The 72089-nt window shown below is 35.5% G+C and overlaps 1 protein-coding gene and 4 long non-coding RNA genes across 9 annotated transcripts; 2 read left to right on the forward strand and 3 right to left on the reverse strand.

Annotated features, from left to right (window-relative positions):
- Positions 1-10188: 10188 nt before the first annotated feature.
- On the reverse strand, positions 10189-25341 carry LOC145820275 (uncharacterized). 2 transcript variants are annotated; one of them, XR_014361528.1, is made up of 3 exons: positions 24078-24135; positions 11256-11308; positions 10189-10490 (listed from the first exon to the last, which is right to left on the reverse strand). It is a non-coding gene; the product is annotated as an uncharacterized LOC145820275 (long non-coding RNA). The 2 variants fall into 2 exon arrangements; XR_014361527.1 differs by lacking the exons at positions 10189-10490; positions 11256-11308 and adding exons at positions 23066-23312; positions 25216-25341 and having other exon boundaries at positions 24078-24130.
- Positions 25342-25975: 634 nt separating this feature from the next.
- LOC145820274 (uncharacterized) lies at positions 25976-26817 on the forward strand. Its single transcript, XR_014361526.1, has 2 exons — positions 25976-26114; positions 26239-26817. It is a non-coding gene; the product is annotated as an uncharacterized LOC145820274 (long non-coding RNA).
- A 2279-nt stretch (positions 26818-29096) lies between these two features.
- LOC145820273 (glutamate receptor 3.4-like) lies at positions 29097-31619 on the forward strand. 3 transcript variants are annotated; one of them, XM_082915427.1, is made up of 4 exons: positions 29112-29374; positions 29754-29785; positions 29885-30298; positions 30905-31619. In XM_082915427.1, exons 1-4 carry the CDS (start codon positions 29256-29258, stop codon positions 30949-30951), a joined length of 612 nt encoding a protein of 203 aa, XP_082771553.1. In that variant the 5' UTR covers positions 29112-29255; the 3' UTR covers positions 30952-31619. The 3 variants fall into 3 exon arrangements, with proteins under 3 accessions (XP_082771552.1, XP_082771553.1, XP_082771551.1); XM_082915425.1 differs by having other exon boundaries at positions 29885-30294; XM_082915426.1 differs by lacking the exon at positions 29754-29785 and having other exon boundaries at positions 29097-29374; positions 29885-30294.
- A 2206-nt stretch (positions 31620-33825) lies between these two features.
- LOC145820276 (uncharacterized) lies at positions 33826-36523 on the reverse strand. Of its 2 annotated transcripts, none has more exons than XR_014361529.1 (4): positions 36392-36523; positions 35297-35745; positions 34371-34476; positions 33826-34078 (listed from the first exon to the last, which is right to left on the reverse strand). It is a non-coding gene; the product is annotated as an uncharacterized LOC145820276 (long non-coding RNA). The 2 variants fall into 2 exon arrangements; XR_014361530.1 differs by having other exon boundaries at positions 36369-36471.
- A 12733-nt stretch (positions 36524-49256) lies between these two features.
- LOC145819651 (uncharacterized) lies at positions 49257-53467 on the reverse strand. Its single transcript, XR_014360418.1, has 3 exons — positions 53199-53467; positions 49483-49521; positions 49257-49381 (listed from the first exon to the last, which is right to left on the reverse strand). It is a non-coding gene; the product is annotated as an uncharacterized LOC145819651 (long non-coding RNA).
- Positions 53468-72089: the final 18622 nt, after the last annotated feature.

Here is a 72089-nt window from a genome sequence, read left to right on the forward strand (position 1 = left end):
GTGAGAACAGACAAAATAACTTGAGACAGAAGTAAACTTGAGAGAATATTAACTTGTCCGTCAGAGTGCTAAATCCGGCAACCCTGACCGGACTGTTTATCCATTTTTCAGATAGCAATCAGAGGATCAAAGACGTTTGGCTAGATCCTGGAGTATTTCCAAACCATTTGTAGACGCGCCCGTGGGCCTCATGCTACAGTTCGGACTCGATTTGTGTCACGGTTCTTAATCTGAACCAAAGAGTCCAAATCCGACAAATCGTTTTGAGAAACAGATTTTTGAAAAGAAGTGCCAAACATGGACTGCTTTGCCAGATACAGAGTCGCAACCTAAATATTTTTTTTTAAATGGGAGAATTTAGGAAACCCTGACTCGGTGCCAAAGGCCACTTGTCCGTCGTCACCAAAGTTGCCTCGGCTCGGGAACTTGGGTACGATCGGGGAAGGTCAGCTATGAGTACCCCCTCTCGCCCGGTTCGAAGACCGACCTCTACTAACCATGATATCCTTTTTTGAAAACGTTATGTGTTCTTATTCCAGTTATTAGCCTAGAATTACTATGTTATGCGCACAGCAAACAAGTATAGACTAGATTGCCTAATTTGGAAATAAGCATTGCATATCCGTTTGTCTTAAAAAACACTTTGGAATTTGCTACTCGCAAGTAGGCTAAAACACGGATTTCAATGAGCTATTCCAACTCAAACAATCCAACCTTCACCCACAGGCATTCAAGCAATTTATATCACATAAGCAGCTAGCCACATAGTAAGCATGCTGTCATGATAGCATTCACACTCATGCGAGATGCTAAAGCAGGAAAATACTTACATAGTACTCCGTGCCAAAATAATAAACTAGTTAGCCAACATGCATGGTCCTAGTTCATATTAATTTGACTAATGCAACACATACAGGATGCAATTAGAGTAGGCTCGGCTAACCTAAACATGGCATGCGAAATGCAATCAATTGATGCACGTATTCAATTTGGAATTGAAGTACAAATGCAGTTAGAATGATGTATCGAGCCCGGTGCATGCAAGACGGATGCATGAATGCACGCATGCTAAGCATAAGATATGCTAATTTAAACATGACCTATTACTAACCATCAAAGCAGGTAAGTAAAAGGGAAGAAAGAAGTGGGGATTGGAAGACATGCACACACACGCACCCACACTTATTACAGATTCGCCCTCGCTCGGAGGGACCAAATAAATATTACAAATTAACTAACTCGCGAGCTAATTAATTATTACAAATTACCTAATTAGTTAACAAACTAACTAAGCTAGGAAAAACAGTAAACCGCCTCGGGAAGAGAGCTCGATGCAATGCATGCTCGGTCCTGCTCGGAAGTGCACTGCCATGCGCAAGCTGCCTCTGTTTTCCCTGCTTTGCTCCTCTGAAGACTGTCAAAGTCTTAGAATTGCTTTCCTGGACATTGGGAGACATCACCGACTGAGTAGGATTGCCACCGGCAGTGGTATGTGGTCACCGGCCATTGGTGAAGCTATCGGCAGATGGAGGATTACCGGTTGGCACTCAGCACTGCCGGTCGGCAGAGAGCTCCTGCAGAATCTGCAATTGACAGCAACAGAGGGCAAGGCAGAGCATGGCAATACAATTCAAGCAATGTATGCACCAATCATGTCCCTTATCATGTTAGTGACTCAAAGGGACATGCTCCTTGGTTCTCGAACCATCAATCGCGCATTTCCATGCGTGATGGCCCAAGGGACCAATTTATGCATGTTTGATGTCAAGTGTAATGCAAACCAACAAACCAAAGAGGCTCAACCTCTATCACAAACATTTCAAGAGGCCAAGCATGCATGCAAATGGAATGCAATCCTAGGCATGTGAGCTAAGGATGCGACATGGCAATTCAACGCATTCATGCAATTATGCAAGCAAATATGCGAGGCCAACATGCAAACACACAAAGGGTAGACTTGAGCATCATATGGGCAGCTCTAACTAGGCCTAAAACAGTGGCCAAAGTGCTATGAAATGAGGGCTAAATGGCGTGCAAACATGCATGCACACAAGGACCAACACTTAAGCATTAAAGAGCGATTCTCAAGCACACTCAAGAGGGTACAAATATGGACAAATGACATGCATTAAGCTCTGAAAATCATGCGAGAACATGGTGCTAAACCAAGCTAGCAAGATAGGCTAAACATGCAACAAATGGCCCAAGCATTCAAAGCAAACTAATGAAGTATTGAACTACACTTAGCAAGACCAAACATGGCATGAACTAAATGACTCAAAACAGAATTTTGGCATGTTAAGACAAGGCCTAAAGACCACTTAGATGGCATCCAAATGACCTAAATTCCAAGGCATGCACAAGTGTTAAAACATGGAGCATGCTACACAAGCTTTCGAAGCATTAAAGAGGTGTCCAAGGCAAGCATACAAGCATGTCAAAGGGACTGAAATTATGCCACAAATGGTGCCAAACCACTGAAATAAAGCAAGGATGCATGCTACACATTCACACACTTAAGGCCAACAAACCAAAAATGCAAAGAGGCTATACAATGCATGCCATGGCCGACCCAAGCAACTATGGACAGACCTCTAGCATGGAAAAATAAGCACAAAAGCTTCACAAAGCTAGACCTAAAACATGCTTGAACAATGGTTTACAACCTAAGGCATATTAAGGCCTAAACATGGCATTACAATGTAGGTATGCTATGCATGCATGGTGTACCAAAACCAATTAAAAAAAGAGGTATATTATGACATAATAGGCACAAAAAACAACTAAGGCATGGTCAACATGAAGCTTAGCTAGGTGCTCCCTCAAGAGGCCACAAATGGTCCTTTTCAAGGACAACAAGGAGAGGGGGTGGCCCTCTCCTCCCTAGGACCTCAAGGCACCATCCTCACCTCTGAAATCCCTCAAGATTTCAGTGGTGAGGAGGCCCAAACACCAAGGTCCCGGAGCTCACTCAAAATGGGGCCTTTCAAGGCCTAAGAGGGGTCAAACACCTCCAAACCGCAAAACACTCTAAACAAACTATTTAGAGGGCCTAAAAACAGAACTTTTTCATGTTATACACTAAGCACAAAAACAGTTCTAAGATAGGAAAAAATATAATGCAAAAATGGGGAATAAAAGGGACTAGTTTCTTACCCTTGAAGACCTCTTCAACAATGGTGGACCAGCTGCTCCTCCAAGCTCAAAACCACCCAAGAACCTCAAGACCAACCTCTTAGAACCTCAGTAGCCAAGGGAAGGTGTAACACTATGTGTTTGTGTGCAATAGTAAGACACAAATGCACCTAGACACACACAAAGGCCAAATGGGAGAGAGGTATAGAGATAGAATGTGTATCAATCCTAACCCTAGAACTCAAAACCCTAATATGGCTGTCTAAAATCTCTAACCCTAAACAAGGGAGAGGAGGGCTCTTCTTATAGAGCTCTTTGTCTTGTAAAGCTTACAAGACAAGCTTCTAAAGAGAGAGATCCCTCCATACACGTGTATGGAGGGGAGCCAAATGCAAGACAGTTGTATTAAAATATCTGCAAAAGCAGATGAACAGTAGTCGGCTGCTCAAAAATGCCATTTTGGCAAAATGGAGTGCCGACCGGCAACAAAGAATGCCGACCGGCAATACACATTGCCGATGGCAACAAAACATCAGCCGGTGGCCTCTAGCCATGGCCGGTGATGTGTGGGGATGCCTCACAAGGCAAAACACAAGTGTTTGGTGCAAAACCAGACACTAAACAGTCGAGTCGAGAGATCCTGAGGCAAGGCGCGCGAGCCGAGACCTCCGGGAACTCAAGACGAACACAAACATGGATGATCACCGAGTGTTCAAACGGTGACGTCCAAGTCTTGAGGACGGTCAAAAATGGGGTGTCTGCACCACTTCTCCACAACTGTAGCAATTAGAGGATCAAAGACGTCTGGCTGGATGCTAGAGTTTTTCCAAACCACTTCTCTATAGTTTCAATTCACCTAATCCTCATGCAATTTCTACAACAATCATAACTATCCTCCACTGATAGCCCAAAATAGATATTTCTAAACAAATATACAATCTCCAAGACAGATAAATTATCCAAATTTCCATATGTGAGAGATAATACACATTCAACTCCACCATTTATTTAAACATTCATCTAATTTCATATTTTTAATACCAATTTCATTATTTAAACAAAGTAATTATTTGAAACATTTTAGGGCAAAACCCCATTCTCTCCCAAATCCAACCCATGTGCCAAAATCAACAAATTCAACGCAACACATCCTCATATCTATACCCATGACCATTTTCAATACCTTCATTTGAATACCCCTCTTTTGATTTTAAACCAAAACCCTAGGTTTGTTTAAAATCCCTCAAATCCCAACGTTTCTTACACAATCAACTAATAACTAAGTTAGAAATCATAGAAGAGTGTAGAAAGATCTTACCTCAAAGTTAGAAGACGAGCAAAGCAAGGAGTAAACCTTAAAGATGCCAAAACTAACTTTTGTTCGAATCAAAATGGAGCTCTTGAGATGCTTTACCTTTTTTCCAAAGACACTAGGGTAGAGAAACCAACGGATCTAGGTGAAAATGTAAAGAGAACGTGAGTTTTAGAGAGAGAAGCTCAAGATCTAGAGTTTGGAAATGTTTTAGAGAGAGAAAGAGATGAAAAAGTGATGAGAAATGTGGCTGTTACAAGCTAATGTACGCATAGTCCACTCGAGCGCAAGAGTTGATGCTCGAGTGTTAAACACAATAAGTTGTTCCGCTCGAGCGCAAGAAGTGACGCTCGAGCCCAGAATGCACACTTCCAGTAGTTTTGTAGATAATAGACTAACGCTCAAGCACAAGAAGGGTCGCTCGAGCTGAGTCAGCTTGAGCGCAGAAAGATTCGCTCGAGTGTATAATACACTCTCCCAGTAATTTTGCAGACTTACAAGATATTGAGCGTTCACAAAGCCCGCTCGAGCGCAAGAAGTGCCGCTCGAGCAGATGAGCAGAATTCTGGGCAACAAGAGTTTGGAAACCAAGCAACCAACTTGTTCCAAGTGCAATCACAACAATCCTAAAGCCCAATTTAAGGAGATACAAGGGAAGTAAGATATAAACAACAACTTAGAACCAAGAAAACTGAGTTCAGGATGCAAAAGGGTCGGGTTAAAATCGGAATCGCTATATTCTATAAGATACATTCTATTAACATACATCTTAAACTTTGTCCTCCTTTTATTTCTTCTAGATTTTAACATGTTAGATTAACTCCCGACTCCATTGAAGAGGAAGAGGACCAGAAAGTCCACAACTCCATCGCCACCAAAGTGATCTGCAAATTTGCCAAGAAGTCAGTTTATGTTTCATTCTCAACTATAGTCTATATATATATTGTGTATATTGTGTTCGAGCGCATATTGTGTATCTTTATTGCATGTTGACATGCTTATTTTTGTAAATGTTAATCTTACTAATTTTTGTATTGGTAGCGAAAACTCTTTTTTTATTTACTAATTTTAGGGTACTTACCTTTTTATGTCCATTTTCATACTTTCTTTTTGTCATTGCTTTGATTCATTTGTCTCACTTGGAAAATGAAAATTACAGAGCATGAGAAAATTTACATGAGAGAAACAAAGAGAGATCTCAATTATAGGATGTTAATTGCCGCTTTATAAGGTATGAAACTTCTTGCTCTCTATATCTTATCTTCTTCACCTCCTTGTTTCCATCTTATTTTGATTTCTTGCTTTAGGTTTTATTGTTTATTGTTATTATACCTGGTCTTGTCTCTTTTAATATTTCCTCGTTGTTAGATTTTTTATGGTATGTATTATCTTCTTTGTAATAGTAAGGTTTGTCTATAACCTCAGTGTCAAAATTTTGTGAATGAAACTCCTCAGCTTCTCATAAGCCACTTGTTTTGATTCATAGATCTCAATAGTTTGCGCATGAATAATGTGTGGTCTCCATTGATTATAAGGTAAAGAGTTGTTGCAAAATCAAATGTTAATTTCTACGAAAAGCTTTATTTTTTATAGTTTAGTTTTTTTTTTATTATTATTTTTTTTATAAAAAATTAGATTTTCTTTTTGTTTTGTTTCTTAACTCAAGTCTTTTATTTATTTTTGTTTTTATTTATTATTTATTTATTTATTTATTAGTTTAAGAAAGAGCTCCCCCCTTATTTGTTATGTTCAATAATGCTCTATTTTTTCTTTACTAGACTTTTACCTTGTATATTCTATATAATAAAAGTGTCTTCTATTACATCCTTAATATCTTGTGAAGGGTGTTTGGAAATATAGAGAAATGTTCATCTTTCATAATTTTGCATCTTTCAATTTTGATTTTATTTGACTGCTTTTGTCATAAGTTTTCAGCTCTTTTGGTTAGTTTTTAAATTCTTTGAGGTTCAATCGTATGGTTTTTTATAGGAGAAATCTCTAACGTGCACCCCTAAAACGGTGCACATGATAAGAAAATTATAATTTTTTGTTATGAAAGTTATCAATATTTGTTGTGTGTGTTATGATACTTATTAAAGTTACGAATATTGACTTTATGGTATGCTCCCTAAAGTTATGAATGGTGACGTTATGCCATTTTGTGGTGAGAAAATTTATGACATTTTGTGGTTTAGGGCTCTGTTTAAGTGTGCAACCCTCTTAAGGTTGCACACCATATGCACCCTAAGTATTAACCCTTGGATTAAAAAGAAATGATCAGCACCATTGAATTGTTTAATTGTGAAAAATGGAAACCTGGGCAACCGGTTAACCCTTTCGACTCTCTCTCTCTTCCCTTGGCGACTCTCTTTTTCTTCTCTCGCTTTTCTTCTATTCCTCTCTACTGCTCTCGCCATTTGTGTAACGCTTGATTTCCAGCCTCTGTTGGGTTTCATTGTTGGATCTCTACACTATATCCTTGATTTCCATCGACGGGATAATAAGGCATTCTCTCCAACCAGATATCAGGTATGGAGCTCTGTCTCTCTCTCTGTCTGTCTCTCTCCATATATATGTATATATTCGCCCTCTTCACTTCAGCTATTTTCCCTAAACCCTAAACCCTCATCCTAACTCCAACCCCTCTATGATTCCCTAAACCCAAAACCCCTCCATCTGCAACAATAATATCTATCTATTTCTCAATAGATTTCTGGACTAATTAGTTTTTTGTTGGGAAGATATAAAAAAGAAGGTAAATTTTGGCCTGATTTCTAGACTAAGGAAATAGATGTTAGTAAAAGTTTTTTGTTGAAAAAAGAAAAAAAGAAAAAAAAGGATAAAATTTGGACTAATTAGTTAAATTACAAAATTGATAAAATTTTGTGAACCTCTCATCATAATCTTAAATCAATCCAAATACGGAATAGAATACACAATTTTAATAGCATAGTTTTAATACTGTCTATTACATGGTTTATTGAATTGTTCATGTTTTAAAACATTAGATGAAATGAATCAAAGATCTTGAGCAACCAACTTCCAATTAAGTGTTAGCTGTAAATTATGTTTCCTTATTATTTCTAGCTTCGATTTACATTTTCACTCTTAAGTGTTAAGAACTTAAACTTGTGAAGTCTTGCAAATCATGGGTTTGATATTTTTGATTTTTTTTTTATGTCAATTGTAAATGGTTTTAGGAACATCCTTCTATCTATGGTCTAATTCAACAAATTTATCGAACAATTTTGGAGGATCTTACAACCATATTCAGACTAGAAGCCTGAACTACACTCAATCTTTCCATGGAACAAACTAATTTAAACAATGAATTAAATCCTGATATGGCATACATAAATTTAGGAACACTAATGTGTCCCTATTCTAATTATTTATTTTCCCTTGTAAGTATAAATTACTATTTTTTATTTTGTTACCCTCTCTCTCTCTCTCTCTCTCTATATATATATATATATATAAAGTAGCTCTCGACATGTTTGTGTTTGTGTTTGTGTACATGTGTCGTTTGCTTCTTTCTCATTTGTTAAGAACTGATTATGTAAGTTTATTTTCTTATTAAAGTAGACACGTGTTTGTGCTTTATTTTGCTTGCTTTTGCCATGATCTTAACTTTTTCATAATGCAAAAATCATCCATACTGTGATAAGTTTGGAAGAAATAATAGAGGAATCTAGAAGTGAAACCAAAAAACAAGGGCAAACATGTGCGCCTATGCTAAATGTATTAGGGCACTAATTTTATATTTTAAAAAGAAAACTTTAAGTTAACATGGGAATTGGCGTTATTATTGCATTATTTATGATGTGCATGATATGTGGGCTTAACTTGTGATTTGAGAGAGCTGACACTGAAGTTTTTTCATTTTCTATAACTTGTATAGGGACATCTATTTATGTTTCTCATTTTTCCATTTGTTACTATGTTTTGTATGATATAGTGCTTTTGGTCCATGGTGGATTTAGGTTTTTGCTAACTATAATATTCCCCTTTTGCAGTCATAGGATTAGATGAAAACTATCTACAAATTTGATATCAGTATTATACAACATTCTATGTTTTTTAAACGGTCCATTTGAGAACCATTTCTAATTTTGAGGCCACTAGTCTGTAATATTGTTTGTTTTAGTGTTTTTCTTTAGGTCACTTGTGAAATTATATGAGTTTAATGCAAAATGGATAGTGTTTAAATAATTGTAATGGACATTCTTAGTTGTTCTCTGAGGTTTAAGGCCCCATAAGATCACATTGTGAATTCTTTTAATCCTTAGTCGCACTTGGTTGGGCCAGAGTTTAGTCCTACCCATTTCCATCACTTCCTCACGCTACTCTCATCTACCTTTTCTGCACAAGCCCCTTCTAACCCCACCCAACCTAATACCCTAATCAACCCAAACCATCGGAACCCCCCAAACTCCTCCAGTCCCTCCCCATCTCTACTCTGCACCATCTCTCTCTTCACTATTGTTAAAAGATACAAGTCCAAACTATGCAAGGTGGTGATGATCTACTCCCAATGTTTTGGCCTGATAATTACATGATATGTATGGAGTGGGAGAATTATATGTACCCAAGAAATTAGTCCGAGCAAGGCCTGAAACTTTGGTGACCAAAAAAATAAGAAGAAAAAATCATGAAAGAATATGTATCAAACTTTTAAAAACAAAGAATAAAAGAGAGAATGTTTGTGTTATGTATTTCTATAAATTATTAAATGGTTGAACCATCAAGTAAAATGATAAAGAATGTGAGCTTTGTCAAGATTGATTATTTGGTATCTAAATGTTTTGACTTGTGCATAAAAATCCATATAAAAAATGCTTGAGACTTAGAGCTTATGTGGCCCACTTCGACTAAAGTTTCCACACTAATGGCTAGACTCAAGAGTTGTATCCATTCACGTTTTGAAAAATCCATGAGAAAAAAGAATCCGTTTCATTATGCAACCCCGTAAGGGTTGCATATAATATTCTCCCGAACTATTGGCTCTTTTTATTTATTTATTTTAATTGCTCGAAGGGTTGGTTTTGGTACATTAGTCTAAGTCTTTACGTAATGGCTATTGATAGTTCAAACAAATGTATTCAAAGTTTCATCTCTTGTATTGCTTATGTGGTTTGTTTATGAAATGGGTTTGACGGGTTTCCAATAAATGAAAAGGTATGAATGAGGGATGTCTATTACCAATAAATTTTCTAAGGAAGTAGTGGTTCTTGAATGATAGATTCATGTCTATTTCAGACTCAAGGTTTTGGGAATTGATTTGTTAAGATCACAAAAAGTATAGTCACTCTAACTTTCTCTTTGAGTCTCAAATGATTTATTGATGTTGTTTTCATTTTCACGAATTATCGAGTACCGTCACTGATGCAATTTTAGGTTTCTCGGAATAATATCTAGTGGATGCAATTTATCTTTACTAGGAGCGCTATTTTTTTATTTTTTAAAAAATTATTTTTGCACTGCTATATTTAACATTTGATCTCAGTTTTTTTTTTTAAAAGTTTTTTTATCATGGTTAAAAACTGTGATGGAAAAATTGCACAATCACACCTGCATCCATCACAGTTTTTATGTTAGAAAAAACTTAGATTGGCCATTGGTGCTTTCTCGGTTGGCCTAATTATATGGTCAAAATGTATAAAATGACTGGGCTTTTGTCACACCCCAAATCCGGGCATGACCGGCCGTGGCCCACAGGGACTTAGCCCAAGGCACACGTAAGCCTAAACACGAATCCAATCATATTGAACAACTGAACAATAGTCCAATAATAAATAACCAAAACTCAATCCAGACATGTCACAATTATAAACGGCAAAATCAACCGTAATCACAAACCATCCAAACTTATGGGATATAAACAACCCACATATAAAAAAAAATAATCCTAAATGAACTTCGATAAGAATAAATATAAATATGCACAAATTTGACATAACACTCTAAACTAAAGGAATGCCCTAGAGGTCCATGCAATTGAGTCCCCGCTACGCCATGAGTCCACTCTAAGTCCTTCTAACACCTGGAAATGGTAAACAACTAAGTCAGCTGATAGCTCAGTGAGTAGCAACATGGATAGTACATACAGTTTTGAAAATAGGGTTCAATTCCAAAATAAGATATATATCACAGAAACTAGATTGGCATACAGTTTGGTAAATACAATCTGTTTCAAAAAGATGGTTCCACAGTTCAACACTTAAAATACTCATGTCTCGCAAGAACATGATAAACAACATTTTCCACTTAAAACAGATTATAACATGAACACCAATAATTTTCTGGGTACCAATAAAAACAAATAATCTGCCACACATTTCTCAGGCTATAAGCCCCGTTGGATCCAATACCGAACTAAGAGTCATCCTCAGGGTGGCACCTGGGCCTTTTCTCAAAGACGATCCGATTGAAGGTCACCTAGTTGTTTTTAAAGGTCTGTTCCTTACAATCGTTGAGCACTAGAGTCATCACGGCCCAACCCGGATCTGTTTACTAGTGGCCAGAGTCACCACACACAGTGGAATAATTTCCCTGGACTAAATACACACATGGTCCCAATAATCAATACACATCAGTTTTGCAAAACATGGTGGTTCATCATTATAAACATGAGACCAAAAAAAATAGTTTACAGTATGCCAAGTTCACACATGTTTCAGAAATAATTTGATTCAATTGATAATATAATAATTTATCAAAGCAGTTTAGTCTTGAAACAACAATTTGATTTTCCAACAATTTAGGGTAGGGAAACATTTATAAAAATACGTAGCATGAAACTACTCACCTGAAACGCAATAATATAATCCTCGAATAGAGTATGAAAGTCCAACTAGTGCCCTGAACCAAGTATAAAAACTACACGTCACTACAAATTTAAAAATACTAAAGAATACGAACCAAGTAACCCCAAACTAAAGCGCACTAACACGGCTCAACCTAACTCACCGTTACTCCTAAATATTACCTAAGTTCATATTCTTCAAGGTCTAAAATCACCCAAGACATAAATTCCGATCGAAACTTAACTAAAAATAACTTGGAGATGAAACAGTGTTTTAAACAAGTTTTCCCAATCTATTCGCTAACTTTGAAAATTACAAAACCCACTCCACGTTGTTCGAAAAATTCCAATAACCTCTAGATATGATCTAATATATCCTAAGTTTCAAACCCAATTGGTTTCACTTGATTTGCTTATCAAAATAATTTTCTACAATTTATTATATCCAAACAGGTTGTTTTCTGCAGCACTTTAAAGAAATTGATGGTTCTCTTAATATACATGAGCAATCAATGCAAGGCCAAAAACGTACGAAACTAGACTCGTAACCGGTTCTAATGACACTAATTTGATAATTTTTGGATTTATACCCAAAGAGAACAACACTCCCGAATTTCCTGTTTTGGACTGGTTTTCTGGACAGATTTGAATACCTCAATTTATATGGATTTTGACCCCCAAAAATTATGAAAAAAATCAGATATACAATTCAGTATGTAATTAATCTACTGTAAAAATTTCAATTTAAAATTCATCCATTTGATATGGTTTCTTGATTTTAAAATCTATGGTTCTGCACAAAATTAATGTTTTACACATGAATGTTTGAACCTTAAACATTATATCTAGACCTATACCAAACAAGGGCACCAGTCCACTGCCAACAAAACACACAAAAGATAATGCCACATCTCTTCCACAATGAGAATCATGCAACCACACAACACTTGTTCTTCCATCATTATTTCCCATGACCCAGGTTTGATATACTAGAATGTCCTTCACACAAGCCAAAAAATTACTAGATGCTCAATGAATAATCCTTGCGGTTTCATGAACTCAACTATGGAAGATAAAAATAATAATAATAATAATAATAATAATAATGATAGAGGTGCAATTAAACAGTTTACTTACCCAAAGTATTGATTACCCAGAGCCGAATGCTAAATTCCTCTTTCTCTCTTTACTGTTCACCACAGCTTTGTTGTCTCTCTCACTAAATCTCACGGCTGCTGCTAGGAACCCAAAGGGCTGTTGTTGTTTTGAAAAGTAATAAGAGAGTCAGGGTTTGTATATATTTTATTTTATACTAGTGTTGGGCAACATAGGTCAAATAAATATATAAATATACAAAACATATATATAAGTTATATGCAACTCAAATGGTAAGGGTTTTATATATTAACCTTGTGGTCTAGAGTTCAAGTCACATCCTCCTCTCTCTCTCTATATATTTTTTTATAATAAATCTTGCCTCTAAATTAAATACTTTCACCATAAATTTATTTTAGGTTTTTAAAATTAATTAAAAGACCCTCCAAATATTTAATTTGCACTTTAGAATTCACCATCAAAATATTTGAGATTGTAATATTATTATTTAATTATTTACTTAATTTTTTTTTTTTTTTATATTCGGTTTCTCACAGTCTCCCCCACTAAAAAAAAGTTTCGTCCTCGAAACTAACCTGAGTAAATCATGAGAATAGATGTGGGTACTTCTCGCGCATCTCGTCCTCGCATTCCCAAGTCGCCTCTTCAACTAGATGATTACGCCACAGTACCTTAACCAATTTAATGACTTTTGTACGCAACCTTTTCTCTTTCGAATCCAAAATCTGAACAGGTATCTCCTCATACGAAAAATCCTCTCTAATCTGAAGCGGCTCATAATCTATCACATGCGACGGACTGTGCACATATTTCCTCAGCATAGACACGTGAAACACATTATGCACTCCTGCCAACCTAGGGGGTAGAGCAACACGGTACGCAACCTCACCAACCTTCTCCAATACCTCAAATGGACCAATGTATCTAGGACTCAACTTTCCTTTCTTTCCAAACCTGATCACTCCTTTCCATGGTGATACTTTCAAGAATACCATATCCCCCTCATGAAACTCTAAGTCTCTCCTACGATGATTAGCATAACTTTTTTGTCTACTCTGGGCAGTCAATAATCTCTCTCTGATGGTGATAATTTTCTGTGTAGCATCCTCCACCAAATCAGGTCCCAACATTTGCCTTTCACCAACCTCATACCAACACAAAGGAGACCTACACTTCCTCCCATACAAAGCCTCATAAGGAGCTACTCCCAAACTAGAATGATAACTATTATTATAGGCAAACTCCATGAGCGGTAAATAATCATCCCAATTACCTCTCCACTCCAAGGCACAAGCCCTCAACATATCCTCAAGGGTTTGAATAGTCCTCTCTGATTGCCCATCTGTCTGAGGGTGATAAGCTGAACTAAAATTTAACTGAGTACCCATAGTTGATTGTAACGCACCCCAAAACTTAGACACAAAACGAGGGTCCCGATCTGACACTATTGACACTGGTGCCCCATGCAATCTAACAATTTCCTTCACATACAACTGTGCAAATCAAGCTAGAGAATAGGTCATCTGTACTGCAATAAAATGTGCTGACTTGGTTAATCTATCAACAACTACCCAAACTGCATCGTGATTACTTCTAGTACGAGGTAATCCGCACACGAAGTCCATGGTAACATGATCCCACTTCCACTCCGGTATAGGCAAGGGTTGTAGTTTCCCCGCAGGTTTCTGATGTTCTACTTTAACCTGTTGACACACCAAACACTGAGCCACAAATTCTGCAATATCTCCCTTTATACCATTCCACCATACATCTTAGTACTTCCAGGATGAATGCTGTAACTAGAACTATGTGCCTCCGTCATAATCTCCTTCCTCAAATCACCACTAGCAGGAACACAAATTCGGCTACGGAATCTAAGCAACCCATCATCACTAACCACAAAGTCTACATGCTTACCCTCTGCTATCTCTCCTTTAATACGCTCACACTGGGGGTCAATCTCCTGTGCTATACGAATCCGTTCTCTCAAGGTCGGCTGAACTGCCAATTGACTACAATAAGCCCTATTACCAGGTGTAACAACCTCAAGTCTCAAACGTTTCATGTCTTCCACCAAACAACTCTCAATAGACAAAGCAGCTATATCTCCAACTGCAACCTTCCTACTCAAGGCATCTGCAACCACATTTGCCTTCCCCGGATGATATAAAATATTCACATCATAATCTTTTAGTAACTCAAGCCATCTTCTTTGCCTCAAATTTAGTTCCTTCTGTGTGAAAATATACTTCAAACTCTTATGATCAGTGTAAATCTCACATGACTCTCCATACAAATAATGTCGCCAGATCTTAAGAGCAAAAATCACTGCTGCTAACTCTAAGTCGTGCGTAGGATAGTTTCTCTCATGTACTTTCAACTGTCGTGACGCATAAGCAATCACCTTCCCATGCTGCATGAGCACACATCCTAAACCCTGTCGTGAAGCATCACTATAAATCACAAAACCACCTCCATCTGTAGGTAAGGCAAGGATTGGAGCTGATGTCAATCTTTGTTTAAACTCTTGGAAACTACGCTCACAATCATCATTCCACTCAAACTTTACCCCTTTCCTGGTGAGATTGGTAAGTGGCAAAGCAATACGGGAGAATCTGTAACGCCCTCGGAAATAAACCCATTAAATATATATAACATCAACATGCAATGTTAAAAAGGAAACAGTTCATTATAATATTCATCAGAGTCTTACTAAACAAAAGCATTACATGTAACATCAAATTAAATGCCCTACAGGCTTACATCTTTCCAAGCCAACACTTGGACACAAAAGTATGAGTTCTAACTCAAATACAAATAAAGCCCTAGGCTTGTGTGTTTACATGTACTAATAAATGAAAGCAAATAACTGAAAATAATCTTCAAAATCCAAGTCCTTCCAAGCTATGTCCTTAGAGGTAGCTTATCACCTGAACCTGAAAATGATGTTCCCATATAGGGTGAGCCACAGCCCAGTAGAAATATACTAAACCAAATATAAGCATTGAATAAAGCAATAGCATTCAATAGATGGTTAACCAAGATAATCAATTACATCATTATCCAATCTCATGACATTATTGTCAACGACACGTTTCACTTTCCAACATTATCAATATGGCTCAGAACATGGCCAAACTTACAATAGTGAATTATATATATATCATATTCACATTCTTCCAATGTCAACAAACAAATGAGACTCAAGCTCAAATCAAAACACTTCATACTTCCAGATTGATACACATTTTAGTGCTGTATCAATAAAAAACACTTCTATATAAATAAGCACACATAAAAGTGATGCTAATGGAGTCCATCCCCTATCTCCTCCCAAACAAAATCCGGTTTAGAGGTCCATCCCCTATCTTCCCCTAAACCGTGGAGTACATCCCCTATCTCCTCCCACACAAAACAATGTATGCAAATGCAATGCTCAATCAATACACGTATTTTCTGTATTAATGCAATAGTCAAAATTAATGACTTAACCAATGTGATTAGTTTCAGTTATTCTTAATCCACATGCAATGTCTACAACAATCCCGACTATCCTCCACCGATAGCCCAAAACAGTTATTTCTAGACTGGAAATAAATATAACAACAATTCACTAGGCGAGTGGTTTAAATTATCCCACCACACCATTTAATCAATGAATTCCTCAATTTCATGAATTTAACCAAATTCCCTTAAACTAATTATACAAATTAATTTATTAATACAACTAGGGTTTTTCCCAAAATTACCAAAGTATCCCCAACATATCAAAATACCAAAACTTAGAACAAAACTTATAGAATGGAGTAGGAAATCCCTACCTCGAAGTGAAGAACTCAAACAGAGATGATGACCAAAGACCAACGTGCTCCAAATCCCAAGTTTCTCAGATTAAAACGAAGCCCTCAACCCACTCTATCTTTTTAATAAAGGACTAAGGTTAGATACTCACCCTAGGTAGATCAATTCTTAGAGAGAAGACAAGTTTAGAGAGAGAGAGAGAGAGAGAGAGAGAGAGAGTTGGCTCTAGGGTTTCAAAAGAAAAGATGATGAAAAAAATCATGTTTAACCCGCTGCTGCCTACTGATATATAACAGGCCATTAGGACCTTACAGTTACACCAAAAATAATGACCATTAAACAAGAAAATGGTTACACCAAAATAATGACCATTAACTAAGAAAATGGTTATACCAAAATAATGACCACTAACCAAGTTCATGAATTCTATTTATCCTCCATTTATGACCAAGAGGTTACCAAAGTAATGAAACCCCATAAATAAATATAAGATAGTAAGGATTGGTCGCTATACTGGACCACTAATAAGGATAGTAACTGAACCACTAATAAGGATATTAAATGAACCATTATGAAAATTTAATGGACACTAACCCTTGGTTTCCAAACACAACCAACCTGTTTTAAACCTACCCAACACGACCCAAGACTCATATACAAAGAGTAAAGGATGGAAACGGGAAAAAGACAACAACACATCTACGGAACCGAGTCTGAAATACAATTAAACAATGAAGGGAAAACTGGGATCGCTATAACCTCCCCCCTTAAAGAATTTCGTCCCCGAAATTAGGTAAATAAATTTCAACAATATGATTTCTCAATTCTTAACAATATTACAATTCAATATTCATCAACCTAACCTATTACCGGTTATTCTATCTCTATTCAAGAGGCAAATCACAACATATAACATAGTTCACAATTCCATAACATATTCAATGCCAATAATATATTTGCATTTCTATAACACATTTAACATATACAATGCTAAATTAAACTTCTATTTTCAAGGCATGACCAACCATTACCATACTTCCAATAACCAAAACATACTTAATGTTTTTCAACTTAAGACACATTCAGTGCGCTTAAAGTTTATCAGTACAACAAAATTCCCAATACATGGTTAAATATTAACAAACAAGTCCAGATACTTCTCACGGACATCCAACTCACGTTCCCACGTGGCTTCCTCCACCCCGTTATGTTTCCACAACACCTTAACTAATAGAAAAGTCCTTCTTCGCAAGACTCGATTACAAAGATAACGGTATGACACAATCAACCACTACAATGTTCTGAGACATCCACCACGTCTCGACTACTGACAATACTCAGACCAGTATCTAGTACTTAATACCTCAACATAGGAAACACGAAAACATTCATACACCAGGCCTCCGGTCAACTTTCACAGAACGAGGACGTAAAACGAGACACGGGTAATGAACAACATACGAACCAAGCACTATCACACATCGTACTAGGCAAAACCTCCTCACTTACTGCAAGTTATCTTACGCCCATACTGAATCCCTCATTCAGGGATTTCACTCGCCACCTCGACTAAACTTATAATAACAAAATTTGCATACTCATTCCCTCGTACCGAATTAGCTAACAAGGGTTTACCACGCCGCGACACTTATCACTACCACATAACTGTTCGTACCGAACACAAGCAAATATAGTACCTTCATTCCTTAATGACCTATAGGGTCTACTCTTTATTCCGCATCCTACTTGTCACTCGTCTTGAGAGTACAATCAAGACACTAAGCCTCCGTGCCAAATCATTTGCTACCACTACCACTGAACCACTGCTTAGAACCAAACCCTGGCGCAATCGCATGTCGCCGACAAGGCTTTCAAAGACGCACCATCCTAACTCTCCAGAAGAGTAAGAGTCCTCACCCTCATCGCTATCAACTCAAACCTTCATCTGCAAACACCATACCACTGTGACTCTACTCACGGGTCACATCTTAACCACGGGTTATACACCCAACCAACCCTATCGACAACATCTCCTAACCTAACCAGTATTAAGGTACACACCTAATGCATTTAAACATAGCAAAAGAATCCTGAAACTTAAGAGAATATCCATTATACTACTACCCAGGATATAATACCAGTTGCTCACAACACGCCACTCCCCGATGCCAACAACCACAATCTTAACAAGGGCTAACACTCCCTCAAATGAGACAACCATTCAGTACGTATGCAAATTCGGTAACGTCACCTACCATGAAGGTGTAAGTCTACTCTTAACGAAATTATGCGCTATGCCTTCGTAAAACATAATGCTAAATATACAAGACCTAGTAGTAATCGCACACTTCACATCCTCTCGAAGAGTTCTCACGACAGTTGGCCACAAACTCTACCACTCACACAAGATTAAATAGGTAACACCCTTGAAATTTCGCACACCCGGCAAGTATAACTGTTCTCGCCCCATAGTAGTCCTGACTAAGATACGCATCCCTCAATAATTCTTTCTAATTTCAAAACATGGCTCACCAGTCCTCATTCTCCCAAACCAAATCACACGCATACCGATGCATTGTTACAAATATTTTACGGTTTCACAACTTGTCACATTAATAAAACTTTAGAGCCACAACATGTTCCAGTCCGCCTAACCCAAGGAAATTAATAAACACAAACATATATATATAAACAAGCAGTTTTGATGTTTCAACATTCCTAAAACACATTCGTTACACAACAGAACCCATGATTTCAAAATGATAATTCACCGATTACAAAACGGATTAGTCAAAACAAAACCATACTATTGGTACTACCACTGTTATCGTCCCCCACTCACACAGCCTACTCTCCAACTCCGAACAACGCAGCTCCTCCGTCTCCACTAACTCTGGGGCAAACCTCGACAGGTTAGCAAACCATGCTTCAAACTGTACCAAAGGTGTAGTACCTTGGCGTAACTCCACAAACTGTTTCCACAACTCTTCCCGTGTGGAAGGAGGGAAATCACAACTTCCTCGTCTAGGCATCCTAGTAAAGGTAACAAAGATATTAGCACATTAATAAATGTGCCGAAGCTAAACACCCACGTCCTAATGCATTGGACAACAATAATTTATTCCACGTAAGCACATAATCACATAAGCACCTACGAATTTCATTCCCGGATAATGATAGTCCCAATGCGTTACTATAGTTCCGGTTGGAAGCAGCAGTGATCAAGTGCCTTTCCAACAAGACTACTAGAAACTCAAGGGTCCAATCAACATCCTAGAAACTACATTCCATACCCACATAATCACATAAACATGTTATCACATAAGCATATAAGTCTCTATCAGACGAGACGAACCCATTGTGATACTAATCACTTCCCACGTACCCAAAGTATTCAAACCCGGTACGCTCTGATACCAAGTTGTAACGCCCTCGGAAATAAACCCATTAAATATATATAACATCAACATGCAATGTTAAAAAGGAAACAGTTCATTATAATATTCATCAGAGTCTTACTAAACAAAAGCATTACATGTAACATCAAATTAAATGCCCTACAGGCTTACATCTTTCCAAGCCAACACTTGGACACAAAAGTATGAGTTCTAACTCAAATACAAATAAAGCCCTAGGCTTGTGTGTTTACATGTACTAATAAATGAAAGCAAATAACTGAAAATAATCTTCAAAATTCAAGTCCTTCCAAGCTATGTCCTTAGAGGTAGCTTATCACCTGAACCTGAAAATGATGTTCCCATATAGGGTGAGCCACAGCCCAGTAGAAATATACTAAACCAAATATAAGCATTGAATAAAGCAATAGCATTCAATAGATGGTTAACCAAGATAATCAATTACATCATTATCCAATCTCATGACATTATTGTCAACGACACGTTTCACTTTCCAACATTATCAATATGGCTCAGAACATGGCCAAACTTACAATAGTGAATTATATATATATCATATTCACATTCTTCCAATGTCAACAAACAAATGAGACTCAAGCTCAAATCAAAACACTTCATACTTCCAGATTGATACACATTTTAGTGCTGTATCAATAAAAAACACTTCTATATAAATAAGCACACATAAAAGTGATGCTAATGGAGTCCATCCCCTATCTCCTCCCAAACAAAATCCGGTTTAGAGGTCCATCCCCTATCTTCCCCTAAACCGTGGAGTACATCCCCTATCTCCTCCCACACAAAACAATGTATGCAAATGCAATGCTCAATCAATACACGTATTTTCTGTATTAATGCAATAGTCAAAATTAATGACTTAACCAATGTGATTAGTTTCAGTTATTCCTAATCCACATGCAATGTCTACAACAATCACGACTATCCTCCACCGATAGCCCAAAACAGTTATTTCTAGACTGGAAATAAATATAACAACAATTCACTAGGCGAGTGGTTTAAATTATCCCACCACACCATTTAATCAATGAATTCCTCAATTTCATGAATTTAACCAAATTCCCTTAAACTAATTATACAAATTAATTTATTAATACAACTAGGGTTTTTCCCAAAATTATCAAAGTATCCCCAACATATCAAAATACCAAAACTTAGAACAAAACTTATAGAATGGAGTAGGAAATCCCTACCTCGAAGTGAAGAACTCAAACAGAGATGATGACCAAAGACCAACGTGCTCCAAATCCCAAGTTTCTCAGATTAAAACGAAGCCCTCAACCCACTCTATCTTTTTAATAAAGGACTAAGGTTAGATACTCACCCTAGGTAGATCAATTCTTAGAGAGAAGACAAGTTTAGAGAGAGAGAGAGAGAGAGAGTTGGCTCTAGGGTTTCAAAAGAAAAGATGATGAAAAAAATCATGTTTAACCCGCTGCTGCCTACTGATATATAACAGGCCATTAGGACCTTACAGTTACACCAAAAATAATGACCATTAAACAAGAAAATGGTTACACCAAAATAATGACCATTAACTAAGAAAATGGTTATACCAAAATAATGACCACTAACCAAGTTCATGAATTCTATTTATCCTCCATTTATGACCAAGAGGTTACCAAAGTAATGAAACCCCATAAATAAATATAAGATAGTAAGGATTGGTCGCTATACTGAACCACTAATAAGGATAGTAACTGAACCACTAATAAGGATATTAAATGAACCATTATGAAAATTTAATGGACACTAACCCTTGGTTTCCAAACACAACCAACCTATTTTAAACCTACCCAACACGACCCAAGACTCATATACAAAGAGTAAAGGATGGAAACGGGAAAAAGACAACAACACATCTACGGAACCGAGTCTGAAATACAATTAAACAATGAAGGGAAAACTGGGATCGCTATAGAATCCTTCCACAAACCGTCTATAATACCCAGCAAGCCCTAGAAAGCTACGTACCTCCGTCACAGAAATAGGTCGTGGCCAATCAACAATTGCTGTCACCTTCGTGCTATCCACAGATACCCCATCTTTACTCACTACATGACCCAAAAAGGATACACTGCTCAACCAGAATTCACACTTCTTAAATTTTGCATACAATCTCTTCTCCCTAAGGATCTGCAGTACTACCCTCAAATGTTGCTCATGCTCCTCCTTACTCCTCGAATAAATTAGGATGTCATCAATAAATACTACCACAAATTTATCCAGTTGGGGCTTAAATACTCTATTCATTAAATCCATAAATGCGGCTGGTGCATTTGTGAGACCAAAAGGCATCACCAAGAACTCATAATGCCCGTAACGGGTTCTAAAAGCAGTCTTAGGAACATCCTCATCCCTTACCTTCAACTGGTGATAGCCTGACCTCAAGTCAATTTTAGAGAATACTTGAGCTCCCTGCAACTGGTCAAATAGATCATCAATGCGTGGCAAAGGATACCTATTCTTCACTGTGACTTTGTTCAGTTCTCTATAATCAATACATAATCTCATAGACCCATCCTTCTTCTTCACAAACAACACAGGTGCTCCCCAAGGTGAAACACTAGGCCTAATAAAACCTCTGTCTAACAACTCTTGCAACTGAGTTTGTAACTCCCTCAACTCCAACGGTGCCATTCTATAGGGTGCTTTAGAGATAGGTGTTGTATTAGGGATCAAGTCAATGGAAAATTCTACCTCACGATCTAGAGGAAGTCTAGGTAGATCCTTTAGAAAAACATCAACACATCACTTACTACAGGCAACTCCTCTAACTTCTACTCTGGTTGTTCGATACTCACCACACAAGCTAAATAATCATGACACCGTTTACTTAACATTCGATTAGCCTAAAGGAAAGAAGTAAAATAGATAGAAGACCCTTTCCTATCCCCTTGAAAAAAAAACTCAAGTTGCCCTGGCATAGCAAAAACTACCCTCTTTCTAAAACAATCAATAGAGGCATGATGCTTCGTTAACCAATCCATCCCCAAAATCACGTCAAAATCCTTCATCTCTAAAGAAATCAAATCCACCAGAACAATCCTACCATCCAAGTTTACCTCACAAGATCTACATACATCTCCTAACACTACTATTTCTCCTAATGGAGTACACATGGTAATACAAACATCTAAACGACCACAAGGAAAAGACAATCCAAATAGATATCTAGGTACTAACTCTTAACCTCCAAAATTAAATCAAGAAAGATTCAACACAAGTTTAAACAAAACTAACTTAACTAAACACTACTAAGGACTATAGGGACTCGGACCTCGTCTAAATGATGAAATGCAAGATATGTAACTCGATAAACCATAGCTCTGATACCACAATTGTCACACCCCAAATCCGGGCATGACCGGCCGTGGCCCACAGGGACTTAGCCCAAGGCACACGTAAGCCTAAACACGAATCCAATCATATTGAACAACTGAACAATAGTCCAATAATAAATAACCAAAACTCAATCCAGACATGTCACAATTATAAACGGCAAAATCAACCGTAATCACAAACCATCCAAACTTATGGGATATAAACAACCCACATATAAAAAAAAACAATCCTAAATGAACTTCGATAAGAATAAATATAAATATGCACAAATTTGACATAACACTCTAAACTAAAGGAATGCCCTAGAGGTCCATGCAATTGAGTCCCCGCTACGCCATGAGTCCACTCTAAGTCCTTCTAACACCTGGAAATGGTAAACAACTAAGTCAGCTGATAGCTCAGTGAGTAGCAACATGGATAGTACATACAGTTTTGAAAACAGGGTTCAATTCCAAAATAAGATATATATCACAGAAACTAGATTGGCATACAGTTTGGTAAATACAATCTGTTTCAAAAAGATGGTTCCACAGTTCAACACTTAAAATACTCATGTCTCGCAAGAACATGATAAACAACATTTTCCACTTAAAACAGATTATAACATGAACACCAATAATTTTCTGGGTACCAATAAAAACAAATAATCTGCCACACATTTCTCAGGCTATAAGCCCCGTTGGATCCAATACCGAACTAAGAGTCATCCTCAGGGTGGCACCTGGGCCTTTTCTCAAAGACGATCCGATTGAAGGTCACCTAGTTGTTTTTAAAGGTCTGTTCCTTACAATCGTTGAGCACTAGAGTCATCACGGCCCAACTCGGATCTGTTCCCTAGTGGCCAGAGTCACCACACACAGTGGAATAATTTCCCTGGACTAAATACACACATGGTCCCAATAATCAATACACATCAGTTTTGCAAAACATGGTGGTTCATCATTATAAACATGAGACCAAAAAAAATAGTTTACAGTATGCCAAGTTCACACATGTTTCAGAAATAATTTGATTCAATTGATAATATAATAATTTATCAAAGCAGTTTAGTCTTGAAACAACAATTTGATTTTCCAACAATTTAGGGTAGGGAAACATTTATAAAAATACGTAGCATGAAACTACTCACCTGAAACGCAATAATATAATCCTCGAATAGAGTATGAAAGTCCAACTAGTGCCCTGGACCAAGTATAAAAACTACACGTCACTACAAATTTAAAAATACTAAAGAATACGAACCAAGTAACCCCAAACTAAAGCGCACTAACACGGCTCAACCCAACTCACCGTTACTCCTAAATATTACCTAAGTTCATATTCTTCAAGGTCTAAAATCACCCAAGACATAGATTCCGATCGAAACTTAACTAAAAATAACTTGGAGATGAAACAGTGTTTTAAACAAGTTTTCTCAATCTATTCGCTAACTTTGAAAATTACAAAACCCACTCCACGTTGTTCGAAAAATTCCAATAACCTCCAGATATGATCTAATATATCCTAAGTTTCAAACCCAATTGGTTTCACTTGATTTGCTTATCAAAATAATTTTCTACAATTTATTATATCCAAACAGGTTGTTTTCTGCAGCACTTTAAAGAAATTGATGGTTCTCTTAATATACATGAGCAATCAATGCAAGGCCAAAAACGTACGAAACTAGACTCGTAACCGGTTCTAATGACACTAATTTGATAATTTTTGGATTTATACCCAAAGAGAACAACACTCCCGAATTTCCTGTTTTGGACTGGTTTTCTGGACAGATTTGAATACCTCAATTTATATGGATTTTGACCCCCAAAAATTATGAAAAAAATCAGATATACAATTCAGTATGTAATTAATCTACTGTAAAAATTTCAATTTAAAATTCATCCATTTGATATGGTTTCTTGATTTTTAAACTCTATGGTTCTGCACAAAATTAATGTTTTACACATGAATGTTTGAACCTTAAACATTATATCTAGACCTATACCAAACAAGGGCACCAGTCCACTGCCAACAAAACACACAAAAGATAATGCCACATCTCTTCCACAATGAGAATCATGCAACCACACAACACTTGTTCTTCCATCATTATTTCCCATGACCCAGGTTTGATATACTAGAATGTCCTTCACACAAGCCAAAAAATTACTAGATGCTCAATGAATAATCCTTGCGGTTTCATGAACTCAACTATGGAAGATAAAAATAATAATAATAATAATAATAATAATAATAATGATAGAGGTGCAATTAAACAGTTTACTTACCCAAAGTATTGATTACCCAGAGCCGAATGCTAAATTCCTCTTTCTCTCTTTACTGTTCACCACAGCTTTGTTGCCTCTCTCACTAAATCTCACGGCTGCTGCTAGGAACCCAAAGGGCTGTTGTTGTTTTGAAAAGTAATAAGAGAGTTAGGGTTTGTATATATTTTATTTTATACTAGTGTTGGGCAACATAGGTCAAATAAATATATAAATATACAAAACATATATATAAGTTATATGCAACTCAAATGGTAAGGGTTTTATATATTAACCTTGTGGTCTAGAGTTCAAGTCACATCCTCCTCTCTCTCTATATATATTTTTTTATAATAAATCTTGCCTCTAAATTAAATACTTTCACCATAAATTTATTTTAGGTTTTTAAAATTAATTAAAAGACCCTCCAAATATTTAATTTGCACTTTAGAATTCACCATCAAAATATTTGAGATTGTAATATTATTATTTGATTATTTACTTAATTTTTTTTTTTTATATTCGGGTTCTCACAGCTTTGGAAGAGAAGTGTGCTCCGTTGGGATTGGTAGAATGTGTCAATCATGATTTGTTGCAACCATATCGTGTTCTTCATGAGAAGCTTGGTAAGAAATTTTAAAATTCTAGTAAGGATTCAAACACTGGCTATATGTGAGTTGGCTTATCAATCTTGGAATATCTATATTTTTTTCTGGTGTTGAAAATTTTGGTTTGTTGTGTAGATGATTATGTTGCCCATATAAAATTCACTGTTCTGCTAATGCCAAAAGGGTCAGATTGCATTACGTCCCATTCTTTACAGGAGCTCCAACCTACTAAAACATTAGATGACCCTGAAATTAAAGCCTGGTTAGCTTTGGGCACAAAAACAAAGAAGAAATGTGAAGGGAAGAAGAAGAAAGGTATGGCAGAACAAGCTGTCCATCTCCTGTTATAGAATAATTTTCAGTAGTTATGCTGCTCAGTTATTCATTGGTTGGAGCTACCTACTACTGTATCATGTGTATTTGCTGCTGCTGTGTTTAGGCTGGGCAGGTCTGGTTTGTTGCTTTGTTGAGTGTAGTGAGTTCATGCTGTCGCTGTAGTTGGTTGGAGCTACCTGCTGCTGTATCCTGTGTATTTGCTGCTGCTGTGTTTAGGATGGGCAGGTCTGGTTTGCTGCTCTGTTGCTGTAGCTGGTTTGGCATACTAATGTGTGCCCCTACAATCAAACTCAAGTTTTGGCTCGGTCGATACCTTTTGACAACCTTACTAATAGAAAAAAGGACAAGATGCTCTAGGAATCTATCTTACTAATAATAATAACCAAGGGCCTTTTATATGCCATGTCATTGTAAAGCTACAACTTATAGTAGGCCTTACCTTCTAATTTACATAATTTCATGCACTTTGACCTAAGTTTCACCTTGTTTTTAGTTTCAATTGTGACAACCAAAAGTTTACATAGTTTTGGTCAAGTTTCAATGTCAATCCTCTATCAAATATCTGCCATCAACTTTGACGAGGTGTAAGCATATGAGTGGATAACATTTTCACCCCCAAGTTTCACTTTAGTGTTTAATGAGTTAATTTATACTGTAAAGTAGCTCAAATTGTCAGAAGTCATGTTATTGGGTTTACTTGTCTATATTCTGCTCTGATCTTTTTTAAATTGTATTATTCTGGTCATAATTTCTTGAACTAGTAAATTGTTTGGTTGAGTTGCTATTAATTGGAGCCTCAACTTGAAATTTTTGTTAAGCTAGTTTGTTTGAATAGGAAACAAAACAAAACAAACTGAAAAGACTAAAATGCTTTGTTGAAGAAAATTACTCTTTTGAATGTTATCTTGTAAACTTTTTTTAGAGCTTTATTTGGTATGGATTGGACAATTATTTGCTATGTTTGGTGAGGCAGTTTGTAATGTTGGTTTCTAGGTTTGGTTCTATGTATCCATTGTTGAACTTTTTGAAGGCATACATATTGTTGTAATTATTGAAGTTATTGTTACTTGGTTTATTTATTTATTTTTTTTTGTTTCTTTGAGATTCATATGTTTGTGGAATTGCAGGGAGTGGCTGATCGAGTCTATCTTAGTCTCTTGCCTACTAGTGAGGGTAGTTGGGTTACTGCTGCAAGGGCATTGAGGTATTTTTCTCTAATTATTTTATAGTTCGTACCTCTTGATGACTTTTTCATTCCTGGCACCTTAATGTTATACATTTCTAGGCCATGCTATGTTTTTGGTTTTAAACTTCTTTCACAAAGTGTTCAAATTACCACTGAAATTTGAATTTCATTCAATGTATGTGTTCTATCCTCCCAAAAGTACTTTATTATTTAGCCTAACAACTTTGCTTTTGCAGCGGGACCTGTTATTGTTTGTTTGGGCATTCTCCCTTTTCTCTCAAGTATCATCACCAATCTCATCTAGGTAAATCACAGGTTTTGAATTCGATGCATCTGTCTGTGTTTGGTATAAATTGACATAGGATGAGTTTGGTGCTGGTAAAATGCTTTGTTTCTTGTCAAACTTTTTGTTTTTTCCTTAATTATAAAGAAAAGCATGTCTATACTGAATAGTTATAGATCACAAGGTGCATATGTGATATTATTTGCTACTCAGGTTGCCTAAGTTTTATTTGTGTTTGTGCATGAAAATATACTGACATAATGGATTTATCTTTGTTTGTTGGTCTTCTAGAATTCTATCCCAACTTCACCCTCTCGTTTTCTCTGCCTCACTTTTTTTTCTCAGCAGGTTGGTGCTAAACATGTTTATGTAGTGGAAGCATCTGAAATGACAGAATAATATGCTCGCAAACTTATTGCTGGGAACCCATTGTTGGCTCAAAGAATTACGGTGCAAGTTTTTTGTTTTCTTACATTTCATTTTAAAGTTTAAATTTTAATGGAGTTAGTACACTGTTTCTTGTTCTTTTTGGGGCAAGTTTTCACCTAAATCATACGTAGTCAAGGGTAAAGTTGAAGAACTTGAATTGCTTGGGAAAGTAGATATTTTGATCTCAGAGCCAATGGGTACGCTTATCATGGCTTGTGTGCTATTGATAAATTCTAGTTAACTATGGCATTTTCGGTGATATTAAACATATAATGCCATGTTTTTTTTTTTTTTTGAATTATTACTATGCAATTTAGTCACACCATTATAGAATTAGCATGAAATTAGTATATGGAGACACTTTTGTAACATTATAGAATTAGCATGAAATTAGTATATGCTTGGACACAATTGAAAATTGGGAAAGATAACTATTAAAAAAGTGACACATTGTGCATGTCTTACGATTGGAAAGTGACACATTGGGAAAGATGTTTCCTACAATTGGAAGGTGATTGTGCATGTCTTATTTTCTATGATCTTAATGATTTTTGTACCTACACAATACAATGGAAAAATTTTTAATGGTTCTCATTGTCATACTCTCTTAATCTCCTGTATTAAATTCGAAGGCTTTCAGTTACTAGCTTGACTTCCCTCTGTGAACTTGTGTGCTTTGACTTTTCTGCTTATGTTATGGTGCAAATATCATGCATGGAACATATGGGAAATTCTATGAGAGATGGAAGAAAGTCAATTAAAAAGCAAGCATGTTAGTTGGCAAGATTCTAGCTTAGGCCTTGTGTAGGATGTTAATTATGTTAATTATTGCTGTTTTTGTGTTTTTCTTTGATATTTATGTCAGGAACGATTTTTAAATTTTCACTATGGAACGGTTTTTAAATTTTCACTATGGACTATAAGTGGGAGGCTAGGTGTTATTTATTTATTTATTTGTTAGCGGCTTAGGTATATAGTGGGGTTGGGAATGACTGAACCGAAAGTGTAACAAGGGTCCCTGGGGGTGCCTACATATATTGTCCTGATCTTCTTCCTTATTCAGAAATATGATGCAGCTGTGGGGGACATTATAATTATTACAAACAGGACATGGATTGTAGATTTTACGTAGCCTTACATGGAATCTGGACTTGTCATAGTTGTTCCTGTCAAAGAGAAAAAATCTAGTGCTTAGGCTTTCCTCAGGCCATTTACTGTGGAAATGTGGTGTATCACTGGCCTTTTTTTCGTTTTTTTCAGAGTAGTTGTTTGGATTTTTGAGCATCGAATGAATCATGAATTCCGTGGTCCACCAAGTCAACAAGTTACAACAATCTTCTGGTTAGTATCTCATAGCACATATACTTCATTGAAAGCCCTCTGATTTATGTAGATTCACAGATGATATCAAAAACCTCGGTGATTGATCTATTGTTGCCTGAGTGACTAATTTTCATTATCAATCTGTTGGCAAATTATTCCATGAATGCTATAAATGGTAAGATATGCTGCTTCTTTCCTTTTACTTGTTTTTTTTTTTTTTTTTTTTTGGAGATCAAATAGAGCAAGTTTTACAGGTTCAATTGACTACTCTTAACTATAATGAATCATAGATTATATTTTGTATAAAACGGATGCAGTTATTTAAGCATCCTGACCAGACACTCCATTTGCTTTGTGGATGTCAGAGAATTACTAAGAATTGCTTCTAATGTTGCAGGTTCAGTTTCTCAACAATGTTTTTTGCACACAGTACATTGCTTAATCTATTGTGTTCACTTTTAATTATTGCATCATGATATTTTTTAAGTGGTGATACCTTAATATTTCTCTGCTTGGACTTGAACACAGGAGAGAACACTGTGAGCGCCCTGGGACGTTTGGTGCTGATCTTATGGCTCTTTGTAGTGCTAATTATCAATTCAAGCTACACAGCTAGCTTGACATCAATCCTCACGGTGCAACAGCTGGCGTCAAATACTGAAGGGCTTGACAGCTTGATCTCAAGTGCGGATGCAATTGGAGTTCAAGATGGATCATATGCATACAATTATCTGATTGAAGAGCTCAACGTAGCAGAGTCTAGAATCAAAACATTAAAAAACCAGGAAGAATATGTTGATGCCCTTCACAAAGGTCCAAAAGCAGGCGGTGTAGCTGCAATTGTTGACGAGCTTCCTTACATTGAGCTCTTATTGTACAAGACCAACTGCAAATTTAAAACCGTGGGACAAGAATTTACTAAAAGTGGATGGGGATTTGTAGGTATTTTTTTCAGTATAATCCTAAACGAGTAATTATTCCTGCAATATCTGGAATGGCTAAGCCAAACTTTGATCGAATAAGATTTTAAGGTGTCAAGATAATATCAATAGAAAACAAAACCCGTGAGATGTTACCAAAATATATCCTTGTTGCGTAAATTTGATATTTATTTTATATTAGACCTGAGTTTTGGCCAAATCTTATATGCTCCTAGGCACTAGCATTTATGTTACTTTTTTTTAATTTTTTTTATGAAATAGTGCTTATGTTATTCATATCACTATGATTTTATTTCCAAGAAGAAAGTAAGATTGCAGAGGTTCTTGCTAATATTGTATAAACTTGTCTGTGTGTAGTGAGAGATTTTCTTGATAATGTTATCTTTAGGTTATGTTTGGAATAAGAATTTAAGTGGGAATTTTAGGATAGAAATGAAAGGGGAATAAAAATGAACTTTTATTTCATTCACTTCTCTTCTCTTTTTTTTCTTTTCTTCTGGTCCTCCACAAATCTTTGATCCAAATACACAGCCTTAATGTACCGTGTAAGTTGATACATTGGCATAAAGGTTCAATATGATTATGATGTTTTAATTTCCTGAATCAGGCATTTCAGAGAGACTCTCCTCTTGTGGTGGACTTATCAACTGCTAATCTACGGCTCTCAGAGAGTGGTGATCTCCAAAGAATCCACGATAGATGGATATCGCTCGATAGGTGCTCTGCGCAAGTCAACCAAGCCGATCAAAACATCCTGTCTCTCAATAGCTTCTGGGGCCTATTCCTTATTTGTGGCGCAACATGCTTCCTTTTCCTTACAATATTTTTCTGCAAGTTTTGCTGGCAGTATCGCAGGTTCACCCCGGAGGATGAGGAACAGGATATTGATGAGCCCGAATCTATTAGGCCTAAAAGCACATCACGAATGACTAGTTTCAGGGATTTTGTTGATAAGAAAGAACATGAGGTCATGGAATCAATTAAGCGAAAGAGTGATAGCAAACAAGAAGCAAGCCAACATTCTCATGGGTAGCTTGGTTCACCTTCTAAGTAAATTTTCATCCATGGGCTGATTGTTTTTTCAAACCTCCTGCCCTTGTTAAGTATATTATCAATACAAAATCTCATATTCTGTTATACATGTTCCAACCCTTTGATATTGAAAGTTAGGCAGCTATGATGAAAATGTCATGTATAGGATCTATGGAGAAACTGAGAAAAATTTTCCAAGACAATTTCTTTTCTTTTCTTTTTTTTGTTATACAATTATGTTTGTACTTTGTAATTTTATTTTCTGTTTAGTGGTGGATGAGAATTATATATTAGCTGGTTATTGTGATTCCCTCTGAACTTGAAATTTCTAAAGCAAAAACAAAAATGGGGCCATGAAGCTGTTGGCCTGATGGCATTTGGTTGGCATCCCAATTACCAAGTGAGTTTGGACTTTGGATCTTGAATTCACCGAGGGATTTGCAAAGAAAACAAAATGAAATGACGGTGAAGGGAATATTGAAAAAAAGAGGGAAAAAACTATAGAATTTTTCGATCCAAACGCAGCCTCAAATTTAGGATGGGATTTCAAACCATCCCAGGTAACTCAATCTCATGTTACCAAAAATGAAATAAAAATGGTGTTTATTATCACCATTAATATGTGCTGATGCTGCAAAGTGGTTGGGATTGTGGGTGAGATAGCTAGGCAAGTGACAATAATGCTCTAATCAAGTTAATCTTCAAAGAGACTTGGAACCATGTTGTAAGAAATTTCATTAATCTTCAAACAGACTTGGAACCTTGTTGTCAGTTATTGAATTATCAATGTGTCACTTACAATGATATTGATTCTCATCACTAACCCAAACATTATAAGCTTGTCATCCATACTAAAATATTTTCCACACAAAGACCGGTTGGCAACTGAAATTTTGATTTTGATCTGTTTTTTATAATGTATTTAATATTATATTTTATATTAATGCTAAGTATTGTAATAAAATTAGGGACGAAAGCATTTATAGAACAATTTTTATATGTTTTGACGATTAAACATTTAGTAGCCAAAAGGAAATCAAGCCTTTTTCGAGATTAAATATTTAGTAGCCAAAAGAAAGAAAATATTTTTGGTGACTAAATAGTTTGTAGTAAAACAAAAAAAGATGAAAAATAAATTCTATTTGGTGAATAAATATTTAGTAGCCCAAAAAAATTAAAGTTTTTGCATACAAAAAAATTTGGTCGTCAAAAAAGCTGTTGATAGTTTTTACGGCTAAACATTTAGTCACCAAAAAAGCTACAATCTTTTGCCTACAAAAAAGATTGGTTGCTAGTTAAAGGAGTCAATTAGATGTTTGGCTACAAAATTAATTTGTCGCTTATAATGGAAAAAAGAATTAGCGACTATGTTTTAATCAGTAAATAAAACATAGTAGTGATATAATTTATCTACGACTAAAAATTCAATCGATAAAAGTTCAAATTAAATTTATAGAAAAATTTATGACGACTAAATTATTAGTCGCCGAATGGTATTCAATGGCTACTAAAATAATTTTAGTCGCTAATAATTTTCCCGACAATTAGTGAATGACCAACTGGGTGACTAAATAATTTAATTGGGAATTACATTCGTTGGCTAAAAATGATTTTTAACCACTAAAAATTTAGTTTCCAAATGTGCAATTTCTTGTAGTGTGTAACTAGTTTATTACCCTAATTAATTTCAATAGACTTGATTAACTAATAGTAATTTTAGTGATCAAATGTTCTACAATTTCACTGCACATTGACATGATATGCACTCAGCAAACAACAACCAATTTCACCTGCAACTCCCGTATAGGTAAATCTTGTGGAACAATAGATGCATCTGATTTGCATAAGCTAGTTTCATAGCACAAGCAAGCACATATTGAATTAAAATAGTCGACAAAAGAAAAGCCTCAAAAGAATAAAAAAAACTGGACCCTTAGACAAGGAGTGAAGGCAAAGTTCTTCCTTAATCTGTTAGGCTTGTGCAAATCAAGTGGTGAGAAGCTATTGGTTTTCAGCCATTATCTCCAACCACTTGAGTTCTTGGAAAGGCTAGTCATGAAAGTGAAGGGTTGGACTCTGAGAAAAGAAATGTTTGTAATCACCGGTGATTCCAATTCTAAGATTAGAGAATGGTCCATGGATTGTTTTAACACTTCCCCAAATGCTCAAGTCTTCTTTGAATCAATAAAAGCATGTGGAGAAGGAATATCTCTTTACACAATTGAAAATCATCATCATCATTTCAACTATTTGAATTGAGTTTCCTATGTTAAGTTCAATTCCATCAACTATGCATGAACTTAGCACTCAAAGAAACATTTGTTTGTAAACATAAGTTCTGACAATACAAAAACACTGATTACTACAAGATTTAAACTTTGGTAGTTGAGAGACATTGAATGACTCAGTGTGTTTTGTGATTCCTTGAGAGCAAATAACCCAAGTTACTATTGCGAGTCAAAAGCATCAATGAAAAAAAATAAAAACAACAGAGAATAATTTCCAAAAACTAAAGCCAAATAAAAGGATCACACATCCTAGCAAACATAGTATATACCTAGCAAACATAAGACATAACAAAGGAACCATGTACTTAATAATGACCACCTACTAAGAATAAAAGTTTTGAGCTTAACATTTGTGGACAATCTACAAACTAATGTTTGTCGTCCACATGATGCAGTTCATATCAAGACACCACTTGCCATCCAGTCATATGAAGACACCACTTGCAGCCAAAATTGATGAACTGCAACAAAAGGAAATGAAATATTCTAAACTGATTTATAAAAATCTAGCAATCGAAACAAAGGAAAGAAAATAATCAAAGTGGTTTCATTCATATTAGTAGAGATCAGAGAAACAGGGGAAGAACAAAATGGTTTCTGACTTGAATGTGTGTTCTCATGGTTGTAGTCTAATTTTGTATTGTGAAATTAGTTGAGTACAGAAATGGTTGCTCAACAATAAACTTCCACTCCTATTAGAACTAAGATGGCGAAGTTGATGTCCAGCAATGACAATGCTATTAGAAGCTGTACCTGCTAAGTAAGCCTCAAATTGCTGACTCTAAATCCATTTCCTTGTTAAGTATAAATGTGCCATGTCTTCATTCTCATCTAAAAGATGTTCAATTTCATCAAGCACCTAACACCAAACAACCATTTGCTCCACATTAAAAGTAATACAACAAATAAATGAAAAGGCATAGAATCAATCACATGTAATAACCTCAATACACATTTAGTATAAAAGCTACCCAAACATTATCAATAGATGCCTCCTTAATTTGAACTTTGCAAGGAAATGATTCAATTGACAATAATGACAAGAAATAGGCCTCAATTAAAATTGACGAACTTCAGCTACACCTTCACAATTTTATGACGATTGATGATCCTTCGGTTGCATTTATTGCACAATTTTGATAGATGCACAAAGTACTTGTGGGAATTAGAGCATATCCCGTCAAAAGAAGTCCATGTCTGAACTCTTTGCTATGTTCATACATGCACAGTTCAATATTGAGTTCTCTACAGTATATTTAACTGCTCCTACATGGAATGGCACCACAAGGGGGTGCAAAAATCTATGACAATTGACATGTATTATGAAGCATGCCACTAAGTTACAAGACTAGAGCACAAACAGTGTATGAGAGTGCAATTAGCCTGGAACCATTAGAAGCCCTAAATTTCCCACTACATATTAGCATCCAACAGCACAAAAGCTGTACAAACCAATTTGTAAATTATCTCTACACTCCAACCTGGTTTTACACTTCATGCAAAGAAGATACACAATTTAAAATAGACAACTGGGGATACATGGGCTTTCCTCTTTTCTCATGTATAAGTTTTCCACATCAAAGTTGATAAAACAAAAATAAATAAATAACTAGCAAGTGCACCAACACCATGAAGTAATATGTCGTAACTAGTAGAAAAAAGAAATCAATAATGTATACCTTTTGTACCCGTGCAAGTAAACTGGTCAGATTGCTTTTCAAACTCCTCACGTGCTCAAGATTCTTGGTGCTAAAATTCCTCACTAGTTCATCCAATACAGAATAAGCATTTCTCTTAAGGTCTGCTACACTAGAGTCCAAATATGTACAAACAACCTTCAATGCAATCTCGAGAACTTGAAACTCAAATGGGAGGTCACACTGCAAACCTTCAACGGCTTCAGGAACGGGTAACCATTGTCCCCCAGATCATAATTGCATTTCATTATCTTGTACATCCATTTGACCCCCTCCTTGTCTTTTGGACACGCTTTTATGAGGAAGTTGTTGCCGCAGCTGATCCACAAACAGAAGAACCTCCAGGTAGAGAGGATCAAGCAACAGCACTTCTTCAGCTGTAACTATAGCCTTTATAAACTCTACGTTGACAACCATAGCTTTCTCCCTAGCTGCAAAAGGGAACAATACAAATTCACTCTTATCACAACCAATCATTATATACAAACGTATGAATCTATGCAGGTATCACTGGAAACAAATGAAAATTAAATAAATAAATTCCACCCAGATCATTATAACAGAAAAGAGATTAAGGGTTTTCTTGATGAGTTGATGATGGACTACATGAACAGAAAAAAAAAAAAAAGGATCTATTAGGGGATAAAGAAACAAAAAGAGATGGGACTATGGGATTGTTTGGCAATCCCATTAAATGCTTAAATCTAAAAACTTTTGGTGACCTATTAATTTTCTTCGTTAACACTTTCAAACTCAAAATTTTACATCAAAGAGATTCTACTCATCACTAAAGGATATATGTGATTTTCACATGTATTTATAACAGATAAACTTAACCTTTCAAAACTTTAGTACTTGCAAGTATTCAGTACTATTAATGAGGTTTCAGAAGACCCGGAAGTGTGAGCCTTCCTATTCTATTGAGCTAACACCCTTCCATCCTTGCCTTATTTTCATTTTTAATTTTAGAAAAATCCATATTCCATCTCATTCTCCCCAGAACTCCAACTATAACAAGTAATCTAAACTCAAACTCATGTATTACGCCACTCACACTCAGTAAAAGCATCCATATACCCTGATTTCAATGGATGGTTGTGCTTTATCAATTTTCGCATCAGAGCTCCGCCACAATGCTTCCATGTGTGAAAGATGCTACACAAGTAGATTGACAGAGTGATTGTGAGATGAATCACTCATCCAATTTCCAAAACAAGAGGACTGGCAAAACTCAAGGGGTATGAACTATAAAATAATCAAATAAAAATACCTTAATGCCCTTGCAACAGTAACCGAACTACCCTCACTAGTAGGCAAGAGACTAAGACAGACTCGATCAGCTACTCCCTGCAATTCCACAAACATATGAATCTCAAAGAAACAGAAACAAAAACAAAAATACCAAGTAGCTATAACTTCAATGATTACAACATTATGTATGCCTTCAAAAAGTTCAACAATAGATACATAGAACCAAACCTAGAAACCACCATTACAAACTGCCTTATCCAACATAGCAAATAATTGTCCAATCCATACCAAATAAAGCTCTAAAAAAAGTTTACAAGATAACATTAAAAGGAGTAATTTTCTTAAACGAAGCATTTTAGTCTTTTCAGTTTGTTCTGTTTTTGTGAAAAGACCTTATACAAATCCACAAGCATAGTGATTATGGAGTACACATAAGTTTGAAGCCCTTACTCATCTGTTCAAAGTGTCAATTTCATATTAAACCAAAAGCAAAAATCACAATTTCCCTATAAATTACTGAAAATCGACAGAGAGGGAGAAAGACATAGAGAGAGAGAGAAAATCCTGTGATTTGTGGCCGAGATCGACAGAGACGGCGAAAGACCAAGAGAGAGAAACCTGTGATTTGTGGCCGAGATCGACAGAGACGGCGAAAGACCAAGAGAGAGAAACCTGTGATTTGCGGCCGAGATCGACAAAGAGGGAGAAAGACCGACAAAGAGGGACCTGTGAAATTGAAAAACCTAAACCCTAATTTTGAAATTGAAACGCCTCAAATCATAACTCAAAACCGTAATATCTGAACATGTACCTGAAATTGGGCGGTGCGAGGAAGAGGTACGAGAGCTCCGGCTGGAGGGAGAGGGGAGATGGCTTCGTCTGCTATGTTCGTGGGTCTTCATCAACCGGACGGAGCAATGGTCGTCGCAAGCAAAGCTGTCGCTTCGAATGACTACTCTTCCCTCCATCTTCTCTTCATGTTCTCTTCTTCGTCTTCGCTCTCTCTCTCTCGAACGCATCTCTCTCTGTCTCTCTTTCCAGCGAGTTTTTGCTCTGGTTTTTTTTTTTTTTGTTTTTGAGGGAGTAGAAATTTAGGCCAAATTTTAGGAGGGAAATTGAATGTAGGTAAAATTTTGGAGGGTTTGTTTCAAATATTGAGAAAAAAATTGAATTTTGAACAAAATTGGTCTGAATTTATACATTTTTTTAAGTTTTATTATTTATGTTTGTAATTTTACCTTTATTAAAGTTTAATTAATATTCTAAATGCGAAAATAAATTTAGGGAATTTTATGATTTTAATCCATAAATAATAATTATATTTAAAAATAATTAGTATTATGTTCTTAATAATTTATTATTTAATTATTAATAGTTATTACAAATAGTAACAAATTTAATTAATATTAACATTAAAGTAATTTAACATTTTAAATTAATAATTTAATAACATAATTATTTGAACTGTTATAGTTAGTTAATAATTTTTTTAGTCACTTACCAATAGTCCTGTTAACTAGATTTATTTACCTATAGGACTGATAAATTTATTAATAAGACTTAATGGGTAATAAGTCCCAAAAGTAGGACCTATTAGTAATTTATCTTAATTTTTTTGTTTATTTAATAATTATAAAATAAAATTAAAACTTGGTAATATTAACATTAAATAAATTTCATGTTAGTTACGTGGCTAACCAATTGCAAGAGCTACGGTGGTGATTTACGGCTGTGGCGGTGGCCATGGCTATGGCCATCACAAGTAGTTGTGACAAAGAGAGAGGGAGAGAGAGAGAGGCATGAGAAATCGTCGAGTATTATATGTTTGTAAAACATTATGTTAATCAGATATCGCTAGCTATGTGATCAAATTAGTTTTGTATAAAAAGAATGGACGGTGAAAAAATAAACGATTGACATAAATTTGATCCGATGAGATAGTTATCGTTGTCCGATTAATGTAATTTTTTACAAACATATAATACTCAACGACTTGTACACATTAAACGGCTCAAATTATCAAAACGGGACCCGTAATAGGCCCTCATGGGCCCAACGTTGCCTCCAGTCTGATCACGGACTAGAGAGAAGCCAAGCCCAAAAAAGATATATTATTTTTTATTGTCATAAATAAATAATTGAATATCCATAACGAAACCAGTAGCTAATTAAAAATATAGTGACAATCACTTGTTGCTCCGACGAAACCACTGGTAACATCTCTCTCTAACTCATAAGTTTTCTATTTACTCGCTAGTTCGTAATTTTTCTAAGAATTCTTCCATGACCTCGATAGAAGAGTGCCATCTACAAAATTCAGCATCAATAAGATAATATATGTTACAAAATATCAAAATTTTGAATCAAGCTACATGAAAGTGAATTATATCATACCTTTCAAGGTAGTCTCGAAAGAAGAAGAGAGAAAGATCAGAGAGGATTGAGGGATTGGACTTGCAATCATCGACGAATTGCTTCAACTGTTCAAGTTCGCGATCAGAGAGGAGATTGCAGAGACGTCGAATCGTTCGATACAGAAGAGTGTGTAGAGATCAGTTAGGGTTTGAGATCTATTGATTGAGAATGCATTTGGCTTCATAGTCTACATTTTCGTTGCTCTCACTAAAACCTAACTTCAAATAAAATGATGAATTCGAAGCTTTTGGGAAAAAATGATCGAGAGACAGAGAAAAATTGATCGATTGGAAAGTGTGAATGACATACACTGTGAGGCCATGCGAAGTCACGCGATCGATCAAGGCAATGCTCGAAGAACATACCTCAAACAGACTAGAACGAACAAAGCTCGAGAGCTCTCACGCAGAGAGAGAGAGATAGAGACAGAGACAGAGACAGAGACAGAGAGACAGAGAGAGAGAGAGAGACAGGATTTGGAGAAAAACATGCAGACATAGAATGAGACAGAGAGTGGTGAACATTGTTTTTGAGTTTTTTTTTTTTTTTTTTTTTTGGTTATTGTAAGTTTTTAAATATTTTAAATAATTTTTTTATTTCTTTGAATTCAAATAATTTACATATATTTAAAAGGAGAATATTTTTAAATTTTCTAAAAAAATCACTAAATTCAAAAAAAAATATACAATTTAATACATTTGATATATATTATATTTTTTTGGGCCATTTACATACAAGTCCCATTTTGTGAACTTATGAACCATTAAGTCCTACATAAAATTATTTACTCCATCAGGTCCCATTAATTTTTAATAAACTAATTTACCCTTACAACAAACTTCAGGCAAACTGTCTCTGATCCCTATGGCCTTGCTCGAGATCCCAATGTCCGGATGAACCTGCTTCAACACCTTGAAGATGTAGATCTTGTAGGTCTCGACGCTTTTCTTCGTCATCTTCTTCTTCTTGTCTCCGGCAGCTGCTCCGCCCTCCTTGGGCAGCTTCTTCCCCGCCTTCGGCTTCTTCTCCGCCGGAGCTTTATCGGCGACAGTGCTCTTTTTCTCCTCCGCCGGCTTCTTTTTCAGCGGGCTTGATCAACGAGTCCCAATTCTTCACATATTTTGAATCCTTTGTAGAATGCGTAAATGTTGCCTAGAAAACCACTGGTAATTTTAAGAATTTGAGTTAGGAATTTTTCTAAGAGTAAGCAACTGCGTTATAGCACTAGTTTAACTAGGGCTAAGCAAGGAATCCGTGAAATTCGTAATCCGATCCAGTCCAGTCCAGTCCAATCCGATAGGTTTGGATTGATTTTTTGAATTCGTGGTTCGGTTCCGGATTGAAGAATTAAAAATCCGTAGTCCACGGATTGGTTCCGGATTGAACCCCACGGTTCTGAATTGGAATCGATTCGGACCGTATACAAATAGTCTATATTTTTATTATACATCCTCCCTCATAGTATCTTCTGTTATTCTATATAAAACCTAAACTCAAACATAAGCCCGTATAATATCCTCCCTCATAGTATCTTCTCTTATTGGTCCTGGTTTTACCCCAATCCGGTCCAATCCGGACCATGCTCAACCCTAAGTTTAACTACAACAGAATTCATAACACAGAACTCATAAATTAAATGCACAACAAATAAATGATCATATAGACACTACAGGAATGACAGTTTTGGCGACGAAAATATTGGTCGCCAAAAGTCCAATTTTTGGTAGCCGAATGTAATTAGCGACTAAATTTTTTTTGTCACCAAGTCCGTCACCTATACTCTGTCGGCAATAGTATTGGCAACTAAACTATTTTTGGTCGCCGAAAGTTAAACATTTGGCTATTAAACTTTGCTTAGTCGGGAAAGGTGATCTTTTGGTGACTAAATTATTGTTCGCCGAAATTGAACTTTTGGCTACTAAACTTTGGTTAGTCGGCAAAGGTATCTTTTGGCGACTAAAATATTAGTCGCCAAAAGTTCTCATAGAAAACTAAATTAAACTATTAGAGACTAAAATTTTAGTCACTAATACAATACGTACATTTAGCGACCAAACACTTTAGTCGCCAAAGGATGTCATGTTTTTAGTGACTAAAATATTTAGTCGGCAATTAAACTTCCCTCATTCTGATTTGTTTTAGCTACTATGTGGTTTGGTCACAAAAAGCCATTTGGTTATTTTTTGTTACTAAATTATTGGTCGCCAAAACATTTGCTTACATTTTTTGCTACCAACATATTTAGTCACCAAATACTATATTAATTTTTTATTTTTTTTAATTTCTGAACCACTTGTATCCATTATTAGTGCAACCTATACCCTGTATAAACAATATAATCCATTAATACTGAATATATTATCAACCATTCAACAACGTGCACACATTTCACTTCCAACCATTCAAAAAATTTATATTCAACGTCCAATTCTAAATGTAATACAAATTCCATACGAACCAAGTATAATTCAACCCCAATAATTTAATTCCATACATAATAGAGGATTAACCAAATTTAATATCAAAAGGAAATCTATACCACACCAAAAATTTATTCTGTACCGCCCCAAAAACTAATTTGTACCACGTCCAATGCTAATTTCTTTCGGGCCAAATTTTGGATATTTACCACTCCAAAAAACTAATTTGTATGAACCACTATATATATGGACGGAGATATAAAAATAATGCCCTTTCGTACTTGTCAAAAAAAGTCATATCCACATTTGTACGTCAAAAACCATCTGCAAAAAAAATAAAATAATCATTAGTATCACTACAAGAATTAACACTTTTGCCGACCAAAAAATTGGTCTCTAGAAGCCCATTTTTGGTCGGCAAAAGTTATCCGCGACCAATTTTTTTGGTCGCTACTTTGGTCACCAATTGAGGGTCGGCAAAAGTAATTCGCGACCAAAAATAAGAACAAGTCAACAAGACTTACTTGAGAAAACAATTACTTGAGAAAACAAGACCAAAAATAAGAACATGGTGGACAAACCTATAAAGCAATTATAGAATATAACGAGAAAACAAGTCAACAAGACTCACTGGAGACATAATTGTCTGATCAAGCTGAATACGAGTACACAGACTATCTTTTGCCAAAGAGGTGATATCACTAAATATAAAAAATTAAGTTGAAACCAACTTTAAAACGATGTAAAACTGAATATGTATTGGAGACAAACATGAAAATTTTAAAATGGCCTAAAACCAAGAAATTACCTTCTGGAATATACATTTATAAGGGAGCCTTTACCATCAACAATTGGAATTGAACTTATTTGAGCTGGAAAATAGAAAAGGAAGATGGGTGAAATCGGTAATATAAAACCGTATATGCACCCCACATAGTTGACCAAAATTTAGATAAATTACTCGCCCAAGCAACAACTTAACTGAAAATTTCAGATAAGAGATTTGTAGAATAAAAAAACAGACAAAAACAAAAAAAATCAAAGTTTGGCTTTTACAACCCATCTAGATATAATGTTTGACTAATTAGCAATCAAACTAATACATGGTAACACCAATTCAACTGAACAATGATGATATTGGATCATTAAATGTTTTTAAAATATGACAATGCATAAAGTAGCGGCCTAAAAGGAACATTTTGCAGAACCAGCAATTTCATGTAAAGAAAATAAATTGAGTGGAAAAATGTGTTCAATAACAGAAATCGATTATACTGTAATGTCACACTAAGAGAGAGAGAGAGAGAGAGAGCATGCATGCATGCACATTTTTTATTATAGGAATTGTTCGTGTGTGGGGTGCAAGTCAGGTATACATAAAAGTAAAACTTTAGGCTGAAATATTAGAAAAGTTGATGCGCACCTTTTATCAATATATTAAGAGCATAACTAAGAGTTTCACTGGGACGTAATGCTAACAGATGACCATGTGCTTCTCTAACTTCACTTTCCATGTACCTAAACGGAGGCTACTGACCGGTTGTCGTAGAATAGGTAGACAATCAAGATGGTTTTTAAAGTGCCTGCATATATCTAAGTTTTACGAGAAAAAGAGAGAAGAGAAGGTAAGCTATTAACAACAAACACAATATTACTAGAGAATGGATCTTTAAATAACTTGACAAAGCCACCCACATTTTAGTATTCCACCGAGGCATGCTATGTGTAACAACAGTGGGCAAGATTCCTCTATTGTTGAGTATATGATGGGAACAGTTATCTTATTTTGCAAAATCATCAGAGCCACATCTTTTAGAGACTCATCGGGACCAGCCTGTGGGTTACAGTAAAAGGGCAAAGAACTACAATATTAAAATCTATGAAACGCTACCATATGAGAATATAACCATATATCTCATCAATTGAAAAAAATGAAAAACTGAAACATTTATTAAGAAATCTACCACCAAGAAATTCAAGTTTCCTTTACCAAGTTTCATGTGTGTGTTTTGCAAAAAGATGGGGGGAGGGGGAATTAGATGATGGGAACATGAATAAAAGCAAAAAGGCCAATATCCCCTGAATATTCTATGTGGGCAAGAGCAATCACTCATATTAAAGGCCTACCAAACATCAGCTGTGCAGCCCTAAACGCTTCTCCATATTGTTGGGATTTCCCTTCTTTCCAGGCAGATATTGTATGCACTTCCAGCTGTTCATCAGTCAGTGTTGCACGATTTCTATAAAGCTGCAGAAATTAACAAGCAAACATAAATTGATTATCCAAAAAACAAATATCTCAAGAAGAGAGCATGACATACATTGAATTACAAGGGATGCAAACAACAACATAATAATCAAGTCATATCTCCAAAAGATAAGTAATGAGTTGCTAGTAAGTGATTGTAGAAGTCAAATTGTCAAAATTGAACTATTGACCAGCTAACCAAATGCATGCACCATCAAGAAAGATGGGAGCCCACAGAAACAATGTGCAGTGTAAAAGCTGTCTGCAACTTACAGGTTTATGCTAGAATAAGCACCTAATTCTGGCTAGCAGATAAGAACATGCATTAATACCTCCATTAATATCAAAATGAAATCAGAAGCAGTCAGCATCCCCGAAATTTGTCTGCGATTGCTATCCCAGATTGGCACAACAGCAAGTCCCTGGGAAAAAAAAAAGAAAAAAAAGAAAGAAGAAATAATCAACATGGTTAACATAAAAGAAAAATGAAAGCATTGATGCAAACAAGTTGAATTCCTTGAGGGAGAAGAAAAAAGAAAAGGAAAGAGAGCATATATATAACCTTATATACCCTATAGTTGGGTCAAATATTGTTGGGTCAAATATTGTACTAAATTCAGTAACTGCCAAACATATTTCAAATCGAGGATAATGAGCATTCTGACACCTCCGGGTGGATTTGCTTGCCAGTGACCATCCATCGATTACTAGTACATGGATAATTCTAGACACGTTGTATGTACAATATCTCATTAGTTGTTTGGTGACTTCTCTTGTATTAAATGCCTCTATTCTTGGATTAAGTTGGGTGTTGCAGAGATCAGCAGATAATTTTGAAAGGATAGTAGTTAAAGGTCTGTAATCGTCCCTTTTCACAAGCTTCAGAAGCAATACTTTTTTTCTTTTCTAATGCACCTGAGGAGAAGAATCTAAAAACTTTGAAGATCACCGCATTATATATATATATAGAGACAAACCATGACAAACCTTTAAACCCTCTTCAAAATCAAAATCATACCGCAAAATCATGACAAACCTCTTCAAAATCATCAATCAGGGCTCAAATCCCTCTCTCCGTACGGATGATCACCGCATTATATATATAGAGAGAGAGACAGAGAGAGACTGAGGGCAAAGGCTAGAGAGGGAGAGCGCGAGAAACAGAGAGAGAGAGACAGACAGACAGACTGAGAGTGAGAGAGAACCTGTGAGGATGCGGCGGCGGCGGCAGCGGCGGCGGTGGAGGTGGCGCTAGCAGTGGCGTGCGACGCTGGTCAGCAATGAGGTGAGATTGGGTGAGGACCCCCTAGAAATGAGGAGTCCATTAGACAGAGGGCGATGGCGATGGCGATGGCGATGTGCGACGGACATGAGCAATGGTGGTAAGGGACTTCGGTGAGCTAAAGAGAGTGGGCACCGATTGAGAGAGAGAACACAGAGAGAGGGAGAGGGCGGATGAACATACTACACAGAGAGCGAGTTGGAGACAGAGAGGAGATCAGGGCCACAGTGCCCTCTTTTTTTCTTTTTTCTTTTTTCAGGGGTACAAAACAACGTCATTTTTTGATTGGTGACCAAATTTTTTTTGTCGCCAAAAAATTTCATTACCCCCCTCCATGTTTCAAATTTCCCTTCCAAACTTTTGGCGACCAAAACACCACATTAGTCGCAGAAAAGGTACCTTCGCCAACAAACTTTTTTAGTCGCCAAAATGTAACCTTCCGCAACCAAATTTGTAGTTGGTCGCCAAAAGCATACCAATTTCTGCGACTAACTCATTTTTGGTCGCCAAAATGTGACCTTCTGCGACCAACTCATATTTGGTCGCCAAAAATATTGATCATTCGCGACTAATTAATATTTGGTCGCCAAATATCATTTTTTTGCGACCAAAATTTTTTGGGTCGGCAAAAGTGGTCGGCAAATGTGTAAATTCTTGTAGTGTATTCACTAAATATTGGCCAATTTAAAATTATAAAAAAAATATAAAACTCCAAATTAAGTAATCTTTTCAAATTAATCAGTAGTTTTGCATACTCTAGTGTATATGAAATAAAATTTTTGATGTTCAATCTGAGTACATACAACATATGAATCTAGTTTGTTTCTTTCTTATCACATGCTTTACTCCATAAATCACCAGAAATGTGTGTTGATGAATTGTGTTGATTTTGTTTCTTTCAGGATTAATGACTGATTTTGAGCTGCTCTTTCACATTGGACTATGCCTAGACTCAGGTATTTCATTAGTTTGCTCAATCGTACAAATTAATTCTCAGTAGTCTTATGATATTAATGCAATGCAGACAGTACATATTTAAAATTAAAAATAAAAATAAAAATAAAAAATAAAAAAAATCATGTTTATAGTTTACAAAATGTCTTCCAAAAGCAAAATGTCTTCTAAAAGCTTGATGCTTCTAAATGTATAAACATGGTTATTCAGCATTTCAACCTTTCTTAAATGTTTTCATCACAGGAAATGCTATTTGCTCGTAAAGATAAGTTGCAGCTCTCTAGACTGCTTGTTGCACTGATAGAAATCTCCAACAATGCAATAGCAAGAGCAAATTAGATGCTTGAAGAACATAGAAATAGTACCATTAGTAAAGAACTACAACTTTCTTGCCTTCTAACTTAGAATTGCAGCAGATAAAATTGCTATGAAAGTGAACTTAGAGCATACCGCATCTAGATCTATTTGAGCAACCACCACCTCAACATCCTTCAAAGAAAATTGTGAGCCTTGAGCAACCACATCCCCATTCACAACAACACAAGAACATCCATCTGCCATGGATAAAGTTATTAACCAAAAATTAACATCTTTTGATTATCTTGTAAGTAATAAAAGAAAGTTCATGAAAAAAAAAAGGCTATTGGAAAGGGTACACCATGTGTGGAAACAACAGAAGTCAATTAAGGGCTGGTTATTACCATAATAAAGGCGGCCACCATCACATTCTTGATGATTACTGTACATGTAAACTCCTCCACGACTATGTGTAGCACCTATAAAAGCGCGAAGGCGAAGGTCAAGCTTTCGTAGTTGGTGATGACTTCCACTAGTATTCATAAACACTTCAACGCCATTCAACGCAAGCTCAGCATGCAGGGGAATGGGAGTAAATAGCTCTTCACAAACTTCAGCTGCGACCGCTCTGTCAGCACATGAGTTCTTAAAAAATTAGTAAGTCATGCACCAGCTGATCACAAAAAGAAAAATTCCTAACAGGTAGTCTGTTAATGCATATTAATTACCTAGTGTTGCTGTGAGCGACGAGTCTTGACAACATAAACATAATGATAACCACTCAGTGTACAGTTTCATTTTGTTGTTTTAAACAGAACTAGGGAGGATAACTAGGTAAATGCCAAGACAGCCTGAACAATATAGTGGAGCACTTGTCACATAATGACAACTAAAAATAATCTCAAGCCATCATAAAATCAGATTATACATATGTCAATGCAAAGAATAATGAGCCATGTAACGAAGAAATAATCATTCATGTGATTGACTTGGAATTTTGGATCAGCACTAGCTCTAAAATTTGTAGAAACTGAAAGGAGACTATATTTAAGTTTAAACAGTTGAACTAGGCAACTTGATTCTGATATTTTACATGTGATATATATCTCCATACAGGTACATTTTGATACAATAACCCTGTTGCTAATATATAATGTAGAGCTTTTACATCCACCATTACAAGCGTGCATGTAACTAGTCAAAACAACGAGGAATGTGAAGTGTAGAAAAAGGATAAGATACTCAGACCTTATTTATTAGAGCACTCATTGGATTCCATCAGTTGCTGTGGCCTGCGATGGTATATATTGATTGTAAGTGCCAGAACACAATGACAATAGTCAAATTAAAATGTCCACTCTTTTGAGTAACAATACAGAGCTTAAACAATAAATTTGTAACCTCCAAATAATGCAGAGTAGAGCTTTTATGTCAAACAATTCAGATGACGTTGGTAGGCACGTAATTAGAAAGGAAAATCATGCTTTTTTACAAAGCAAACAAATGTGCCAATCAGCCAGCAAATAAGGAAAATATCATGCAACATATCGGAAAGTGTAGTTTAAAAATAAATAAATAAATAAATAAGGGTAATTTATGGTCATAATGAAGTAAACATAACAGCTTAGTGACAAATATGGAAACATTTCTAAGAGAATGGAAGTATTGTTGCTTGCTCAAAATATAAGGTAAACTTCTTTCTTCTTAGTTAAGGACAAAATAGGAGGTAAACATATCACTCAAATTACTCAATTATAACAATGCCAAAAATTCGTATGGAAATATCGTTATTACTGTTTAGGATTTGAAAGAATTTTGTGCGGTCTTGTACACCAATACAATTGTGGCCCCTTTACACAGCCTTAGGATTGCTAAATGACAGATCCAAAATCCATTTAGCAACAAATCTAACACCAAAATGGAAACAGCAATACTTGCATCCACTTACTACAACTCATACAACATTAAATCTCATTAGACTTGTTGTCGTTCCACGTAACACCTATTCAAACGAGGGACACAGTGTAGTTCTTATCCATTCTTCAAGCCAAATAAGTAGGCATTTACAAAAAGTTTCCTAGCCCATGTCATCTAAGAGATTCAGTTTTAACTAAATCATTAAGCTCTCTGTCTTCTGGTAACCTAATTCAAAAGAAATTCTAATCACAGAATTGAATAAAGTTACATACACAAAATTTCTTAAAAATCCAGAATGTATTTCCTTATGATAAATAGTAACTAAGTACACAGTACAGCTCCCAGCGTGACAGACTAATTTTCCAGTTGCAAATTATTCCTTTTTGTGCTCAAGACATATTTCATTATAGAAGCCTTCCATATCTCCTATACATAATCTTGTGGAAGTAAAAATCAAGGACCATGAAGAACTCCAACACAATTGTAACCATTTAAAAGATTACTTGTTCAGATAGACATGAACTGAAATTTAAAATAATGAGTCTGTTAATGCATATCAATATTAACCTTTTAGATTTATTATCTTTGCAGAAAAAAGGATACAATAGGGATGGCTTTATTCTATAATGATTTTGTCATTTCAATTTGCTTGTTTAGAAAGTACATATATCACAAAAAGAGTTGTAATTGAGAGGATTAGAGTGTAGGATTAATAATTGGAATCACATCATAGGCTATCTTCGGAAAAGATTGATATCGATAAGTCAAAAAATAAAAATAAAATAAAAACCAGAATATTTACTTGTATGGCAAGTTCCGTAGTTGGGCAGATGACAATTACCTCTTTTCGGATTTGATGTAACTTCTCCACAGCAGGTATCAGAAAAGCAAGGGTCTTTCCAGAACCTGTCCTTGCAGCTCCAAGAATATCTTTGCCTTCCAAAAGTGGTGGAATAGATCTGGCTTGGATCTGCAATTGGAATTAGACAACACATGTTATACCTACTTAATAGCATTAATAGAGTTGAAAACTGAAACAGATTGTTTGAGGCAAGATTATATGTGTGAGCATGTATATGTATATCCATCTATGTACAAGTAAATTATATATCACAATCAAATTCTGCATGAGGAAAGCACGTGGGAAGAGATACACACCAGATTTCAGCACCGACACCATGTTGAGGGCACCATTCTTCAACTGTCACCAGTCTACTTGTGCTCCAAACTGAAGCATTGATTGTGGCCGTATCTAGTGGCCTAATTGAGCGAAGATTTATAACCTGTTTAAACAGTAAACCAACACTACCATATTTAAAACTGATACTTGAATGATTTTAGGTCTTACACCAACACTACCACATTCATTTAATGTATTTTATACCTCAGCACTGATCCCTTCCTTCGCAAGAATCTCAGCTGCCTAAACATCACAGAACATAGTTACATTTAAAAGGGGGGCACAAAATTTACTAACTGTAACCAAAGGCAATATAAACGAGAATTTGAAAGATATGCAATGTCAACAAACAACAATGATCACTAATGTTCTCATCGAAGACCAACAGACAAAGATTTGACAAGACCAACACAGATAAAACTATTAAACGACCAACAGACAAAGATAAATCTATTATGTCAGTATATTTTCATGCGCAAACACGGATAAAACTTAGACAACCAAAGCGGCAAATAATGACAGAATACCACTACCAGCACCAACATCCACAACCACAACACGACCAACAAAATCAGTGCAATTCTCAATGACTGCAGCATAATAAGTTCCTGAAACAAGCATGTTTATCATGTCAGTCACACATGCACCTTGTGATCTATAACTACTCAGTATAAGCATGCATTTCTTTACAATTAAGGAAAAACAAAAAATTTGACAACATACAAAGCATTTTACCAGCAGCACAATGGCACACATGCCTTTAACAAAGAATTTTAAATTACAAAAATAGAAGGCGAACACCTACAACAAGATCAGGAAGCAACAAATCAAAGCTCAGTGATATAACCTGTCCTCACATAATCCTGTAGCATATTTTGCTGATGTAGCAATTGTCCATAGTAATGAAAATACCTTTTGGCAAAACTAATGATCAAATACAACATGAATTTCTAAAAGGACTAAACCAATATTGCGTTATACTATCTTCCCTTTCCTTTTCTTTCATTATTTTTATTTTTTAAAGTTTTTTCCATCGCCAAAGTTGTCATAGTCTCATAGAGCAAAGGTGGTTTGCAGACTTGGCACAAAATGGACAAATAATATGGAGTCAATTGTATTGATAAGAATATGTAGTCAATGATGCAACCAACAAATTGATTATAGAAATAAATATCATGAGGATGAGACCATTCATTGGAATCTTGTATGCGGTGAAAATAGACATCAATCATTTTAACAGTTTGAGAAAACCACTCGGTCATCTCAAATAGTTCAAAGACACACAACACCCTAATTCAATTTCTTGACAATGCCTAAGACTCTAGTCAAAAATTGCTCCCTGAGGGTCCCTCCATTCAAGATAAAAGAAATTTTACATAACCACAGTTGAAGTAGCCAAAGGGGCAAAACTTGCAGAAGCTGTGGAAAAATCGAGAAATGGTGGAGGTCATGGATCAAATAATCTATTGCTTCTTTTGGTGAAGTAAGGAAAATAAGTTAAAAACCCAAGCACAGCATGCTCTCTTTTACTACAAAAATATTGGAGACTGTCCCAGAGTGAAACAAAAATAGGAAAAAAAATATATTAAACAAAGGCCACCTAAAAAATAGGAGTCAAACAATGTAGAATCATAACACAAGTCCTTTTTGTCATGGGGAAGCTGGTTGTGACATCCGTAGAGTGGTTTGTGGGCCGTTTCGCATTTTCACCAACCTAACGCCCTTTTTCGGTTAAGTTTAAGGCATTTTCGGCTCTAACTCCCAACCTACGCATACTAATTACATTTCGCCAGTTGTCACAGGTCGTATTTGTCATGGAGAGGCTGGCTATGACATCCATACTGTGGTTTGGCGGCTGTTTCGCATTTTCGCCCCCTTAATGCCCCTTTTCAGTTAAGTTTATGGCGTTTTCGGCTCTAACTCCCAAACTCCACATGCTAATTACATTCCGTCTGTTGTCACATGCCCTATTTTCCATGTGGAAGCTGGTTGTGACATCCGTACGGTGGTTCAAAGGCTATTTTGCATTTTCGCCCCCTTAACGCCCTTTTTCGGTTAAGTTTATGGCGTTTTTTACTCTAACTCCCAACCTACACGTGCTAATTACATTCCGTCTATTGTCAAAGGTCCTATTTTTCGTGACGAAGCTAGTTGTGACATCCGTATGGTGGTTTGGGGGCTGTTTTGTTTTTTCACCCCATTAACGCCCCTTTTCGGTTAACCATAAGGCGTTTTCAGCTCTAATTCCCAACCTACGCGCCCGAATTACATTCCGTCTGTTGTCGCAGGTCCTATTTGTTATGGGGAAGTTGGCTGTGACATTGGTATGGTGGTTCGGGGGTTGTTTCGCTGTTTCGCCCCCTTAATGCCTTTTTTCAATTAAGATTTAAGGCATTTTCGGCTGTAAGTCCCAACTTACACGTGATAATTGTATTCCATCTGTTATTACAAGTCCTATTTGTCATAGGGAAGGTGGCCATGACATCTGTATGGTGGTTCAAGGGCAGTTTGGGAATTGGGTTAGTTTTGATATATGGGTGATGAGTTGGCTTAGACAATTCAAATATTTTAAAAGGCTTATATGCATGCTAGATTTAAAGTACAGACAACAAAATTAATTAGTTGCCTTAACCAGACAGTCTGACAAGAGATTTTAATTAGACATGAATTTTCCAAAAAATCTTATTTTAGTTAAACCCTTAATTGAATATAACATAGCAGTATGTGTTCAACCACTATTAACTAACAAAAAGTATGCTAGAGCATGATCAGCTGAATATCATACCATATTGACGGTTTCCTTCTTCTTGTGGAGAAACTGAAGAGTGTTTAAGCATGAGCGTGTATCACACTCTGTAAATAGAAGCATACAAGGATATCAAGGCCATAAAACTCAGAAACATTCTGCAGCACAACGCCATAAATAATATTAGAAGCCTCTGAAGAATTCATCAAGATTACTTGACATCCAAAGTGGTTTTAGCCAACATAAATGCTTATCATAAGTAATAGCACATGACTAAATTTGATGTGAGTTTTCTAAAAGAGAGTTGAGTGAAGGTCAACAAAAATGTGTGTTATTCTAATTGTTTGCTAACTTGTGCAGCAGCTTGAGGAGCTCTATCGCAGATTTTGAGGGTTGAGTGTTGTGAGAAACATACTTGAATATCTCCAAAGATTTGAGTGTATATTCTATGGGTTGAGTACAGTCAGCCAATATATGAGCTGTTCACTAATCTTTATTTTTCTAGATAGCCATCTGAATCTGCATGTGCCCCTGCAATGTGAACCCTAGCACTATGTTGCAGTTTAGCTATGAGACTATAAAAGGTTGATCCCTCTATCTACATTAAGGTAACAATTACTGGAGAGCTCAGAGCTAGGTATTAACAAAATAGTGCTCAGAGCTAGGTATTAACAAAATAGCGATCATTACAATCCATTAACAACTGGAGCTTCCAAACACAACAAGAAAAAGATTCTTCATTAATGCTATATATTTAGCAGATCCAATGAGCTAATACCATAAGTTCTACAATCACCTTTTTATCTAAGAAACAGAAGGACAAAACAAAGAGCAGATCAATGACTTGTAATATTGAAACTGCTGAGGTAGAAAAACATCTTGAAAATCAATTCCAAGTCCTATTTGTCAAGGGGAAAATCAATTCCAAGTCCTATTTTACAAATCTAATTCCCATATTAACATATCAAACAAAAAAAATGAGACGATCAATGAATCAAAATGATCACAGAAATGATTAATATAGCTAAATCTGAGCTCAATCTGTGTTAAAACAACAAAAATGAGACCCAAAAACATGAGAACAAATCAAACCCAGATCTGAAACAATCGATCCATCACCACAATTCGGAATTGAAGCAAACCCAAATCTAAAAGAGAGAAGAAGATAACAAACCTGATCGAATTGGAGCCAAGAAGTTACCCAAGTCCAGATCTGTTGATGTTTTTGAGTAGAGAGAGAGGAACGAAAATTGCGAAGAGCTCCTACAATCGAATCAAACTGTATTTGTGTTGTTGTTCAAATAATGGCAATGTGTGAGAGAAGAGGCGTTTGGGAGGGCTTGGTGTTTCTCTCTCTAGAATTTCGGAGAGAAACGAAGCGTTTGAGAGGGCATCGACAGAGAGAGACAGACGGAGATCGACGGAGATCGACAGAGAGAGAGAGACGGAGATCGAAAGACGGAGATCAACAGAGAGAGAGAGACGGAGATCGACAGAGAAGAGACGACAGATCGACAGATCGACAGACCAAGATCAAGATCGACAGAGCCGGAGACCAAGATCGATAGATTTTCTGAAAATTACACCTTCACTGAAATAATTTTTTTATAAAATTTACACTTTTAGTGGACCTTACAATGAAAACAAAACATAAACAACTTATATTTATTGTGAAATAACTTACACAATTTTTAAAAAATTATTTTTTTTGTGAAATAATTTCTTTCATAAAATTTATATATTTTGCTAAAATTTACACTTTTTTTTTGAAAATGTACACATTTTCGTTGAAATAGTTACACCTTTTTTCAGAAAAGGTGTATGTTCATAAAAGGAATAATTTTCAGAAAATGTGTATGTTCATAAAAGGAATAATTTTCTAGAAAGTTACTCCTTTTGTAAAATAATTTTTTTTATATATTTTACACATTTTATTGAAACTTACACGTTTTGTGAAAACGAAACTTACACATTTTGTGAAGCTACTTACATCTTTTTTGAAATAACTTACACTATTTTTGAAAAGTTACACCTTTTGTGAAATAATTTTGTCATAACATTTATACTTTTTCTTTGAACTTAAAGCTTTTTCGGAAGTCACTTATACCTTTTGTGAAAAAAAAAATTCATCAAATTTACACCTTTTGCTTAAGCTTACACCTTTTCGTGGAAGTGCTTATATTTTTTTTGAAAAGTTACTCTTTTTGTGTAAGAATTTTTTGCATAACATTTATACTTTTTCTTCGAACTTACAACTTTTGTGAAAGCCGAACTTAAAGTTTTTTCGGAACTCACTTATACCTTTTGTGAAAAAAAAAATTCATCAAATTTATACCTTTTGCTTAAGCTTATACATTTTCGTGGGAGTGCTTATATTTTTTCTGAAAAGTTACTCCTTTTGTGTAAGAATTTTTGGCATAACATTTATACTTTTGTGCTTATATACTCTTTCACAAAAGGTGTAAGTTCGAATAAAAGGTGTAAATGTTATGCCAAAAATTCTTACACAAAAGGAGTAACTTTTCAAAAAAAATATAAGCACTTTCACGAAAAGGTATAAGCTTAAGCAAAAGGTGTAAATTTGATGAATTTATTTTTTCACAAAAGGTATAAGTGACTTCCGAAAAAGCTTTAAGTTGGGCTTTCACAAAAAGTGTAAGTTCGAATAAAAAGTATAAATGTTATGCCAAAAATTCTTACACAAAAGGAATAACTTTTCAAAAAAAAATATAAGCACTTCCACGAAAAGGTATAAGCTTAAGCAAAAGGTGTAAATTTGATGAATTTATTTTTTCACAAAAGGTATAAGTGACTTCCGAAAAAGATTTAGGTTGGGCTTCCACAAAAGGTGTAAGTTCGAAGAAAAAGTATAAATATTATGCCAAAAATTCTTACACAAAAGGAGTAACTTTTCAAAAAAAATATAAGCACTTCTACAAAAAGGTATAAGCTTAAGCAAAAGGTGTAAATTTGATGAATTTATTTTTTCACAAAAGGTATAAGTGACTTCCGAAAAAGCTTTAAGTTGGGCTTCCACAAAAAGTGTAAGTTCGAAGAAAAAGTATAAATGTTATGCCAAAAATTCTTACACAAAAGGAATAACTTTTCAAAAAAAATATAAGCACTTCTACGAAAAGGTATAAGCTTAAGTAAAAGGTGTAAATTTGATGAATTTATTTTTTCACAAAAGGTATAAGTGACTTCCGAAAAAGCTTTAAGTTGGGCTTCCACAAAAGGTGTAAGTTCGAAGAAAAAGTATAAATGTTATGCCAAAAATTCTTACACAAAAGGAGTAACTTTTCAAAAAAAATATAAGCACTTCCACGAAAAGGTATAAGCTTAAGCAAAAGGTGTAAATTTGATGAATTTATTTTTTCACAAAAGGTATAAGTGACTTCCAAAAAAGCTTTAAGTTGGGCTTCCACAAAAGGTGTAAGTTCGAAGAAAAAGTATAAATGTTATGCCAAAAATTCTTACACAAAAGGAGTAACTTTTGAAAAATGGTGTAAGTATTTTCACGAAAAGGTGTAAGCTTAAGCAAAATGTGTAAGTTTTCGTTTGTTTGCACCTTTGGTAAGTCAACTCACAAAAGGAGTAAGTGTTCATAAAAGGTGTAAATGATTTCACAGAAGGCGTAAGTTTTCAGAAAAAGGTGTGAGTTTTCAGAAAATGTGTAAGTTTTTACAAAATGCGTAAGTTTTCACAAAACGCGTAAGTTTTCAGAAATCAGTTACGCCTTTTTCTGAAATTGCTTACGCCTTTCGTGAAAATATACGCCTTTTGTGAAAACTTATACATTTTTTGTGACCATTTACACCTTTAGTCATATAATATATTATTTTATTAATTTACCTGGAAAGTGACCTGCTTAGCAGGTCACCAATGTGTAAGTTTTCAAATATTTTGATATAACCCAATACATACAAATGTGTAAATGCAAAATAGAAGGGTGTAAGTGCCTTGCATACCATATGCAAGACACACATGAGAAAAGTCCTGTGGTTTATGATACGAAATTTTATGAAAAAGTTATGAAGTGCATACCATATGCACCCTTTCGGGAGTGCATATTATAGCCTCGACCTTTTTTATAAAGTAAATAGAAAGGGTTTATCTTTGTAAATATGCATAAAAAGTGAGTGATTTATACAAACCTTAGTTCATTATATTTACAATTTATAAATATGGTAGTTATTGAAATTAATTATAATTATATGAAAAAGAAATAAATTTGTAGTTTCTTTATTGATTTTATAGATTTCCACCTATCTATCTGTACATATGTATGCATCTATTTGTGAATGAAATTATTGGAATTTCATAACAATTGGTTTGTCTTCAACAAATTTCAGGCAATGGTGCCCTTCTTCTTCATTGATTTTGTTTGCAGTTGATAATTTGGCACTTTCATATTTGTCTTCTTTCTTGCTTATTTGGCCTGCTATGTGCCTTACCTAATTGAGGGTTAAATGTAGATCTACTTGTTGTCGTATCTATTTTCCAGTATATATTCATGCACATTGTTCTGTGTAGAGTAATACAACTATTGATTGTTCGCTTCTACAACAATATATAAATCTTTGTTTATTTATTTATTCTTAACTTGTCAGGACCGAAGACTTGAATTATAAGTGTGGAAAATTATACAAATTAATTATATGAAGATGATACCAAAAATAAGCTTGTTTGTGCTTTAATTATACACTATTTTTTGAATGTCTTTTAAATCCTTTTCATCTCAAATTTCAACGTTAGCTCAATTTCCTAGCCTAGTTTCACTCTTTCAAATTTGTTCCCATTTGGGAAATATTTGAGATTTAAAACTAGTACGGGTGTTCTATAAAATTCTAACTGGATTCTTGGATTGATGTTAAACATTTGAAATTTAAAATCTAAATGATATAACCAATACTTACTATTGTGGAGATCTGTTGGTGTGGGGAGGAACATGAGAAAAATAAGGTAGCTGAACAAGGTTAAAGCCATATCTTTCATAAGTTGTTTTGAAGATAAAATGGTTGAATGTAGGATGAGTCTTATTTTTATTCTCTGTTAATTCTAGGTGCAGGGAGTTCGAAACGTCAAGTGGTTTCTCTCAAACTCCATTAAAGTTTTCTATTGGATAGATTAGGCTAACCTTATGGATAGATTAGCCTACTCTAATAGTGGATAAGTTAGCCTACTCCAATATTGTAAATTTGTGGATAGATTAGTTTGGTGCAACATTGCCCCTCCAAGAGTCCTCCAGGAGTTCCAAGTTTCATGGGTATTGCATCAGGAGATTAGTTTGGACTAGAGTGCGATATTGAAGTAGGCTAACTTTTTTCTATTGAGAGTAGTTTTCTATTGGAAAACCATAACCATATAAGTATTGTTTTTGAATTCTGGGAAATAATAACTACAATCATATGGTAGAGTCTTAGTTGTGTTTTTAAAGAAATTAATAAAAGATAACTATCAAACAAATTTACTTCTTTTATTTTTTTAATAAAAAAAATTGCTTGTTTCTTGCATTTTCAATGCTTGTAGAATGGTAGGTAACACATGATAGATACATACCACTATTAATAGCCTTCAAAACTTTGATTATATATTTTATTTCTATTTTTGGACATTAACATTGTTGCGTATTTGGTATTGTGGATAGATTTCTAATAATAGTTCCATGGGATAAAATGATTTAGATGATTCAAAACATTTACATTTTGGGAGGAAAATGAATGACAAAATAGTCTTAACAATTATGTTTTTACTTATAGCTTTGGGTGAAATTTGCAAAATCTAAAGTTCAAGTATGGCTGAATATTTGGAGATGAACTTTCTAGAACCAGTTCTATAGTTCATTTGATCAATTATTTTATGTTAATCTAAGGCCCTAAAAATACTTCTATACATTGTTCTCTCTTTTTTAACTTGTCTTTGCAGTGAGTTATTTTTATTCTTTTACTTACATATTTCGGTTCTATTTGTGGGTAGGAACCCTAAAGTTCCGTCTATAGTGCTCACAATTATTGTTGAACGTACAAAACAGCAAGATACAAGTAACACACAAGGTAACATTAGTAATTAATAATCAAAGATTAAGGATCTTTTTGAATGGATATAAATTTCAAATCAAGCAATTTGAAGTTGCTTGAACTATGGGCATAGACTATCATGCGAAGCACAACGCCTTGCAACTAGTATATATATTTTTATCTCGTGTAATTTTTAAAAAAAAAAAAAAAAAAAAAACTAGTAACTCATGTATTTTGATTTTTAGTTTTTTGATCATAGATTGAATGAATAGAGTGTGATTGGGTAGACTTGTTAACTCATCAATAATAATTGAATACTTCAAGGCAAGCAAATGAGGACAACACATACGTTTGCACACTGATGAAATTTAATAGGGGGAATTACATCCGAGCGGTACAGATTTTTTTTCTTTTAACACAAATATGAAATGGCGTATGCCCACCACATTTCACTTATATTCTATCACAAAATTACTTATATCTCATATATTTTTATAATTTTTTTTTCTCTATCTCATTTTATTATAATTTTTCCAAATTAATGCCTGAGTAATATGTGAGACAACGTGACTAATGACAACATTATTAATAGTAGCTGCGCTCATTATTTGTTAAAATGTCTGGTTATGAATTTACTGTTTTTAGTGATATTTTAATTTTTTTTTTATATTTTTTTTAAAGACATGTAAAAAGGTAGAGAATAAGTTGACGTCTTAAATTTTTTTTGACTAAAATATTAAATTTCCAAACATAGTGTGATGCACATTAAGGAAATTAAAAAAAAAAAAAATGAATGGTCCTATTATGAGTTGGTTTGGTCTGGGTTGACACTAAATTTAAAACTAACCCAATCATGATCGGTTTTAAAATTTTAAACTCATAGCCAAACCAATCATGTATTAGCTACAACTCAATTTAACTTGGGTTGGATCGAGTTAGAACCACAGTTCTACTATATTTATATAAATAAAAATAATCAATAACAAATAATTAAAATAAATATTTTTTTAATATTTAAACATAATACAAATAAACAAAAAAATATTGGTTAGCACACGCCAACTACGGTGAGTATTATAGTGAAATATCCAATTGAAGATTTAACACAACCAATACAAATTAAATCGAATAAAATATATTTTAGATAAAAAAATTATTAAATGCGATCAAGTCCATTGTAATAGACCACTTTGATAAAAACATCTCAATATAAATAGAATTTTACATAATAGATTTAGTTACTGAATTGGTACTTGCCTAAATCAAAACCAACTCAATCTTATTGGGTTGATAATTTGAAACCCAGAACTAAATCAATATACTTAAAAATTGAATCAAACTAATATCAAGAGCTCGGGTTGCTTGGGATTTTCAATTTATTGAGCATTTTGTGCACCCCTAATACGTTCTAAGAGCATAAGTTAACAAAATCCTCCGAATATGTATAGATTGCTTAAACAGAAAAGCTTCCTTAACACATTTTCAATATATATTTACCTTGTTTAGTTGAGTTTTTATAATTTTTATTTTATTTTTTAAAATTAAAATCTAATTGACGAAACTAGAAAATCTTATAAAATTGATTGGCTTATTTTATTTCATTTTTTTTATCATACAATGTATATAAATAGCTAAAAAAATTCCAAAAAAAGGAGAAGAGGAAACAAATTTTAAAAATTCAACAAAAGAATATGTTTAGTTTCTTAAAATTATATTGAGTTTCTTGAATTGTAAGTAGACAAATGAAATTAGACAAACAAAAATGATAAAAATCTTTCTACCAACCAGACATTTGAATGTTGTCTCACATGGTGGATCTATTATTCATGTGTATATACTTAGTAGAATAATTTGTAATTTAATAAGAGCATCTAGCAAAGTTTTTTTTTACACAACTTCTTTTATTTTATTTTTTCATGAATAAATATATTAACTTCTTTGAGATTTGACCAACCAAAAAAAAAAAAAAAAAAAAAAATCGAATTCTTTAAATTTAACATAATTATATCATGCACATTTAAAATTTCTATTTCAGATAACACTGTTTCTCATTTTCATCAATTATTCATTAAGCATATAGATATAAAATAATATCATCATATTTATTTCATTGAAATAAATATTTTATTCTTAATTATCTTATGCCTCAACACCATTTATATTAGTTTGGGTTAGAAATTTGTTAATGTCTACCCTTAAAATACATGGATTTTCATTTTATTTTTTATTTTTTAAATTAACCCTTAAGATACATGTTGAAAAAGTTTGAAAATGTTACATACCTTGTATGAAAGTTAGTATAATAAAAAATATAAAATTATTTTAAATTTAATTAACATATATCTTAAAAACACACATTAACAAGCCGTTTAAAAAAGGGTTTTTTTTTTTAAGGTCCTTGATATTATGATTTTATAGCATAAAGGACATCAAATATTTTTATGATGTCTAAGGTCCATCAACAATATTTTCATAATGTCTAAGGTCCCTCAACCTTGATCCAGAGAAATTTCAGTCCAGAGAAAATTGATGCAGAGAAATTTCAGTCTAGAGAAAATTGGTCCAGAGAAATTTCAGTCCAAATTTCTCTGGAAAATCTAATTATTCTCAGAAAAATTTCAGATCTGCTGCTACTTTTAGCATGCAAAATGCCCATGATTTTGTTTGGTATTGATTAGTACTCTTTCTCTCTTGCAGTTTTTTCCCATTGTCTTAAGTTTATGTCCAGAGAAAATTGGTTCAGAAAAAATTAGTCCAAGAGAAAATTCATATCACAGAGAAATTTGGTTCAGAAAAATTCTTAGAATTTCTCTGGACTTTCCAGAGAAATTTTAAAAATTTCTCTGATAGACAAACTAAATTTGCTTTCAGTATTCTATCTCTGGGTAGGAGTACTAAATGTCTCACAGTCCAACATATAGATATCCTCTACTATATATATTGGGTTCAATGTGATAATATATTCAAGATCATTCAAATAAAAATCAACATTTCCTCCAAACAATGCAATTCAAAGATATACATGAGCCTAGATGAAACTTGGCATTTTCATCAACTGGAAGCATCAATGTCAAAGCTAACAACATTTCCTCCAAAACTGTTTTTATGAAAAGACCTTTCAGAGAAAGCCTCAAACATGGAAGATAGAACACAACCCGTACCATTTTAATATATATATATATATATAGAGGTTGCTTTGTTGCTTATTCACTCAATGAAATGATCTTCTCTCTCTGCTTTGAACTGAAATTTATCTGGATTGATCAAGAAAAATTTTCTGGTTTGAACTGAAATTTCTCTGGGTTGGTCCAGAGAAATTCTCTGGTTTAAACTGAATTTTCTCTGGATTGGTCCAGAGAAATTCTATGGTTTGAACTGAAATTTCTCTGGATTGATCTAGAGAAATTCTCTGATTTGGATTGAACTATTCCTCAAGTGTTGTCCAGAGAAATTTCTGTGAATTTTCTCTGGTTTGGAAATCATGTTTTTTGAATCTTTGGTATCATGTTTTATTTTTTCTTTTTAAACATCCAAAGATGAACTTTGAGCTCACTTCATTTCTTGATGGTGACATTGAGACAGCAGTTCAGGTACATGTGGATCTTAATTTTTATCATGTTGTGGGTACACGTGTGTATGGATGCTGACTGTGTGTGTATAATGCAAAATAGAAATCTTAAAGTTGTGATGTTCTTTCAGTCTTGCGCTGCTCTGGAACAACAGGAACTACTGGAAGAACTTGCTGAATCTGTAGGCACACCAGCTAGCTGATTTCGTGGAACTCTGGATGTTTTGTTATTCAGCTTTGTTCTTCAGCTTCTGTTTTGTGGTTGAAGAAGAAGAAGTTGGGTCTCTTGATATAGAGAGAGAGAGTAGGCACCTCATGGAAAAACCTCGCATAAGGATACGAAACTCCAACATTATTGATCAGAACTCCAACATCCAGACCTTCAATGGTTTCACGAATCCGATTAACCCCTTCGTTCAAATCTCCAGAGAAATCAACAACCACAGTCTTGATTTGGATTTTCCCGAATTTGGCTCCGATCGACTGCGAAACCTCCTTGAGTTTCTCGGGATTTCGACCAACGAGAATAAAATTCAGACCTTTATGTTCCTGACTTGGTTATCCTCTCTGGCTATGGGAGTGCAGGTGTAATATAAGGGTACGGGGGTGAGGGACCTTAGACTACAAAAGAACATATTGTGGACCTAATCCATTACTAAAAGTTGGATAGGGACCTTAGACCGATTTTCCCTTTAAAAAATAGTTCAAACCGTAAACCAAGTTAGAAATTTATCAAGATAAAATTGATATCCATACTTTAATTATTGATTTTTTGTCATCTTCTTTCTACTTATATCCCTTTGCCAAGAATCTCCAGCAAACTTGTCAAACCATTCCAATTCTATTTTAACTTTGCATGTAATATGCCATTTTGACTTTTCGACCTCCCAATGACTTACAAAATAATAGTATATAATATTAAAAAAAAAGGAAGAAATTTTATAATACACGATTTTTTAAGATTTTTAGTTGTGGTTTATTATGATATAAATTATAATATATTGCGGTATTAGTTTTGACTTATAATAGTTGTGTAAATCAAAGTATAAAACATGCAGCGGATAAAATGTCTAGATCATACCTTTTTGATGATAGAACCTCGTGGATAAATCACGTGCTTCCAGAGTCTGATAAACCAACCTAGCAGTAAAGTGATATCACAGATTGAATATCACCCACACAAATCACAGTGCAAATGACTTTGATCATTGTTTTTGGGAGAGAGTCAGTATATGGGTAAAACTCAGATCATACGTTGTTTCTCTCTTAATCACCCATAACCCATATACCAGACATATAATATGTTATTATTATCTATCCATATCAGTAATGGAGATAATATCTGTATCCTGAGTGGTTATCCTAAATAGGTTTGAATTCAATTTCAAAACCTATTTGGATAGGATTCCAAATTCAAATTCAAATGGTCATGCCACATGGGCGCCCATTAGTAACATCTCCCACTCGCACATGAGTTGGCATGATACTGCCACATCTCTATCTCAATCTCCTCAAAAATGAATAAATCTCATACTAGCCAATGCACCGTGCGACCGCTGAGAACACCTGCATGTGGGAGCTCTATACTAGAAACTCAAAATGAGCCAGCATAAAGACATCAACCCAAAAAGAACAGAAATAGTGTCTCATATACCCCAGACCCATCTAATTACACCGGTCCAAAAAAAAATCTCTAATCCCTCAAAAAGAGCATGTTTGACCCTCTCAATTCTTGCAATATATTCACACTCAATTCGTCTCTCATACAGAGCGATATGAGTTGACGGCAGTGAATATACAACAGTAGTGTAATACTAGATGATCTTCCCTTTGCACTCATGGCATTTAGTTTAGGATTGACCGCTTTCCCAGTGACGTCCCTTAAGGCCGAATCATGTATGACCGCAGGCAACATACCAAAGTAGCAGAACATCAACCCCTTACCTCATGACATAGTCAAAAGTCACAAAAGAGTATATAAATGAAATTCATATCAATAATGACACGTAAGACTCACACGGTGAGGAAGTAGGGATCCATTCTCTCACCTCATTACTTGGTCGCCAAGCACATATAGTATGAATACATGCTACGGTGGAGTAACTCTTCCATAAAGAGTGATGTCATACTCGATACACCGTACAGATATTAGTCTAGTCGCTTTCTAGCGCCTAACCCGAATTCTCTATTTGCTCACCTTCTAGGCGCCAAATGAGATCTCGCATCTGGCTAATCATAACAGGCACAACATGGAAAGTGAGTACTATCATCCATGTTGGGTCCTTAACACGACCTCATCTTTGTTGTAACCAAGGTGACATGCATAGTGGATTATTTAAGCCTCTCTTGGCTCTAAATAAAAATAAACCACTAGTCTCAACCTTGCTCGCTCCTAAGCGCCAAGGGCGATTGCTCGTGTGAGTGAGCCAATCTTGCCTGCTGACATCATCATCTGCTAATCATTATGACACAAACCATAATAGTGTCAACATCCCATCATCTCAAAATAAGTGATCGATTTAAAAAAAATGACCACAGTTTGCGCAATTATAGATTCCAAACATAAGCCATATCAGCACCTCTTGCGATAAGTATATACAACGGAATCCACTATATGTGCCTCACATGAAATGGTTTAAGATCACTACCTCTTGCGCAATAACCTCTCTAAAGATATTTTTGGTGACCAATTTGCGTTCATTCTTAATGCGCCCAACTAGCGCAGATGCGCCCAACTAGCGCATTGAATCTTACAAGGAGCAAATTAATATGCTTCTAGTAAAGCATTTTATCCACAGTCTAATGAGCAAAGTCAATGTCTAAACAACTCAGTTAATCATTTATCAAAGATAACACTCATCATGCCGAATACGCCCACATAGCGTACTTTAGGCTCCCACAACAAAGAAAAGATCAAGGAATATAGGTCATCTGTTTCTCCCAAAGACAATCTGAGGATTCACTCAATAGCTAAGGCTCTGGCTTTTACCAATAGGTAAGTCAATGGGTTTGCAATTTTGCATCTAGAATCGTTCTAGGATATTCCTTATGTAAGTCATCGAAGACAAATCGAGAATTTTCCTAAAACAATCCCTAAGGATCGTACATCCGAGCATATGAATTACATCACCCATGTCCATCATATCTAAAATAGAGGACTGCCCACCCTAGGTGGCGACAACCTTTTAAATTCCTGGCTCATAATGACTAAGTTAGGAAAAAACTTCTTTTGGACCATTGATCATGCCTCAGTGGTCTTCATCGATCATCGTTGGCCTATCATGGCTTGACGAAATCTAAGAACCACTGTTTGGATAACTGCTTTAAGTTGTAAAAGATTTATTGGAACTAGCAACCTTTTTGCGCTCCTAACTTTTCACCATAAAAGTAGAAGGTAAATCCTTACGGATCTACTTATCCAATTCTCTAATGAAAAATCGGGTCACGATGTCCACAAATCAATGTTCCGAACTTATGTCAATCATAGCCTAAGTCAAAATAACCTCACTCCCCAGGAGGAAGTCTTCTCATGGTCTACACTTTCCTTAATGGTGCGACCATTCGATGTCTAGCGATCCTTATGCCTCAACAATGACTATCCAAATTACGCATAACTTTATAACAGTTTTGCGTCATAATGGAAAGTCAACCAAATTATAAAAATGGTTAATCCTCAAAGACTTTGTCTTAAACTGCGCAACATTTGATCCACTTTCTAAAAACAGGGGACTAGAGCCTTTGGCATTATCCTAGGCTCTTTATCATCTTGCGGAGCAATCATGAATGTTTCCCTCTCAATCACCCAGTGATGACGTGGAAAATTTTCATATTCGCTACCACGCAACTAAGAATGTAGAGTATTCTTTTCTAATAGAGTAATCCATTAGTAGGCACATCGCTCCCACTGTCCCTAGGATATTGGAAATTTCTTTCCATTCTCAACTAGGCTACATAGAGCGCTGTGCTTGGAATTCTCTATCTTATAGAGTTCCAAAAACTCTATTCACGTCACCTTTACTAATAAAACTTTATGTGACTTAGTTACACTACCACAAAGCTGCTTACCTATATGCACATGACCTGGAGAGTTTGCATGACCGCACACAATAATGCACCACACGACCTTTTGTGTTTACAAGACAGCATACAATAATGCGCTATAGAACCCTAGGTCTTAACTTCGCAATCTTATGAGAAGTAAAATAAAGATAAGTTGCTTAATGGTTACAGATCGCCCATAGATGGCTCTCTGCTAACCCATTACTCAAAAATGGAGTGTAAAATTTGATATGGAGGGCACTTAGTTAGGGATATAGGCAACAAACTAGTGCAATTCCCAATTGGGAAACATTTTGCGCCATTATCCACCTAACATTAACAATATTTAATTCCTTATCTCTACTACACCAGTGTGTTGTTGAGTACCAGGAATAATCAATTTTCTAAGCATCCATTTCTCTTCACAGAGTTTTCCAAAAAAAAAAAAATAACTCAAATAGATACTCGCCACCTTGGTCAGAAACTAAAAGCACAAAAGCTCTTATCTAATTGATCTCGACCTCATATGTGCAATGTCAAAAATCATCTCAAAACTTTTGACTTATGGGAGATCAAATAGTCTTGACTCAGATGCGTATCGTAATCTATAAATGTGTCGAGATTGAGGCTTAGCTATCATACCCTCACACATATCTAGTCACAAATATCATAGTGGACTAAATGCGCCAATACAAATGACCTTCTACGGCTTTCCTACTTACTTGTGCGCACCCATTGCGAACAAAGTTACACATTCACATGAGAGTAGGATGTCATAAGCGAGTGGGCTCGAGAAGGCCTACTCAAACCATCGTGTCATCATCTCAATAATGTGATTAAGTATAATAAGCCACTGGTTCATGACCAATGTCATAAACTAATTCCAATCATCTTAATGTGTGAGTTCTCAAAGACAAGTTTTAAAGGTTTAGGCCCAACTAGGTAATGACTCACGACTAAGTCATATTCACTAGATCATAAAAGGGATGTCATGGAGATATCAAGTGCGCCTAAGTCGCAAATTTAACTAGTAAGTGCTAATCCCCTGCGCCTTCAAGTCAATTTTATTCTCCATACACTTTACTGCATCTAGTTGAAAAATGACGATACTCCTCTTGCCATATCTATTTCTCGCTTCATAGTTACTTGCAATTAATTCTACTATCCACAAGAAGGAGAGAATAAGCTATCAACTATTACAGCTCCAAAGTAACTTAAGCGCGAATTAGGCTAAAGAGTCTAATTCAACACAATGCTCTCACAAGTGATGCGTCAAATTCTTAGAGTCATAACAACCTTGTCGGCCTTGACCTTTTCATCACTATGCCGCAACGTTTGAGCTTAGTGTTAAACGTTATTAAAAAACGTTAGCCTAGCTAAGGAATCATACAAAGAAGCCACTCCTCATGTCTCACACTCAAGTGTGGAAACAGTAAGTGTCCAGACTTAGACAAATTGGCAATGCTAAAAGATTTTGCAGCCACTAAGCGCTAATCTTTTCACTTAGTGTTAATAGATTTTGTAGCTACTAAGCGCTAATCTTTTCACTTCACGTGATATTTCAACGCACATTATTATAGTGCATGAAATTTTGCTCCATCCAACTCCCAATAATTGGGTAGAGAGCAAAACACTGCTCATACTGGCTACTCGTCTTCCACTTAATGACTAATTTATTTAAGCTTGCATTTCTAGGATGACGTGACTCTTGAATGTTACTTCATCCAATGATGTAACATTATTTACAAGTCAAAATACAAAGTCAATCCGTGCAGCTCAATAGTCAAAATCATATACAGATCTATTGAGGGCTTCCTAATTTCATAACTCTAAAACTCGCCAACCAAAACTATGTAGCGTGCTGCTAACCATAGCGCACACATTAGTTTTTATTATGCCAAATAAGGCAACAAAACCACGGCGACTTTGAGTCATGTTTCCTTACTTTGGCTCAATTAAGACTTGACCTAACGTCTCCAAGACTTTTGCTCATCTAAAGAATGGGATTACATTGTTCACATTTGAACATCTTTACTAAGTCTAGGTCAACCAATTAACTTCCATAAGCTAAGTCAATTTAGAGAGAAATTCGCATTGGGATTAATTTGATTAGCATAATATAATTTTGCCACAAAAATCTAAATTAAATAGTGACAATATTACACAAGTCGCAAGATCGAAAATCCGCTATGCTCGTAATCATCTCTTGCGCCACAGGTGACAATTATCCAAAATTTAATTTAATTTATGCGCAAAATATTAGTTTTCAGGAGTAAACCTACAAAGATTTCTCTCAACCGAACAACCTCCCACTGACTATGGCATGTTAAAGCATGATAAATTCCAAACAATAGCATCTTAATGTAAATTTACAAATAACTCATGCTATATTCATTTAATAATGGAATTCTAATAAATAAATAATCATGCTCCTCTAATTACAACTTATTACAAACCAAAAAAAAATATATGCTGTATTTAATATTCAAATTATGCCATAACAGAAAGTATATCATACTGAAATTTTCTGGAATTTTCTGGAATTTTAAATAACTAATAAACACACATAAAATCAGAAATAAATATTCCAAAATCTGATAAAATGTTATAACTATACCAGTAAATTGTAAACTACATCAATAGTCTACAATAAAAAATTCAGCACCAGAAAATTATTTATGCAATACCAGAAGCATTTTAAAGCATAAAACATGAATTATTAACACAGAAAAATATTTTATATTTTCGTAAAATTTTCAAAATTTTACAGAATGTAGAAAAATTAATTCTGTGTCTAACGGTACCAACCATGCTTAAAACAAAGCTATAACGAATAAATTACGGCCAATTAACGCGATTCAGAATTAAAAAAAAAACAAACAGCGCCTAATGCATCAGCAGCCAAGCCAGTCGAGCCGGCGGAGGAAAACGGCGCGGCTCAGCGGGCGCGGCTCAGCGAGCGCGGCTCAGCAGGTGGCTCGGTGGGCGGCTCAGAACGCGGCACGGCGCGCGGCTCAGCCCGCAGCTCAGGGCACGGCGCGCGTGCGTGGCACGGACGTCGCGCGCGTAAACAGTGCCGCAGACGCGCGCGTAAGGGCGCGTGCAGGCGCGTCGGCAGAGCGTCTGGCGCGTGGTGGCGCGTGACTGCGCGTGGAAGGGCGTGGGAGCGGCTCACGGCGTCAGGTGGCGCGTGAAGACCACGCGCCGCCTTCCAGGGTACTTTCTGGTCTGATTTTCGTACTGCCAGACTCCTTTTTTCAAAATAAAACCGTTTATGGTATGAAAAAAGACATTAATGGACATAAAAAAAAATATTTATGCTCTTAATCTAATCAAAGTAGATTTTTTTTTTCTCCTTTACAAACATTCATGTATATAATGTAAACATACACATGTAAAAATAGAAACACGAAAATATCCATCAATGGCTCTGATACCAATGTAAATTAAAGTATTAAACATGCAGCGGATAAAATGTTTAGATCATACCTTTAGATGATAGAACCTCGTGGATAAATCACGTACTTCCAGAGTCTGATAAACCAACCCAGCAGTGAAGTGATATTACAGACTGAATATCACCCACACAAATCACAGTGCAAATGACTTGATGCTTATCCAATTCTCCAACGAGAAGTTGGGTCAGCATCAAGTCATTTGCACTGTGATTTGTGTGGGTGATATTCAGTCTGTAATATCACTTAATGTAAATCAAAGTATAAAAACATGCAGCGGATAAAATGTTTAGATCATACCTTTAGATGATAGAACCTCGTGGATAAATCATGTGCTTCCAGAAACTGATAAACCAACCCAGCAGTGAAGTGATATTACAAATTGAATATCACCCACACAAATCATAGTGCAAATGACTTGATCGTTGTTTTTGGGAGAGAGTCAGTATATGGGTAAAACTCAGATCATACGTTGTTTCTCTCTTAATCACCCATAACCCATATACCAGATATATAATATGTTATTATTATCTATCCATATCAGTTAATGGAGATAATATCTGTATCCTAAGTGGTTATCCTAAATAGGTTTGAATTCAATTTCAAAGCCTATTTGGATAAGGTTCAATTGGTAGTTCAAATGGTCATGCCACATGGGCGCCCATTACTAACATCTCCCAGTCGCACATGAGTTGGCATGACACTGCTACATCTCTATCTCATTCTCCCCAAAAATGAACAATCTCATACTAGCCAATGCACCGTGCGACTGCTGAGAACACCTGCATGTGGGAGCTCTATACTAGAAACTCAATATGAGCCAGTATAGAGACATCAACCCAAAAAGAACAGAAATAGTGTCTCATATACCCCAGACCCATCTAATTACACCGGTCCAAAAAAACATCTCTAATCCCTCCAAAAGAGCATGTTTGACCCTCTCAATTCTTGCAATATATTGACACTCAATTCGCCACTCATACAGAGCGATATGAGTTGCCGGCAGTGAATATACAACAGTGGTGTAATACTAGATGATCTTCCCTTTGCACTCATGCCATTTAGTTTAGGATTGACCGCTTTCCCAGTGATGTCCCTTAAGGCCGAATCATGCATGACCGCAGGCAACATACCAAAGTAGCAGAACATCAACCCCTTACCTTATGACATAGTCAAAAGTCATAAAAGGGTACATAAATGAAAGTCATATCAATAATGACACGTAAGACTCACACGGTGATGAAGTAGGGATCCATTCTCTCACCTCATTACTCGGTCGCCAAGCACATATAGTATGAATACATGCTACGGTGGAGTAACTCTTCCATAAAGAGTGATGTCATACTTGATACACCGTACAGATATTAGTCTAGTCGCTTTCTAGCGCCTAACCCGAATTCTCTATTTGCTCGCCTTCTAGGCGACAAATGAGATCTCGCATCTGGCTAATCATAACAGGTACAACATGGAAAGTGGGTACTATCATCCATGTTTGGTCCTTAACACGACCTCATCTTGGTTGTAACCAAGGCGACATGCATAGTGGATTATTTAAGCCTCTCTTGGCTCCAAATAAAAATAAACCGCTAGTCTCAACCTTGCTCGCTCCTAAGCGCCAAGGGCGATTGCTCGTGTGAGTGAGCCAATCTTGCCTGCTGACATCATCATCTGCTAATCATTATGACACAAACCATAATAGTGTCAACATCCCATCATCTCAAAATAAGTGATCGATTTAAAAAAAATGACCACAGTTTGCGCAATTATAGATTCCAAACATAAGCCTTATCAGCACCCCTTGCTATAAGTATTTACAACGGAATCCACCATATGTGCTTCACATGAAATGGTTTAAGATCACTACCTCTTGCGCAATAACCTCTCTAAAGATATTTTTGGTGACCAATTTGCGTTCATTCTTAATGCGCCCAACTAGCGCCGATGCGCCCAACTAGCGCATTGAATCTTACAATGAGCAAATTAATATCCTACTAGTAAAGCATTTTATCCACAGTCTAATGAGCAAGGTCAATGTCGAAACAACTCAGTTGACCATTTACCAAAGATAACACTTATCATGCCGAATACGCCCACATAACGTAATTTAGGCTCCCACAACAAAGAAGATCAAGGAATATAGGTCCTCCCAAAGACAATACGAGGATTCACTCAATAGCTAAGGCTCTGGCTTTTACCGATAGGTAAGTCAATGGATTTGCAATTTTGCATCTAGAATCATTCTAGGATATTCTCTATGTAAGTCATCGAAGACAAACCGAGAATTTTCCTAAAACAATCCCTAAGGATCGTACATCCAAGCATATAAATTGCATCACCCATGTCCATCTTATCTAAAATAGAGGACTGCCCACCCTAGGTGGCGACAACCTTATAAATTCCTGGCTCATAATGACTAAGTAAGGAAAAACTTCTTTTGGACCATTGATCATGCCTCAGTGGTCTTCATCGATCATCGTTGGCCTATCATGGCTTGACGAAATCTAAGAACCACTGTTTGGATAACTGCTTTAGGCTGTAAAAGATTTATTGGAACTAGCAACCTTTTTGCGTTCCTAACTTTTCACCATAAAAGCAGAAGGTAAATCCCTACGGATCTACTTATCCAATTCTCTAATGAGAAATCGAGTCAAAATGTCCACAAATCAATGTTCCGAACTTATGTCAATCATAGCCTTTGTCAAAATAACCTCACTCCCCAGGAGGAAGTCTTCTTATGGTCTACACTTTCCTCAATGGTGCGACCTTTCGGTATCTAGCGAGCCTTGTGCCTCAACAATGACTATCCAAATTACGCATAACTTTATAACAATTTTGCGTCATAGTGGAAAGTCAACCAAAAAATGGTTAATCCTCAAAGACTTTGTCTTAAACTGCGCAACATTGATCCACTTTCTAAAAATAGGGGACTAGAGCCTTTGGCATTATCCTAGGCTCTTTATCATCTTGCGGAGCAATCATGAATGTTT

Source organism: Camellia sinensis, chromosome 2, assembly GCF_055761805.1.
Source record: "Camellia sinensis isolate YWXY chromosome 2, ASM5576180v1, whole genome shotgun sequence".
NCBI classification, from domain to species: Eukaryota; Viridiplantae; Streptophyta; class Magnoliopsida; order Ericales; family Theaceae; genus Camellia; species Camellia sinensis.

Excerpts from the sequence above, each read along its gene's own strand:
- LOC145820273 (XM_082915425.1), top strand. The coding sequence starts at position 29,256 with ATGTGGTGTATCACTGGCCTTTTTTTCGTTTTTTTCAGAGTAGTTGTT. Across the intron at positions 29,786-29,884 it reads AACAATGTTTTTTGCACACA|GAGAGAACACTGTGAGCGCC; the intron begins GTACATTGCTTA and ends ACTTGAACACAG. Across the intron at positions 30,295-30,904 it reads CTAAAAGTGGATGGGGATTT|GCATTTCAGAGAGACTCTCC; the intron begins GTAGGTATTTTT and ends TTCCTGAATCAG.